The sequence below is a fragment of the Schistocerca americana genome, chromosome 4 (assembly GCF_021461395.2).
Source record: "Schistocerca americana isolate TAMUIC-IGC-003095 chromosome 4, iqSchAmer2.1, whole genome shotgun sequence".
NCBI lineage: Eukaryota > Metazoa > Arthropoda > Insecta > Orthoptera > Acrididae > Schistocerca > Schistocerca americana.
Genome location: NC_060122.1, coordinates 587791028 through 587863116, shown reverse-complemented (window position 1 = coordinate 587863116; position 72089 = coordinate 587791028). Strand labels below are relative to the sequence as shown.

The 72089-nt window shown below is 40.0% G+C and overlaps 1 protein-coding gene across 1 annotated transcript; it reads right to left on the bottom strand.

Moving 5' to 3' along the window:
* Positions 1–45547: 45547 nt before the first annotated feature.
* On the bottom strand, positions 45548–47849 carry LOC124613036. The gene is made up of 3 exons (XM_047141606.1): positions 47345–47849; positions 46932–47249; positions 45548–46826 (listed from the first exon to the last, which is right to left on the bottom strand). The coding sequence occupies exons 1-3, from the start codon at positions 47703–47705 to the stop codon at positions 46261–46263; spliced, it is 1245 nt and encodes a 414-aa protein (XP_046997562.1). The 5' UTR covers positions 47706–47849; the 3' UTR covers positions 45548–46260.
* Between the last annotated feature and the right edge of the window lie 24240 nt (positions 47850–72089).

Genomic DNA, 72089 nt, shown 5'->3' with positions numbered 1-72089 from the left:
GATTCTTTAAGGTACTTACTTTAAAATTAGTTGTTAGTCCATTGTAAAAAATTGTGCCCATTGTCTGTTGACTACACTCTGCAAACTTTTTATTATTTGTAATCCTGTGAATGTTTTCACTTCTGTGTAGATTGCTAGTGCCCCACCTGATACCACCATCTTCACTTTTACCAGAACAATGATAAACTTCTGCTGGAATATGCCAGTTGGCAAATGTTCATATTTACTATACACTCTTCTAGCACGTGTATTGCTAATTTAGTACTTTTACTGCTTTTGGGAAAGAGAAACAGATTTCAGTACCAACTATTGAGGTAACAGATTACTTATCGTTATGTCCTAGGCAGTATGAACAGTATGAAAAGATACATATTGCTGCATGTTTTTCTTTTGATTTCTTTTCTTACATCTCATTTACTTGGAAATGGTAAAATGTCACAGTAAAAAACGACATCACATTAACTTCTATTGACAATTCTGTCACATGTGGATTCCACTGATTTTCTACTTGTATTGAGGACATTAGTGGACATATTACAGAACACTTTATTAGATCACTTCATGTTAAAGAAACTCACACATTCTACTGCACTTAGGGTTAAGTTGATACCAGGTGTTCACGTATGAAATGCAGATTTTTTTGTCTAAAATAACATGTTAAATTCAGAAGAATGATAAATAGTATGTGCTCCATTGTTTGTTATACATTTTTCCCATGTTTTGGACAATTTGTGAATATCATGCCAGTAAAAAATTTCTCCTTTGGCTGCAAACCATTCATCGAGACATCTTTTCAATTCTGCTGGGCAGGTGTGTGACCCATTGATGCAAACAGGTGGCAATCAGGAGGAGCCGACTCTGGTGAATAAGCTGCATGGGGTAGAACTACCCAGCCAAATGCTTCCAATATGCTGCAAACTTGTTTTGCCACCTGTGGAGGCATATTGTCATGAAGAAAAGTAACGTTGGGTTGCCTCTTTTAGTATTGTGGTCCTTTTCCAACCAGCGAATGGTTCAAATTGTTGTTTGTAACATTTTAGTATTAAGATGCCCAGGTTTTAACAGCTCATAACAGACCACACCCCTCTGGCCCCACCAAACACAGAGCATCATCTTTCTGCCAAAGTGATTCGATCTGATGATCAATGTGGGTGATGTGCTGGATATACCCACAATTTTTGCTCTTGGCATTCTCAAAATATATCCACTTTTCATCCCCTGTAACTATACAATGCAAAAAGATTTCCTTTTGTGGAAGCAAAATCTCACGTGTTTTTGCACTTTTCCATTTGCCTGTCTTTCAACTAATGTGTTACCCACATAGGAAAAGGGGCAGATTTCAGAAAAGTCACCCAGAACCCCAGGTCAGGGGAGACTTATCAGACGGGATGAGAAGGAAAGACATCCCATCCGGTCTAGGGTTCTGGCGACTTTTCTGAACTCCACCTCTTTTCCTAAACCTCTCCAGTTCTTTCCCTTCACCCTCTTCCTTCGTCTTCAACCCTTTTACCAGAGGCCACTGGGTCCTAAAGTTTGCATACGTAAAACCATCTTGTATATGTGTGTTCTGCTGCCACTTCGTGAATAGATTTTTCATCTGTCCAGTTATATTGTTAAAAATCTATTATTTTCATTGTTATATATAAAAGAAAAACATACAAAAGATGATGGCTCATAGAGACCACAGATATTCATCCGAATGCTTTGATTAAGCTCAATCCCCCCATTCCAAAACACTCAAATTATCTTCTTACGTACACCTCGGCCCTTACAGTCCTCAAACTCATTATGTTTTTCATTTCGTAATCCTTTTGTCATTATGTCTACTTTGTTTATCATTTGTCTGTAAGTAAAATGTTTTAATAGGGCAGCGACCATGGCGAGTGGTTGCATCGAGTTGGCTGATACCATTTGACGTCTGTCCTACCTCTCTGACCTGGCTCAACCCTCATTCATGTGTATATGAGTATTAGATTAACATGGTTGAGTACATGTTTGCAGAATACACCAGCATGATCTTTTTGAATGGTGAAGCTCAAGGTAATGGAAGAGCTACTTGTCAAGATCATTCTCCACAATGTCATGCGCATTTCTCCACAATTATGCAGTGACTTCAAGAAAGGATACCTTCACCATCAACAGGTGTGACTGTTGTGCTACAAGGAGACACTGTACACCTGAATTGGAAGAGGTCATATTGCATCACATAGAAGAGAACCTATCACCGAGTACATGAGCACATTCTTTGGTTATTAATGAGTGGGGTTGCAAACCAAATGTTGTAGTAGGTCATGCCTAATGAGATGCTTGTAAAAGCCATTGCTTTACCAACATGTTTTCAAATGGTTTTAGCTTAGAAATGGTATGTTTCTGGACTTGGGTTCCATCTCAAAACTCACTGCCCTCTAAAAGTCCTAGAAGTTTGTAATGGTAATTTACAAACACACTGTATAATGATGTCAAACATCAATATTCATTGACGTTATGTAATTTTAAGGCCCAACAGATAAATTTAATGCACTCTGATTATCATTAAATAAAGTTACACACTTATTATAGCTTATCAGTTCATGCAGTAACTCAAATAAATGGCTTCTCGATAAGGCTTTGAAGAAGCCATATATTCAGTCTCTGTGCTAGAAAGAGCAACAGCTTTGCCATGAAACTAGATAGCCACACGATTTAAAAATAAAACTTGTGTATAATTTTCTGTCTAAGGAACAACCAATTTATTCTATATCTCCTTTTGTAAAATTTAGACATTAAGTCTTAATTTCCTTCGCATATCTCAAAATTCTATTAACACATTTCCATTATTTGTCAGAACATGAATTATTAAACTGGTTGAAGTGACTCACATTGAAACAAATATCTGGCCTTGTAAGTACTTGACAAACACTTTAAGGTACCTGTTATGGCTTGATAAGGAACATCATCTACCTTGTTTTCTTTTCCACACAGAGAATCAAGTTAATTTTCAATAGGAGATTTTACAGTTTTACAAATGGTCAAAGTGAACCTTTCCAACAGCTGATCAATATACTTCTCTTGATGTAAAGTTAACACTCCATTAAAGTTGTCATATTTGATTTTCCAGCACTAAACAATTTTTAGCACTTCCTAAGCCCTCTACTTTGAAGTCCAAACTTAGCTCATGTTTCAAGAATTCAGTCTCACTTGTGCCATTTGAAAAAAATATAGAAATCATCAACATATAAAGCAATCATAGTAAACATGACTTTATCCTTACGTTTTGAAAACAAGCAATGTTCTACTCTACATCTTTTGCAATCTAAGCAATTTAAAACATCTTTATTCTTAGATTCTACACTCTGGATAACAGTTTCACCCCTTACATAACCCCTTTTTACTTCAAAAATTTTCTTTTTTCATTACAAAAATTAAAACTTTCAGCTTGCATTAGAAAAATTTCCTGTTTGGGAATACCGTTTAAAAAGGGTGTCTTCACATCAAGAAGTGCGTTTAATCTAGTTCAATAAATAAAGCCCTTACAAGTAGAATGCATTATCACAGGATAAAAGGTTTCATCCTAATCATTCCCAGAGTCTGAATGAATCTTCTTGTTAATATCCCGACATGATATTGCACTTTTTCTTGAACACCCTTTTCCACTGCACAACACTAGTACTTTCTGGAAGATTTACCACTTCCCAAGAATCATGGTCTGCATCTCTTCATCCATTGCTTGTTTCCATTCCTCTGCATAAGGTCTGGAAGGGGCATCCTCCACAGCTGTTGGGTCCTCCATTTGATCTGAAGCTCCAGGAGGAAAATAAGTCTCATAAGCAGCAAATCTTCTGTTTGGTCAGAACTGGTGCTGTAACCTTCTGATCTTATTCACTTCATCTTCATGTGAAAAAGTTTTCAGTTATCAATTTCTTCCTCAGATTTAACTGATTCTTCTGAAGCATCATGTAAGTCTTCTCTTCATATACGATCAGACTATTCTTTTGCTTCATATTCCCCCACTTAAATTATGATTTTGCCATGATCCTATGCTTCAGTTTCTACAGCATTATCATTTTCTATGATTTTCTTTACCTTTATATCCCATTTTGTTTTCTTAACTTTGGTAATATGAGTCATGACCTTGCTTCCATTTACCATGAGATGACTAATGTTTGGTTTCTTGCCAATTGACCATCCATTCGCTTATCACTAAAAATGTTTTAACAAGTATACCATCAAATAGTGTGTGTCTTATCTTTTCTATCACAGTTCTGTTCAATCTTTCTGCTGAACCTTTTGTGCTGGTGTATAACTATTAATTAGTTGATGTATAGTGTCATGCTTTCTCAGCACATTGTCGAACCTCACACAACAGAAGTCTTTGCCACCATCTGTTCTTATTATTTTGATTTTCCTTTATTGCTGATGTTCTGCCATTTTTTGTAATCCTTGAAATTTTTCACAGGTCTCATCCATTGTTTTTAGGAAATACACAAATGCTTTACGTTACGTCAATGATCTAGCATTAGCAAGTCACGGGAAATCTTCAGAAAACATGAGGCCAACCTGACAGACGTATTGAGTCAGTTGAATGTCTATTACTCTCACAATCAACTTCATCCAAATCAAACTGAAACACAACTGTCTGATCAGGCACATCGCAAACTTAAAAACTCATAGCGAAAAATACTGTTAGTAAATATGACCCGTCCAAAATATTTGGGAGTCACTCAGGATTGTTCTTTGACATACAGGCAGCATTATGAGTATGAGAATGAAGGTGGAAGCCAGAAATAATATTCTTCACAAGATTAGTGGTAACATGTGGGGGTCTTGACCACAGATCCTGAGAATGATGGCACTGACAACATGTTACAGTGCTGCAGACTATGCATACCTAGTCTGGTACAAATCCACCCACACAAACGAAACTAACAAGGTTCTAAACAGAATGTGAAGGCTTATTATGTGTTGTATGAAACCAGCACTGCTTGTAAAACTACCAGCTCACTGACATAGTGCCGCGAGATATCCGTAGTGAAGTGTCTGCCAATGTGAAGGTCACTCTGTTGTTTTCATTCTGGAGTTGGAATATGCAGGAGTAATCTCCAGAAATGGCAATTCCCTGTGGATACCACCAGTACTGTTTGCGACTCTTAACACAGTTGAAGTTGCAAGGTTTTGGTCAATAGTGGTATAGCTGGGCAGCTCTTTCTTTAGTTTGTTTTTGACTCAAATTTAAAAAATCCCATTTGGTTATGAACATCTTGCAAAATGAGGAACTACTTTGCACTACCTTATGACGTAACTTTCATTGGCCCTCAAAGATCTGCTTGTATAACTTAAAAGTTGTTCAGTGGCTCCACCACCTTCATGTAGAAAAGGCTACCTTGTTTGCTTGCCTTCATTATATACCACACAGTTTTGTTTACTAACACTGATGTTAAACATCTTCACACAACATTCCTTCAACACACCTTTTTCATTTTTACAAGATCCTTTGCTTTTAAATGCTCTAAATGTCTGTGCCAACTAGATGCAGTAACCATTCTCAAAAAATTAACTCTCCTATCAACATTCACCTTTTAAGACCATTAACAAATTCTGCAGATGCATATAATTCTTGATTCTTGTTAAAAATATTACAGGAATCACCACTAAATTCAACTGGGTTTCCTACTTCGGTCAGTCTTCTGACAGACAGTAAATTTGTTGTTAGTTGTGGAGGACCTACAACATTTTTCACTATGATATCATAGAAAGTCTTTCCAACTTTTGTTGTTAAATCAACTTTTCCAGACCACAACACTGGAATGTTAGTCTGATTCATTGTCATAACATGCTAACATTGTTCACGTATTCTTCATCCAATATGTATTTGCTGTGAGATGCACATTAGCATCTGAGTCAACATACCAGCCATTTCTATATATACATATAAACACTTAAAAACACAGTTTGTGTGAGACTTCACTGAACAGCTTTCTGAAGATGGCCTGGAGCAATTACTTAGAAAATAGATATGCTATTATGAATAACAACAAATCTTAAAGGGAATGTTAAGAAAGACAGTAAAATATTTGACTGTAGCAAGTGTAAAAGGAGACAGATCTGAGCACAAGTGTAAAAGGAGACAGATCTGAGCAGTCATTATCATCTTTGGGATGAAAATGTGGAGTACCAGTGATGAAAATTTAAGAGTATTGTACCACGCACTTTGGACATATATGTATCAAGTGAAGCGGTGAGAGTTTGCAAAGCATAATTTGATTTGATTTTTATTTGGTCCTCTTAAATTACATTTTGTACAAAGATTGCACTGTAATGTAGGACAAATCAAAATACAATATAACATGAGCAAAAAGAGCAGCAAAACAAACAGTAATGCTAAAAAAATAAATACAAGATATATATTACATTCAAGGTCTCAAAAAACTAACAGTACTGTGGAGAAAATACATAAAAGGTATACAATATTACATTCACTGCACTAAAAATTGTCATCCGTATAAATAAAAATGTTAATGTTCATTTGTCGAAAATCGTAAATCTCCGAAAGTTCTTCACCGATTGCTTCCAAATTTTGACACAATATTGCATTTGAATATGTGCATTTTTATATACTTAATACAGTTCCACAGGTAATATATGTAATAATTCCAGAGTAAATCAATAAAAATGTATATGTTCATTTGTACAAAATTGTACATCTACAAAAGTTCTTCCCTGATTGCTTTGAAATTTTGACACAATGTTGCATTTAAATATGCATGTGTTTTTATGTGCCAGTAGGTGTATAAAAATATGTGTATTCAAATGCAATATTGTGTCAAAAATTCAAAGAAATTGAGAAAGAACTTTAGGAGATTTATAATATTGTGAAAACGAACATATACATCAATATAACTAAAAAGGTACAACACTGTAAGAAAAAGATAGGTTACTACTTACTGTAAAGATGACACATTAAGTTGCAGACAGGTCAACTAAATGACAACACTGTAGATTTCAGCCACAGCCTTCATTAGAAAAGGAAACACACACACACATTTACTCACACAAACAAGCACACGTCATGCACATATGACCACTGTCTGGCAGTATGGAGGAATTATTGCTGTTTCCTCTTGAATACATGATGATTGTTAATGTCCTTTTTTATATTCAGTGGGAGCTTATTGTAAATTCTTATTCCAGCCTGTATAACTTCCTTTTTGCACTATATTGAGAATTACTGACTCTTTGTGAAGGTTTTGTTTCTGTCTTGTGTCACGATTTTGAATATCATAGTTAGGCTGGAAAAGTTTTTTGTTGTTGAGTATAAATATCACTAACTACAATATTATGAAAAAGATAGACTGCTACTCACCATATAGAGGTGACAGACAGTCACAAAACAAGTCTGCTATATGTTTAAGCTATCAGCCAAAAGCCTAAAGTAAAAGCACACACACACACACACACCCACACACACACACACATGACCCTGTGTGGCCGCTGAGGCTAGCTTTTTTCTGGGACAGGATGTTATAATCCCAGCTGTTATTCAGGCTTTTGATTTAGTTTTGGTTTGTCTTTGGGGGAAGTGATTGAGAAATAGATTTAAAAACGAGTTATATTTATTTTTCATGGTGGACTTCTTTCCGTAAGTTCCTGCTGTAGGCTATTTCTAAACATATTAGTGGATTCAGTGTTTAGTATCCTAACATGACTAACTGTTTTTCTGTTCCTAAGTTTTGGGAATGCTGTTTGACCATCACATTCAGATAGTGCATTTACTACAGCCTGTAATTTTACATCATAATACTGTGTTGGGTCCACGAAAGCATTGTTAATGGCAGCCTTGCTGCAGTCATCTACCTGTGTTGGGAATGGGACCTTGAGTTGTCTGTGGTTGTTATTGGTTGATAGAAAGTCAGTGTTAAAATCCTCAGATAGAATAATTTTACTGTTGCTCTTGTAAAGGACAGTTTCTAGCCGAGCAAGAAACTTTGGCATATTCCTACAGGAGCCCTGTAGATAGTTATAATTATGATGGACTGCTTTCTAGTTCTAGTTTGACTACACAGAAAATCATGTGCAAGGCAATATTGACTTACATCTGCAGCCTGTGACCTAAGGGTGTTGTGAATAGAAAATTGCAACACTTCTTTTCTTGAGTTGGTTCTAGAATCCTTAGATCTAATTTTGTAATTTTCTAAGTTTATCTGCTCTTTTTCTGTAGCTCTGAGCAAAGTACTGCAACATCTGGTTCATCTAAACCTGCTGCACCTTGAATTGAAAGCAGCAGCCCCCCTTTTTAAGTAGCAGACTTCTTGTATTCTGATGGAATATTTTTAAGCTATGATGATTATCTGAGACCTTACTTCTAATTCTGATATCTGTCAGATTATTATCAACTATAACTATTTTTACAGGGTGTCTTCCTTTTTATCGTATCCTAAAAGTGGTCTACAGTGGATGTTCGAAAGCATTGGGATTAGGTGGATGTTGTCTTGCTTGTATCCAGTGCTATTTGTGATAATATCAGTAATAAGGTTCTCCCTTGTTTTACTTAAATACATGCCATGGTGTTTGCAGTGATGCTGACTTATTGGCATTTCATCAAGCACTTCAGTGTGTGACTGATCTAGTTGCCACAAAGCTCTACTGAACTCCTCATAGACGTATTTCATGGAATGTTCCATCCACTGTCTATCAAAACGAAGGAAGAGTGAAACACAGTTTGAGAAACATTCATTTCATTCTAAAATAACAATATTTCTACAGATTTGATAAAAAGATTCCATCTTTCAAAATTTTTTGCTGCAGCTCATAGTACAGTTCCTCCTTTCAATCATCACATGGTAGCTAAACTGATAGATATTAAGATAAATTGTCATGGAACATAAAATCAACTAAAATCACACAAGAAAATTATGACTGGACTTGATCCAATACTATTATGCGAGGACATACTCCCTTCTTATATATAGTTTATCTTAGGTTTCTATATCAGCAACAAAAATCACAGATTATTCCCATTTTCAAAAAGGATCTCAGGCTGATGCTCTTAACTGTAGGCCTATATTACTGACATTGATATTTTGTAGAACAGGAAACACATTCTATGCTCACGTACTGTAATGTAAACTTTTCAGGCCAGAAACTCTCCTCCATAGCCAGGGTCAGTTTGAGAACATTTTTCCTGACAAGCAATGTGTCATTTGGAGTCCCTACCTCTCCCCTTCATTTTTCCACACAAGTGACACTATGAACTGTCATGTGAAAATATAATTTACTTAAGCACACAACATAACAGTCAATTAAAATGAGTAATTTTAATGATAACGCTGCTAAGAATTTCTATATCAACACTTTGTTTATAGCTCAGAGGCAAGCGGAGCAATGAAGAGTTTAAACTTGCATACATGAACTACATAGCAGATGTTTCACTGTTCACATTACTCACCCCACTCCCCTCCCCAAGTTTCAGTGGTACTTTGGGTTGAAATACACACTTGGAAGCATGGGAACTGGTGCTGGAAGACTAGGTGTGTCCAGTGTCTTCACAGAACTACGCATAGGTAGCATCTCAGTATTAGCTCGGATGAAGGTTAGCATGAGTCTGTCAGTGGATATTGTGACAGAAGAGCCATTGATATCGACATCAAAGGCTTTGTCATGGCATTCTAATACTGTGTATGCACCTTGGTTGGAGAGTTTTTCGAATAGCATCAAATGAAAACCAGTTTACACAGAAAAGGAATGCTTGTGGGTATAATGTTCTTTGGAAATCTGAGGACAGACCTTACAGATCTGTGGGTGAAGATGTTGCAAAAATTTGAGGCTTCAGTAATACTGTTTGATCCACTGGTAAAGAACTGCCCTGGTAGTCTGTGTCTGCCCATACACTAAATCAGCCATTGAGATCTTCTTTGAAGGCTGCCCAGATGCCTAGTAGAACAATAGGTAGGCTGTCATATCAATGCTCTATGGCATGGCATCTGAGGGAGGCTTTTAATTGATGTTGAAGCCATTCCACAAGAACCTTAGCAATGGTGTGGTGGGTGCAAGTCTGAGAGAATGCTTTAAAGAGATATGACTCAAATTGCTTGCCCTGATCAGTAGCAACACGGGGAGGAATGTCAAAGCATGGGATACACTCACGGAAGATGGTCAGGCTACCTTTGCTGCCAATGTGTCTTTCATAGGATAGACTTCAGGCCAATGAAAGAAATGGTCAATTGCTGTCAGGCAATATTGGTAGCCTTCTGACAGTGGAAAAGGTCCAATGATGTCAATGTGGACATGTTCAAACCATTGACTCGATGGAGCAAAGTAGCTGAGTGCAGTCGTTACATGCTGCGTTACTTTGTTGCACTGACAAACACTGCACTGGTGAACAAATGCCTTACAAGACAAAAAAGTGTCTTCTTCATCAGTCATACAGTATCCCTTATTTCCGGATGAGAGAGGCTGTGGAGAGATGAAATTGCTTGGTTGCAAAAATGAAATTGTTTGGTTGCAAAAACCAGCCATAACAAATGGTCACACTTGTGGCATTGATACGTAGCAGTAAAGAGCTACTTGAAACTTGGTATTGATTGATTGATTGATTGATTTTTATTGCCCAAAAACAAAACATTTACAGGGATGTAAAGCTTGTATAAGCAACTTCAATAAATGTACAAACAACAATGACAATAAATACGCAAATAATTAATCTATGTTAGAAATTATGCTCACAGAAATCTTCCATTGTATAAAAACAATTTTGAATTAATAAAATTCTTACAAATATCTTAAATTTTTTCAGCTCCAGACTCTTAACTGACTCTGGTAGTTTTATTAAATAGCTTTACAGATGTGTGTTTGAAGCTGTTTCGTGTTTTGGTATATGAGCAGTAGTCTTTTCTTACATCATTACAGTGTCGTGTGTTATAACTATGTACATCAGAATTCAGATCAAAGCTAGACAAATTCTTTTTAATGTACAAGAGGCATTGAAATACGATGCATCAAAGCAGTAAGCCTGACAATGCTTCAAAGCATACCTTCAGCTCACTGCCTCCTCCCCGGGCACTGGTAAGCACTATTCGACTCGTTCCACATCATTACGAAATATCGTATTCATGATCCATGGAACTAGTATTAATCTAATCTAATCTAATCGAATCTACTAAGAAGTCAAGTTCTTTTGTGGTGGCATCAATGCAAGATTGTGCATTTGCTGGCCCATCCTGATTACCACCACCATGCTGCTGGATGTCCATAGTAAATTGCACAATGAAGACCAGATATCATAACTGGTATGGTGATGGCTTGTATGGCTTCTGACACAAAATGAATACAAATGGCTTACAGTTTGAGGTGTAAAGCGTCTACTTCAAGCATGTGCCTAAATTTTTTTATAGCGGTATAAGTTACATAGAGCTCACAGTCATATGTCGACCAATTTGCTTCAGAAGATGAAAATTTCTTGCTGAACAAACTAGAGGTTGGCAGTTTTACACATGTTGCTGTAATATGGCAGCAGTTGCTGTTGTTGCTGTGTCTTCCATAACTATGAGAAGTGCATCAGGTAGAGGATGAGCTAAAAATGCCGCCTTGCAATAGCAATTTTTACTTTGAGTAAGGATGCTTTCTTTTTCTTAGTCCACAGTTTTAAGTGAACATTTTACCATTTCATTGAGAGGTGCTGTTGACGCTGCATGACTGCACACAAAACATATTAAAAAGTTTGTTAACTCAAAAATGACATGATTCTCATATTATTGTGGGGTGGGGAAACTGGGAACTCAGTTGCACTCTATCTTGAGGTGGCAGTATTACTTGTCCATTGGTAAGGTACCTCAAGAATTTGACATCCAGTGCTCTGAAGACATATTTTTGCAGGTAAGTCAGTAAGTCTTGTTCTTATAGTCTAGTCAGTAGTTGCTGTACGTATGTTACATGCTCTGCTCAATAGAGAATATTACATGCAGGTCTTCAATGTATATGTAATAAAAATCTAAATTTATAGTTACGTCATCCATGCAGGACTGGAAAGTCTGGACAGTGTTGCACACTCCGAATGGCATTCACACAAATTTGCAAAGTCAGAATGAATGGAAACCAGCAGTTTTGGGTATATCTTCCAGTACATTTGGTGTGTGGTAAAAGTTACGGATGAGGTCACTCATGGAGAAAACAGTCTTACCCTGAATGTGCTTAGCAAAGTATTTGATATGTGGCACAGGATGAAGTCTACATTTTATTCTGGTCTTCAGCTGACAATTTCACCACATGAGCACCACCCATTATTCTTCTTAGGAACTATATGGAGTGGAGAGGCTCAGCTACTATTTAAAGGGTAACAGATACCTCTTGCTAACATAAAAGAGAACTCTTGCTTTGCAGTCTTTAGTGTTTCTGTGCATTAAAAATGTAATGTACTGCTGAGTGTCTTATCAGTGCAGGAGTAGGTGATGGACAGGTAATTTCAGGGAACTGACAAAGCAGGTGATTGTATGCTGAATCAACTGTAATTACTTTGATGCCAGCATGGTTGGCATGGTGTAGGTGCTCATGACTAGAGAACAGTGTTTTAGAATAAAGCAGGCATCGACTCTGAAGATCTGGGAACAGACTGTGAAAAGATAAGAAGTCCTCCAACAATCACATCAGTAACAATGTCTCTCCATATGAATTCTTGCTGATGATCGAAGTTTAAGTGTAAATTATTGTAACCTAAGTCTCAGTGAAAGATCCATTCACAATATACAGATGATTGTCATTGGTATTCCTCCGTGGAAGAGAGAAGGAGGGTAAACCAAGAGACCAGCACCTATGTCAGTGAGAAACTGCAGCTTAGTACAGTGCTTTGTTATAAACAGTCCATAGCTATCCACAGCTTAATAGAGAGCTTTGTTATAAACAGTCCACAGCTATCCAGTTTGAACTCAATCACCATCACTAATGATTCCCAGTAGTGGTTTTTCCTTTATTATAGGGTGGTGCTTCAGCTCCAAATTTTTTGTGATACCAGCAGATATCCTTCCTGGTTGGAAAAATGCTTGTTTCTGCTGGAAGAGCGTAGCTGTCATGACGCATGTGTGAATCGCCGTATTTGTAGAGCCACAACTTGTTTACACAGTTCAGCAACTTGTGCTTGCAGTGTTTTCAGAGAAGTCTGTGTCTTGATGGAGACAGTTGTGATGACCATCAATGGATACATTTTGACTATTCTGTCAGCAGTTTGTGCAAGAGTGTCGAGGTGACAAGTGCAAACTGTGAGCAATTTTCATGCTGCTGCAGGTAAGCACAAAAGCCAAATATTTCACAGAATATCATCATTACTTATGTTGCCTGCCAGCATGGAAATTTTGAAGTATTATTTTATTACCTCTATTACCAGTTCCATGTCATTCATCAGCCATGGATGGACAGACAGCATCAAGTTTACAATAATGTCACCACAATAAAATTAGTAAAATATTGCAGTACTGAAGAGGGCATGATAAAGCATAAATTTAGGAACTAGATTACAATATACATTACAATAATAAGACAATCATGTAGTAAAATAGCAGAGTTGCTGTTGTTTTCATTAGCACTTAGTTGCAAATCAGATAGCCACTGCTCTGTCACCAGAGAAATATTGTCCTATATTGAACAAAGGTTGCGCTTTTAGTATACACAAAATTTTAGCTCTAAATTGTTCTGCTGGTAATGACAGAATATCCTTGGGTAGAGCATTAAATAATTTTAGGTCCACCATTTGGAAGATGTTCGGGGTCTTCATTGATCAACATCTTGGCCTGTCTATACTGTCTTCATAGTGAGTGCTGTGTTGATAAAATTTATTTCTCTTTCTGTAGGTCTCATGAAAAAACATATCGATTGAAAATAGTCTGAACTCCTAATCTGGAAAAATTGGTTTGCATGGTCAGTTTTCTTGCACGAGTTAATGAGCCTCATTGCTTTCCTTTGCAATAAAAGCACATTCTTGCAGTCTGCAGAATGGCCCCACAGTAACAGCCCATAGGCGATGTGGCTGTGGAACATTGGATCGTATTTGGTTAGCAGACACTGTTTTGATATAACACTTTTTGGTTTCCTGAAGAAGTATAGAACCCATGAGAGTTTGGAACATACATGTTTAGTGTGCTGCTGCCAGGTTAGCATTGCATCAATCGAAAAGCTCAGAAGCTTAACAGCTGCTGTGTTTTGTCTTTATTAATTTTCACCTTGTTCATGATAAACCAAGCCTTGGTGTCATTGAATAGGACTTCTGCTCATTCAACAGCTTGAAATACATTCTTCTCTTTTGAGAACAAAGCTGTGTCATGTGAGAACTGCAAGGTGTGTCCATTGGAGCCTATACCATTAAGGAAAATTATGAACAACAGTGGCCCTATTATGGATCCCTGTATTCACACTATGTTTTAACTTCATTTCATCTGATTCTGCTATTTGCAAAAATACAATCTGTCACCTGTTATTTAGGCAGAATTCAAGAGTTTGTAGATCAGCTCTCCCAAAACCATATGACTTTAGCTTGCTGAGTGGAGCCTTATGTGGGATACAACCAAACACCTTACTAAGGTCAGTCACAGTTGACTTTATAGCTCTGGCGGCTCAAACGATACATACAGAAACGAAACATCCACAGCTTGCTCAGAATTAAGAAAACGACTGGTTCATATGTTGCACACATATGTTCTCTTTGTGAACATTCCCCACCGCTACAATTTGCCATTTTGGTCTTGTGTAAACAAGGAGATCAGAGCTGCCAATGACCTCCTTTCTGATATATGCAAGCAATTCCAAAGCATTGATGTTGATGTTAGTGACATTGGGTGCAGGATTCACACATCACATGGCCTTCACTTGAACAGTCTATGGAAGGAAACTGTTACCCAGAAATTACTGGGAAAAATCAAGAGCCACCTGCAAATATCTGCAACACAAACAGCAGTATCAGTAAAATCACCAAAGCCAGTTGCAGCAAGTACAACACGAATGACAGCAGCAACAGTACCACTTCCACCACCACTGACAACATCAACAAAAACAATGACAACAACAGAAGAAACAGCAATAGCAACTAAACCTACATCAGCAGCAGAAGAACCATCAGTAGCTGAGGGAAAACCAACATCAGTTACAGCAGCAGCCCCACCTCCACCAGAAACAGAAATAACAACTAAACCTACATCAACAGCAGAAGAACCATCAGTAGCTGAGGAAAAACCAACATCATTCACAGCAGCAGCCCCACCTCCAACAGAACCAGTGTCAGTAAAAAACAGGAAACACAGCCACTCTACGAGAAAGCATGTCACCAACAGCAGCGGCCACTGAATTTCCAACAACAATAGCAGCTGATCAACACTGCCTGAGGAGGAGCCAAAGGCTAGGTACAGCTGCTTCACTTAGTGATGAATTTTTATGGCACCAAATGAAGAAAAGCAAGAGATGTGACAAATCAGCCTGAAAAATTGCAGGTAAGTGTCAAAAATCAGCAACAAAGCAGCACTTCACCAGGTATTGACAAAATAGCAAATACCTGCAAAACAATCATCATAGAGCTAAAATCTGAGGAGATGCAGGTCACCACTAGGTGACAAAAACACATATTTTAAAAATTTGGAAGGAGTGCTAAACATTTTGTACAGCAATGAAGTGCCCTTATTACTACGTGGGGATTTTAAAATCAACCTCTATTAATTGAAAATGAAGAAAAAAGACAGCTTTTGAGTATCCTAAACATCTTTCACATGAAACCACTCTTCACAGACCCCACTAGAATAACAGAGTCATCTTTGTCCCTATTAGGGGGGATATCTTTACAAATATCAAAAATGATGTTACTGAGGCACAAAACGTAAACTTAGGTATTTCAGACCACAACACACTAGTAATATGTATAAATTCTTCTGTACCTGAGATGGTTAAATACAAGTGGGAATATAAAAGATGCTTCCACCCAGAAAAGGCTAGCGAAAGAAACCTGGGAAGATGTGTACTCAAAATCATCAACTGATGAATAATTCAATGCATTTTATAATGCTTTCATGTCCATATTTGAGATGTGTTTTCCAAAAAAACTGACAAGAATTGTCATGCCAAGAAACAGCAGGCAGTGGATAACACCTGCTATCAGAGTATCCATTCAAAAGCTAAAACGTCTCAATCAACTGAGAAAAGACAACCAAGATGAACACTTTGCAGAATGTGTTAAGACATATGTGGCGACAGTCAACCGCCAGTAACTTCACCAGTGAAGCGCAGAGTAAACAGTCTTTGGAGACTCAAGCTTCTTTGGCTGTCCCGTCTGGGACTTGACTAGTGATACACGTGTCGTGAAATTGTGCATTGTTTTTCTTGCGTTTCTGTAAATATACGAACCTTAATAAAAGTGTCTTATTGTAATAAGTTGGAGTTTTGGTGCGTGGTCCATCACTATAGCCATAAAACCCACATCGGTGACCCCAAGTCGCGAAAATATGCTGCAGTTGCTCGCTGTGTATCACCGGTTTCGCACCAATAGACAATGTTGCAGCCTCCAGTTTTTCCGGCAGTGCACGACGCCATGACCGCAGAATGGACATTCGACTGTGAAGCGCAACACTTCACCCCGTGTGCCACTAATACACCGGGAATGTTCATATCTCCCATGTTTGCTTCACCTGGCTGGACGACTCTAACCTCTGCCGGCATACCACACCGGGCGCTGTACACATCGTCGCGGACACCTTCTACGGCATTCTATGCTTGACAGAATACTCTTCCAGCACAGGACCTCGGAAACCCCGAGTTTCTACCGCACAACATGGACCATGCAGCTGTCCAGTTTCTAGGTCCACAGGCACGGCCGCCGTTTCACGAGTCCCCCTTCGCGCCGGTCAAAGGGACACTCCCGCCAATCGCACCGGACCATTTATACACTACCTGTCCTGCCACCCTGCACACATCTCGGGCGACGCACCTGCCGTGGTTCCGCCCCGTCACTCGGCGCTCAATCGCGATCTCACGCTTCGGCTCGAGATTTCGGCTGTACCGGCAGTTGATCCGCCCGCGCCTGCCACGCCGTGCTCGTCGTGTGGCCATACAGATTCCGTTCCTACAAGGACTGGATACCATATCTCACCTACACAGCTAACGGACGTTCAACGCAACACATCGCCTGCCACTGAGGCACATTTCGCACCAGTGAACACCGTGCAGTATCCCCGTGCGGTTCGTGCCTCTCCTACAGCCCTGCAAGCACTGGCCCCCGGCCGTTTTCCGAAGCTGCCGCCGTTACAACCAGACAACCCAGTGACATGGTTTACCTTGGTGGAGAACATGTTGGATATACACGGTATTGCGGACGACAGCACTCGTTTCGTGTGTTTAGTGAACCACCTGCATGACCACCCCAATCTCATCAGTGACTTATTGCTGAACCCACCTAAGAGCAACAAATATGCCTCTGCTCGCACATTACTTATCGAACGCCTCTCTCGTCACCAGCTGATACTATTCACAACATAATTTATGACAAGACTTTATGCGACAGAACACCATCACAGCTGTGATGCAGTTACATTTGCTTCCACATATCGCAGCGTCACTTGAGGATAAACTATGGCTGGCGGACCAGGCATATGCCATTATTCAACACAGCCACCTTCCCCCGTGCAGCACAGTGCCTGACACCGCCGAGGTTGGTAATCCTGTGGGTATACTTCCACCATCGGGCGGTAGAGGCCAGGCACGTGCATATCGCGGACAGCACATGGAACAGCAGCCATCTCGCGGCCAAGACTGGGAACTGCCAGCGGGTCGGCAACAGTCCCTCCCCACCCCAACCGGGCTAGCGCCTGGCCGCCCTGCCTTCCCCCCGCATGACGCTTCAGCTGCCGGGACAAGTACAGCTGACTCACGCGTATGCTGGTTTCACACCACTTTCAGGGACGCCGCTCGCAACTCCTGTACACCCTGCACATTCCGAAATGCCGCACGCGTGCTGCAGTAGGCGCCATGGCCTGCAGATACATGCAGGGGTGTCCACAGACATTGCATTCTGTCAGATCCCCCACCTCACGAGAACGTCTGTACACCTTGGATGTAGGTTCACGCCGGTATTTTCTCGGCGATACCGGAGAAGACGTTAGTGTCATACCTCCCACATTTTCTGTAAAGGACACGACACCAACCGAACTGTCCCTTTGAGCAGCAAATAAGTCGACACTTCGTGTCGAGGGTTTTGCCTAGTTACCTATTGAACTCACACACTTGGTAAACAGTTCACTTGGTCCTTGTACATGGCTGAGGTCGAAGATCCAGTATTAGGCATTGACTTCCTCTTCCACTTCGAACTGTCTCCAGATCTTCAGTCAGCCACATTATTGCACCAACCCTCATCCACGCACATTGCATGTTCGGTTGCCTCTTCGGCCCCACCTCCCCCTCAGCTGCCCGACGACCTGGACACAGCTCCGATCATGTGCTCATCATTGGCGGTCAGCCTCACAACTTCCACTGCCCATCTACAGTCCGAACACCCTGCAGTCGACGATCTCCGTGCTCACAACGCCGAACGGAACCATGCCAGATCATCGGCTATGCAAGTCCTCACTGAGGCACGATGCCTCGTACAATGCCTGTCAACGCCGCCACCATCTGACACCAGAGATGCACCTCGTGGAACTTTGTCACCACCGAAACAGACAGCTTCCCCGGCACATCAGGTTAGTGACTCTTGTTTGCTACCGATTCCCGTTCACGACGGCCCCCGAATGAGTTCGCCAGCCAAGCTGAACGCTATCACAAATGGCACGACACACAAAATTGTCACGACAGATGGGCCTCCAGTGCGCCATAAAGCACGCCGACAGTCACCACATAAACTACGCCTTGCTAAAGCCGCAGTGGAGGAACTTCTACAGGCAGGTATTGTTTGCCCATTGGACAGTAACTGGTCCTCCCCCATACATTTAGCCCCCAAAAAGGACAACACTGTGCTCCTCTGCGGCGACTATCGTCGCCTCAACGCGCGGGTGGTATTAGACAATTACCCAATACCTCACATACAAGACTTTGCGCAAGTACTTAGCGGAGCACGCATCTTCAGTGTGTTGGACTGCCGCAAGGCATATTTACAGATACCAATGGAACAGAGTGACATACCAAAGACAGCAGTGATCACACCTTTTGGCCTGCACAAATTTTGTTACATGCCTTACGGTCTCAAAAACGGGGCCCAAACGTGGCAGCGTTTTATAGACTCACTTCTTTTTAACTGCACATATTGCTACGCATACCTCGATGACATACTAATTCTCTCCACCTCTGACAGGGAACATGAACTCCACATGGCCATGATACAGGACTTATTGTCACGTAACTGAGTTGAGACCAATAATGACAAGTCACAACTCCGCTGCACCGCTGTCACTTTTCTGGGGTACACCATCTCCTCGGATGGTATATGCCCCCCGCAGGAGCAGGTTGACTGCATTCGCGAGCTACCCCTCCCAGTGTCGTTCCACGAATTACGTCGGTTTTTAGGAACTGTCAATTTCTACCGTCGTAACCTGCCGATGGTGGCAGCAATTCAAGCCCCTTTGACTGATGCATTGGCCGGGAAACAAACCTCAGGCAGTCGCCGAGTACTGTGGTCTGACAACATGGTGAGAGCTTTTGAAGACCTTAAATCAGCGTTAGCACCTGGTGTCACTCTCGCCCACCCTTTGCCAGATGCCTGCATCTCGATTACAGCAGATGCAAGTGATTTCACAATCGGTGCAGTCCTTCAACTGCATGTCAATGACACAACTCAACCACTCCAGTTTTTTTCCAAAAAATTATCTACAGCTCAATGTAAATGGTTAGCATTCGACAGAGAATTGCTTGCAGTTTATGAAGCTGTAAAATATTTCTGCACAGACATTGAAGGAAGGAATATAACAATTTTCATGGACCACCGCCCCCTCGCAGAGGCTATCCGTAACCCCGCTACTGACCTTCCCCCATGTAGGTTCCGGCAAATGGACTTAATTTGCAAATACGCAACAGACATCGGTTACATTCGAGGGTCAGAAAATGTGTGGTGGCTGACTACCTATCACGTATCACTGCAATTTCATCCCCCATTAATTTTGATGAATTGGCCCACTTACAGGACAGTGAGACCGAATTGCACAACCTCTGACAGGACCCAGATACTCCCCTTCAGATCGTTCGTGCAACCTACCGGGCTCGGCCAAGCCACTGTGGTGTGATACATCCATGGGCACCGCTCGGCCTATTGTTCCCCCTGCACTGCGTCGCCAAGTGTTCACTACTTTACATAACCTGGCACATCCTGGTGCTAAGGCTACTATGCGCCTGGTTATAGAATGCTCTGTGTGGCCAGGTGTGAAGAGGGATTGTCGTACTTGGGCTCGTGCTTATGTACAGTGCCAGCGCAGCAAAGTCAGCAGGAACACACAACCCAGTCTAGGTAAATTCAGCATCCTGAAAGGCCGCTTCTGTCATGTACATGTGGATCTCGTAGGACCATTACCCATGTCTGATGGTTTCAGGTACATCCTGTTCGTCATTGATCGCGTTACACAATGGGTGGAGGCAATCCCCCTGCAGGACATCACAGCAGATTCTGCAGAACGCACATTTGTATCCTCCTGGATAGCTCGATTTGGCTGTCCCACATCCATCACCACTGACCAGGAAAGACAGTTTGAATCCCTGCTGTTTAACAAACTCTGCGTCCTCTGTGGGGTGGATAGATTCTGCACTACGGCTTACCACCCCCAGAGCAATGGACTGGTCGAGCGGTGGCACAGGATGCTGAAAGTGGCACTCATGTGCCACGGTGGTGAGTGGTGCGATGCCCTCCCCTGGGTTATGCTAGGAATACGCACGGCTTACAAGACAGACCTCCAGGCTTCACTCGCAGAGCTCCTGTATGGCGAGACCCTAGTCCTCCCCGCAGAGTTTGTCAACGACGAAGCAATCGCCGACCTATCCCACCTCCCCATGCTAGTTGAATGGGTCCAGACAAACATAGCCGCGATCCGCACGCCTCCTCCACGACCACATACCTGTCCTCGGGAGTTCATGCATGTGCCACTGGACTCTTGTGAGTTCGTTATGTTATGGGATGACACAGTCAAACCGGCATTACAGCCACCTTACTCTGGCCCACATCAAGTAGTGGCTCGCATGGACAATACTATGGACATTCTCATCAGTGGTCGCTGGCTGGCAGACAGTTTCCCTCCTATGCGTGAAACCAGCCTGGACGATCGAAGAATCTGTAACATCCCCCCCCCCCCCCCCCCCCGAGTTGAGTGTTCTTTCATCAGATGGTGACGACCCCGTTCCCACACAGGCCACCCACTCCCCTGCCTGCACCCCACCATGATCGTATGTGCACCGAGCCTACACCTGTGGCGGTTGCGTACGATGATACTCTACCCTCATTTCAAACAGTTTCAAACAGTCAATGCGTGTGACAATCCACAACCTCAGGCTCAACCTCATGTTGCATGTGACATTACACCGTCCCAAGTGCAGGTACCCAATACCTCCACAGAGTGTTCCAATGTTTCTCCTGAACTACGTTACTTTTCGCCCCCACCCCCCCTAGTGCATCCTACATCCACTGTCGACGAAATTTGCATCGCAATCAACGCCTCTGAGTGCCAACGCGATGAGCTTTCCTTGCAGCTCCACGAGGGATCCATCTTTGTCCTACGCATACGGGACACTTCACGTGGGTCCACACCCACGTCACACATCACCATCCTGCACACAGTCCCTATCCCAAATGGCGTGGATACAGCTGCCATAGCTGCAACATTCAGCACCAATAGGATGCTCAAGATTCGCATCCCCCTCTCCACCAGTACTGCAATGACAACATCTCCTGTGCCCGTCCAGTTCACATGCGCAGGTCGACCAGTCCGCCCCCCCCCCCCCCCCCGCACTGCACATGCTGCTATCAACCAGCGAGCATCCCACAATGCCACTACACAGGAAGACACCCACATCCTTCCCCCAGAGCTCCGCACTCCCAGGGGGGCCTTTGGAGACTTGAGCTTCTTTGGCAGTCCCGTCTGCGACCTGACTAGTGATACACGTGTCGTGAAATTGTGCCTTGTTTTTCTTGCATTTCTGTAAATATACGAACCTTAATGAAAGTGTCTTATCGTAATAAGTTGGAGTTTTCGGTGCGTGGTCCGTCACTATAGCCATAAAACCCACACATATAAGAAAATCTATAAGGAAGTAATTAATACAGTCAAGACGCTGCACAATGACAAAGTAATCATAGGGACAGCAAACAAGTCGAAAGCAATATGGTAGTGTTAAAAAGCAAGTTGATATTGTATTAAAAGATGATCGTGGTGTGTTACTCAGGAATGGTACTCTAGCAAATTACATAAATGACTATTTCACAAACACTTCAGTCAATCTAGGTAAAAATTTTGCAAGTACTAGTAGTACCACAGTTCAAAGAGAGCAAAGTGGTAATTCAACATTACTATGTCTCACAAATAAATTAGAAGTTCTTAAGATAACAAAAACAATGAAGAATGAAATGTCCCCTGGAATTGGCAAGGTACCAGGTTCAGTCATAATTAAATGTGCTAGTGTCATAGCAAAATCACTCACATATGATAAACATATCATTAACAGAAGGGGCGTTCCCACAAAGATTAAAAATTTCAAAAATACATATGAAGTGAGAAACTATAGACCAATAGTCATGTAATATGTATTTTCAAAAATAATAAAGACTGTCATGAGAAATATAATTACAAATTATCTCGAAAACTTCAATCTCTTGTCTGTAAACCAAAATGGTTTTCACAAAGGCATGAGTACAGAAACGGCAATTACACACTTCATCGAAAAAATTGTAAAAGGCTTGACAGAAATAACAGTACAGTAGGAATAAACTTGGACTTATCAAAGGCATTCGATACTGTTGATCATGATATCTTGCTAGACAAACTAGAAGTTATAGGTATACGAGGAGTTGCATTAAAATGGTTTCAGTCATATCTCCACTAGAAAAGAGGTAGTAGAATTTACCACAGCAAGCAATAAAAACCAAAGCATTGTGTACGGATCGGACATGCAGACTGTACCAATCAGACTGCCTCAGGGCAGCATTCTAGGACCTCTCTTATTTCTCGACTGTGATTCATGATGGCGTCAGTTGCAGAAGTTTCGAATATAGAAGTTCGCGAAAATAATGTTATACAGTGTCAATGTTGCAAAAATTGCGCGAAACCTGTTAAAAGTGACCTCGTCTGTGTCCAGTCTAACCATAAATTTCATTTTCGTTGCGTAAAGGTTGACCTTTCCCTGAGAAGCGACGATAATTGTGCAACTATGTGGAACTGTGCGGATTATAAACAAAAGGCTGCATCCCTTAATGATCAAGAAACGTGTACTTGTGATGCAGCAAGGAACACCGACAGTACCAAAAAGGAAAACCTATCGTATATTACAATTATTGGACGAATTAAAGAAACTGTACGAGAAATATGAATTAAATCCACGCAAGTCGGAGCAATGGCGTGGTAAAACAACGATCAAAGATGTGAAAATCGGTGCTTCATCCTGCAAAAATGATATGTTGTTAATTATTGCTGAGCTACGATAGGACACAAAAATTCTGAGTGATGAAAACAGAAAATTCAAGCTTAAATTGGAAGAGAGTGATCATCAGGTATGTCTTAATATCTCCAAACCGTTGGAAGGATTGCCAGAAAGTGAAGCTACGACTAAAACTGCAAACAACAGGCCTAGCAGTAGATGGGTAACTGTAAAATCGAAGAGGAGGTCTTACAAACATATTAACATTAAACATAGGCAGGACTTTGTGTTATCATTAAACAAAAAATACAATTCGCTTCAAAACACGGATGATATTGAAACTGTATCACCACACTCATCTGATAAGGTGGTGTAGGTCACTCAAAACTTAGCGAACAGCCGAGTAAGATCTAAGAAAACACGTAAAATCAAGATTTATTCAGACAGTTACGCCAGACGATTAGCAGCTGTGTTAACGGAAAGTGGACCTTGTGTGATTAATGAGTTTGAAATAGAAGGTTCCGTTAAATCAGGAGCTGGTTTACGAGACGTTTCAACATCAATCGAGAAAGAAAGCACTGCTCTCGTGATGGCTGGAGCAAACGACGTCAGCGGAAACGAAAAGAAGATAGCTAATTCGACACTGAAGAAGATTTTCGGAGTCCTAACCCACACCAACGTGATTGTCGTTAGTGTGCCTCATCGACATGATTTGCCCCAGTGGTCATGTCTGAATAAGGAAGTGGAGCAGACCAACAAGGAGTACAAAGATATCCGTAAGCACTTTAAGAATGTTTCCTTAATTAACACCACTAGTTGCAGCAGAGAATGGCATACAAGCTAGGTCAACATTTCAATATTCTAGGTAAACGTGTTTTAAGTGAAACAATTCTCGGAATAGTACTGAATAAGCTAGAGAAGAAGAAAAGACCAGTACTGTGTTTAGATTACGTTTCAACTGAGGTGACAAAAAAATAGTATGCATAGACCAGGTTGATTGACCAAATAACATAAGGACACAACCTGGTCAACGTTCATGTGGTAACATTAAGTCATGCCAACTAAGAGAATATTTAAAAAAAAATGCCCAAAGTAGAGTTTAAAATGTGTTGTTGTTGTTGTTGTGGTCTTCAGTCCTGAGACTTGTTTGATGCAGCTCTCCATGCTACCCTATCCTGTTGCAAGCCTCTTCATCTCCCAGTACTTACTGCAACCCACATCCTTCTGAATTTGCTTAGTGTATTCATCTCTCGGTCTCCCTCTACGATTTTTATCCTCCACGCTGCCCTCCAATGCTAAATTTGTGATCCCTTGATGCCTCAGAACATGTCCTACTAACCGGTCCCTTCTTTTTGTCAAGTTGTGCCACAAACTCCTCTTCTCCCCAATTCTATTCAATACTTCATCATTAGTTATGTGATTCATCCCCTCTAATCTTCAGCATTCTTCAGTAGCACCACATTTCGAAAGCTTCTATTCTCTTCTTGTCCAAACTATTTATCGTCCATGTTTCTCTTCCATACATGGCTACAGTCCATACAAATACTTTCAGAAACGACTTCCTGACATTTAAATCTATACTCGATGTTAACAAATTGCTCTTCTTCAGAAACGCTTTCCTTGCCATTGCCAGTCTACATTTTATATCTTCTCTACTTCGACCATCATCAGTTATTTTGCTCCCCAAATAGCAAAACTCCTTTATTACTTTAAGTGCCCCATTCCCTAATCTAATTCCCTCAGCATCACCCGACTTAGTTTGACTACATTCCATTATCCTCGTTTTGCTTTTGTTGATGTTCATCTTATATCCTCCTTTCAAGACACTATCTATTCCATTCAACTGCTCTTCCAAGTCCTTTGCTGTCTCTGACAGAATTACAATGTCATCAGCAAACCTTAAAGTTTTTATTTCTTTTCCACGGATTTGAATACCTACTCCGAATTTTTCTTTTGTTTCCTTTACTGCTTGCTCAATATACAGATTGAATAACATCGGGGAGAGGCTACAACCCTGTCTCACTCCCTTCCCAACCACTGCTTCCCTTTTATGTCCCTCGACTCTTGTAACTGCCATCTGGTTTCTGTACAAATTGTAAATAGCCTTTTGCTCCCTGTATTTTACCCCTGTCACCTTCAGAATTTGAAAGATAGTATTCCAGTAAACATTGTCAAAAGCTTTCTCTAAGTCTACAAATGCTAGAAACGTAGGTTTGCCTTTCCTTAATCTTTCTTCTAAGATAAGTCGTAAGGTCAGTATTGCCTCACGTGTTCCAATATTTCTATGGAATCCAAACTGATCTTCCCTGAGGTCGGCTTCTACTAGATTTTCCATTCATCTGTAAAAAATTCGCGTTAGTATTTTGCATCTGTGACTTATTAAACTGATAGTTCGGTAATTTTCACATCTGTCAACACCTGCTTTCTTTGGGGTTGGAATTATTACATTCTTCTTGAAGTCTGAGGGTATTTCGCCTGTCTCATACATCTTGCTCACCAGACAGTAGAGTTTTGTCAGGACTGGCTCTCCCAAGGCCATCAGTAGTTCTAATGGAATGTTGTCTACTCCCGGGGCCTTGTTTCGACTCAGGTCTTTCAGTGCTCTGTCAAACTCTTCACGCAGTATCATATCTCCCATTTCATCTTCATCTACATCCTCTTCCATTTCCGTAATACTGTCCTCAAGTACATCGCCCTTGTATAGACCCTGATATACTCCTTCCACCTTTCTGCTTTCCAGCCGGCCGCGGTGGTCTAGCGGTTCTAGGGGCGCAGTCCGGAACTGCGCGACTGCTACGGTCGCAGGTTCGAATCCTGCCTCGGGCATGGATGTGTGTGATGTCCTTAGGTTAGTTAGGTTTAAGTAGTTCTAAGTTCTAGGGGACTGATAACCACAGTAGTTAAGTCCCATAGTGCTCAGAGCCATTTGAACCATTTTTCTGCTTTCCCTTCTTTGCTTAGAACTGGGTTTCAATCTGAGCTCTTGATATTCATACAAATGGTTCTCTTTTCTCCAAAGGTCTTTCTAATTTTCCTGTAGGCAATATCTATCTTACCCCTAGTGAGATAAGACTCTACATCCTTACATTTGTCATCTAACCATCCCTGCTTAGCCATTTTGCACTTCCTGTCGATCTCATTTTTGAGACGTCTCTATTCCTTTTTGCCTGCTTCATTTACTGCATTTTTATATTTTGTCCTTTCGTCAGTTAAGTTCAATATTTCTTCTGTTACCCAAGGAGATCTACTAGCCCTCGTCTTTTTAGCTACTTGATCCTCTGCTGCCTTCACTACTTCATCCCTCAGGGCTACCCATTCTTCTTCTACTGTACTTCTTTCCCCCATTCCTGTCAATTGTTCCTTTATGCTCTCCCTGAAACTCTGTACAACCTCTGGTTTAGTCAGTTTATCCAGGTCCCATCTCCTTAAATTCCCAACTTTTTGCAGTTTCTTCAGTTTTAATCTACAGTTCATAACCAGTAGATTGTGGTCAGAGTCCACATCTGCCCCTGGAAATGTCTTACAATTTAAAATCTGGATCCTGTATCTCTGTCTTACTATTATATAATCTATCTGATGCCTTCCAGAATCTCCAGGCTTCTTCCATGTATACAACCTTCTTTCATGATTCTTGAACCAAGTGTTAGCTATGATTAAGTTATGCTCTGTGCAAAACTCTACCACATGGCTGCCTCTTTCATTTCTTAGCCCCAATCCATATTCACCTACTATGTTTCCTTCTCTCTCTTTTCCCACTCTTGAATTCCAGTCACCCATGACTATTAAATTTTCGTCTCCCTTCACTACCTGAATAATTTCTTTTATCTCATCATACATTTCTTCAGTTTCTTCGTCATCTGCAGAGCTAGTTGGCATATAAACTTCTACTACTGTAGTAGGCGTGGGCTTCGTGTCTATCTTGGCCACAATAATGCGTTCACTATGCTGTTTGTAGTAGCTTACCTGCACTCCTATTTTTTATTCATTATTAAACCTACTCCTGCATTACCCCTATTTGATTTTGTGTTTATAACCCTGTATTCACCTGACCAAAAGTCTTGTTCCTCCTGCCACCGAACTTCACTAATTCCCACTATATCTAACTTTAACCTATCCATTTCCCGTTTTAAATTTTCTAATCTACATGCCTGGTTAAGGGATCTGACATTCCACGCTCCGATCTGTAGAACGCCAGTTTTCTTTTTCCTGATAACGACGTCCTCTTGAGTAGTTCCCACCCGGAGATCTGAATGGGGGACTTTTTTACCTCCGGAATATTTTACCCAAGAGGACGCCATCATCATTTATCCATACAGTAAAGCTACATGCCCTCGGGAAAAATTACGACCGTAGTTTCCCCTTGCTTTCAGCCATTCGCAGTACCAGCACAGCAAAGCCGCTTTTTTCTTAATGTTGCAAGGCCAGGTCAGTCAATCATCCAGACTGTTGCCCCTGCAACTACTGAAAAGGCTGCTGCCCCTCTTGAGGACCCAACATTTGTCTGGCCTCTCAACAGATACCCCTCCGTTGTGGTTGCACCTATGGTACGGCCATCTGTATCACTGAGGCACGCAAGCCTCCCCACCAACGGCAAGGTCCATGGTTCATGGGGAAGGGAGTTTAAAATATGCTACCTCAGTATTCAAGGTATGGCAGAAAAAAGCTTAATAGTCAACGAATTTTCAAATGAAACTGTGGTAGATATTTTATGTTTAAGTGAACATTGGTGTAAAGAGGATGAGCTTGGGTACAAAGTATTGGATGATTACACATTACTTAGTTGCTATTGCAGGAAGCAGCACTTACGTGGTGGGGTAGCAATATATGCAAAAACACCTCTTGCACCAAATTGTGGCTGGATAGATCTCAATGCCCTTTGTGATGAAATGCATTTTGAAATATCAAGTCTAGTCTTAGATAGCCTTAAGCTAATGGCAGTAGTAGTGTACAGGCCACCTAGTGGTGACCCCCATATCTTTCTGGAGAAACTTGAGGAACTCTTAATGTACATATGTATACTGAAATAGAAAAAATACAGCATTGTCATTGGAGGGGATATCAATTGAAGTTTTGATGTCCTGCAGGACAGAAAAACTGTGACAGAGCTCAGGAATGTGCTTCGACAATTTAACCTGTACTGTGTTAACTGCAAACCTACCAGAGGCTCATCCTGTCTAGACAATATATTTACAAATATTAAAAGAACTTGTATGTCCACTGATGTAATTAGTTTCCCTTACTCAGACCATGATGCAGGATATCTTAGTCTTAATAATGTAACTTCAGACTGCACCAAGCAAGAATCTAAAATTGTGATTACTAGACCAGTGAGCAGAGAGAGGATGTTAGGTTTAGACATGTCCTCACCCATTTCAGTTGAGACACACGCCTTTATTAGGCTTCAACACTGTTCAGCTGATATTATTTTCACCAAGTTTTTCTCCGTATTTTTAAATATATTTGAAAATAACATCTCTCTGAAAAAATGTACAATGAATATTAGTAGTAATTACAAGAAAAGGAAAACAAAGGAATGGTATACTCCACAGTTAGTGCAACTGAGAAATACTGTTATGCTATATTCTAGTCTACACAAAACCAGTAAATCAGAACTGTATAAAGAAATGCATGATAAAGCTAAACACAAGTATAAGAAGGCAATAAATAAACCAAAGATACTGCATAACATAGTAAACATTGATAAATCTAACAATAAATGCAAAAAGGCCTGGAGTGTAATAAACTCCATTGCACACACTAAACACAAAGAGGAAATCGCCATTACCCCAGAAGAATTTAATAAATATTGCATTCAGTCCATTGAAGAAATTAGTAGTTCAATAAACAAACCTTCTTAGTATACTAAGATATGTCATGTGATTTGTTGAAAGATGTTATTGATTGTGTGCTTTATCCTTTAACTTTTTGTGTTAATAAATGCCTAGTTGAGAGTAAGTTCCCAAAAATACTAAAAATTTCCAGAGTTGTGCCCATATATAAAAAAGGGGAAAAGAACTGTCCCACTAGTTACAGCCCTATATCCATAACCCCAGTTACTTTACTTGGGTAAACTAAATATAATTAGTGATAAACAGTTTGGATTTAGGAAAGGTAAATCCACAATGGATGCAATGGACTCCCTCATAAAATTAGTCCTAGATGTGTTTGAGGCGAGGGACTATGCCCAGGCTTCATTTTGTGACCTGAGCAGAGCCTTTGACTGTGTAGAGCATGACGCTGAGCTGAATAAGCTAGTTTACTATGGTTTTGATGACAACAGTCTAAGTATGTTCAGGACTTTTCTAGAGAACCGTCAACAAGTTGTGTGCGGTGGTAGGGAGAAATCAAATTTGGTTAATGTTAGGTACAGAGTGCCTCAAGGGTCGGTGCTTGGAGCTTTACTGTCTATACCAATGATTCATTACCTGCCCTCATTCATAAATTCTCACACAATATTGTATGCTGATGACAACTTTTCAACATGAAAGCTCTGATCTAGGTACACTGAAAACACTGACCGAAAATACCTTTGCTCAGTCCTTATTATGGTTCAAAGGTAATGGCTTCTTACTAAATGAAAACAAAACCTAGACACTTTACTTTAGCTTCAAAGATATTCCTAACTACCACAAATTAGAAATGTAAAATTTTTAGGTGTTACTATTGACAATAAATTGACATGGGAACCACACATTAAAAATATATTGGCTAGGCTTTCAAGAGTTATTTATCTAATTAGAAATTTCAAAAGACATTTTCCCAATGACTATGTGAGCTAAGCGTATTTTGTATTTTTCCAAAGCATCATCTCTTATGGAATCTTACTAGGGGGTAGTAGCTGTCATGTAAATGACATTTTACTTTTACAGAAGGAAGTAATAAGAATAATAACGGATTATGATAAAACAGAACATTGCAAACCTCTGTTTATTAAATTTCAATGTCTTACAGTAGTAAACGTATTCATCTACAATGTTTTATAGTACATTAGAAACAATGCCTCTAATTTTGTGTTGAGAAGTGATATTCATAGCCATAATACTAGAAACAGAACATCTGTAGATGTGTCATATCATACATTATCAAAATCGCAGATCTCCTTCCTAGTTCTTGGACTAAGGATGTTTAATAGACTAAGTGCTGACTTTAAAGAACTGCCTGGAAATATTTTTAAAGCTAAATTATACAAGCTACTAGTGAACAATCCGTTTTAAACCATTGACGAATTTTTTGAAGATGAAAATACTGTATTCTAACGTGTACCTATTTTGCGTAAACCAGTTTACATCGATATAATAGTTTATATAGAAATATATTTTTTCTTGACTTTGTCTATTGCTGTAATTAGCTGAATGATAATAAAATTTTTATTATTATTATTTTTATGATATCAAGGTCCAAATCAGTGGTACGCACATAACTTTGTTTTCTGCTGTCACAAATATTGTTGTAACAGACATAAATAGGTTATTGACAACATCTGCAACTAGAGTTTTGGAATACATACAAAACTGGTTTGAACAGAACAGGCTAACCTCAAATATTTCAAAAACTAATTATTCATATTACAGGAAAACAAAGTCTCACCATGATGTGAACCCCAAAATTCAAAATAAACAAACTGAAAGGGTAACTGCCACATAATTCTTAGTTGTGCAAATTGATGGAAATTTAGACTGGAAATCCCACATTTTCTACTTCACTAACAAGTTAATCTCTGCTTGCTTTGCATTATGCATAACTAGTACTGAGTGTAGTAGAGAGTGTAGCAGAACTGTCTACTTTGCTTACATCCATTCTGGTATCACCTACGGCATAACCCTCTGGGGTCATAATAAGGCAAACACGAAAACCATCTTCACCTTACAGAAACGAGCTGTTAGAATAATTTCAAACAGTAAAAGGCTAAGACCTTCCAAACAGTTATTTCAACAACTAAATATTCTACCCTTACCATATCTCTATATATAAAAAAGTGTTGTTAATATAAAAATGCACATTGGTAATTATAAAACCAACTCAGATCTTCACTCATACAATACAAGAATGTGCAATGACATCCACATAAAAAGAGTAAACAAGGCATAAACACAAAAACAAACCAACATTCAGGGTACTATTTTGTACAATAAACTTCCAACTCAGCTAAAAGAAATAAAAACATTAACTCCAGTCAAGGAAGCAATATTTAGATTCTTAATGACCAACTGCTGTTATAGTATAAATGAATATCTGCAGTAACCTTGTAGCAAGTAACTACATTCATTTGTTACATGTTAATAGTACCATAAATCAAATGCTTGCCACAGACTCAATGTTAATTTTTCTGAAAAAAGTGTTAAATAAATTATTTACTTGTAACATATTTCATGTAAAAGGCCCTGAACAAAAGTCTTAAATCATTAATTTATTTGTAATGTATTTCATGCAAAAGATCCTTCTCATACTTTTATATTATTACAGTAATCAAAGTTGTATTGCCCAAAAATATTGTGATGGGTACAATGAACCATTGTATTATGTTGGAAAATATATACCGTTATCTTATTTTTGTTATACTATGTTCTTTGACGAAATCCATACAATGTACATCGTCACTGGATGAATAAACTACTACTACTGCTACTAGTGTACCAGTGCTATAGACTCCTTGTCTTCAAAATCCTTATATTTTTTAACTAAATCAGGTACTGCTGTTGTAGTTGACTTGTCCTTCTGAAACCTGTGCTGTGTATCATAAAAGAGGTTATTTCCTTCAAAATAACTTAATAGCTAATCTATCATTATGAACTCCACCACCTTCGCTAACACTGGTATTGTAGTTGCAGACAGGGCTGTAGCTTGACACATCATGTGGATTACCTTTTTTGTAAACTGTTACTGTGTTTTCTACTTTCAGAAAGTCTGTAAATTCCCAACAGGAGGCGTTTATTTATTATTACTGACAGTGGTTGACCAATTTCACAGATTATATCTTTCAATGAGGTACAAGACATGCCACAAATATCAGGGGTCCCTGAGTGTTTGTAGTCTTTTACTATGTTTATTATGTCTTTTGAACAGACTCTCTTCCACATTACCATGCAGCATTTATTTCTACATTTCACGACAACTGCAGCATCTGTTCTGAAGTCTGGAATTTCACCTACTGTGCTTTGCACTACGTTTATAATGTATTCATTAAATTCACCTGGACTGCGAGAATTCGAGCAAAGGGTGCTTTTTGCCTACGTTCATTAAACAGATACCACACCATCTAGCAAGGATTGTGAGCTTCTTCAATAAATCTGGCATTGTTTTCCATCTTTGCTTTCTCTACTTCTTTTCTGTACATCCATTTTAGCCTGTAAATAAAACAGTATAGTCTGTCTTTAATGTAAATATAGTCAGTGGCTTTGACTTTTATCATGTAGTAGTTGTGCAATGCATTTTATTTTGGTTATCTAGAGGTATACCAGCTCTTTACTTTGACTGTTTTCTGTATGTATTTTGATTTAGCAGTTGCATATCTCTTGAGTTTTGGAGGAACATTTTCGTCAAATTTGAGTCTAGAACATAGAATCCATTTCAACGAAATTGGCTTGCCATGAATTATTTATTCCAAAAGGAATTACGTTTTTTCTTTAAAAATTTCTCTCATTGGTTTATGTAATTCATTAATAATTTGCACATGAATGTTTATACCTTCACCTACAAAACTCATTAAACAAATTTACTCTTTTCACTTTTACGAACTGGACAACAACCTTTGATTCTTTGTGCTCCAGTTGTCGTTAACCTATGAGGATTATGTCTTTCAGTAAACGTTTTGCACTTCAAGCAGTAAATGTGATTATCATTCTTCATTTAAATAGAATAAAAAAATAAATAGTTTCCTTTTTGTTGTTTGATTTGAAAGACTTCTGTACTTCTAAATCTTTCTTGTATAAATCATTAATTTTTGAAGCTAATGACTTAAGTTCACGTTCTAGTAAAACTGTTTTGTCTAGTACATGATGGAGACTTGTTTTCATGTTATTTATTTCTTTAGTAAGGTGTTCCATAGTACCATCATAAATAACATTTCTTTGCTTTAAGTGTGTGAGAATTTTGCTGTATTCAGAATTTGTTCCATGATTTGATAACTCATTCTGTACCTGTTGTTTGTTCACTACATCTTTTACATTGATTGGATCATTTACATTCACAATTCTTCTACCTCTAAAACAACTTTAGGAACTTTAAAAATGCCATTTAACTGTAGCTGTGTTCGATCTAATGATTGAAAAACTTTTTTTCTAAATTGTTATTCAGTTTAGCATATAACATGTTTCCAAATATGTCCATTTATTAAATTTAAAAATTCGTTAAACTTATAACTCATAAATAATTGTTTTAAAGCAAATAAAAGCTAGTTTCCGCACAATACTTCATCAAAATTTTGTACTCATTCGGTGTTATAATAAAAATAATTTCTTCCTGTTTAATGTACTAGTTGTTTTGATATATTACCTCCATGTGAATCAAAAACATACTTAAAATTTTTTGATTTACAACAAGAAATTCAATGAGTACCAACAGGATCAAAAGTATCTAAATTTACTATTCCACGTTTTTTGGCTCATTAGGTAATTCATCAATCATAAAAACGTCACTAAAGTATTTAATTATTAAATGTTTAACTATTGCTTCTATATAAAAATTATAAAGGATTATTAAATTTCTTGATTATTTCACTGAAATTTGTTTTTGCATACACTTCCTTTCTTTTCCATTACTACATTATGTCTTTTTTGTTCTTCTGTAGATCCTCTCGCTAGTCATCCAATAGTATTTTAATGTGGTAAAGCCGCCAATAGTAATGGAAAAAATCCATGTTCCTGTTTCATTTCTTTCTTTTTCATAAGATGCTCAACTTTTTTTTTCACAACAGAATGGCTAATGTTATGGGTAAATTTCCGTCAGTTTTCTCATCTCTCTTTCTTTTTTGAGCATCAATTAAAAATTGATCAACGCTTTGTAGGTGATCATTATTTTCCTTAATTTAAATTTGTTGTGCTTTATTTTTGCCATTAGTAGCAAAGTACAGTCAGTTCTAAAATTATTCATAATATAGATTAAAACTTAACAAACAATTTTTTTGTCAACCCGATTTCAATTCCCAATCCTAATTTTGTTGTCCATACATTTTCCTCTAACTGCAGTTACAGCTAATTTTTCTCCTAACAGCATCAGAAGCATGTGTCATTACTTTGCATCTACATCTACATCTACATCTACATCCATACTCCGCAAGCCACCTGACTGTGTGTGGCGGAGAGTACCCTGAGTACCTCTATCGGTTCTCCCTTCTATTCCAGTCTCGTATTGTTCGTGGAAAGAAGGATTGTCTTTATGCTTCTGTGTGGGCTCTGATTTTATCCTCATGGTCTCTTCGCGAGATATACATAGGAGGGAGGAATATACTGCTTGACTCCTCGGTGAAGGTATGTTCTCGAAACTTTAACATAAGCCTGTACTGAGCTACTGAGAGTCTCTCCAGCAGAGTCTTCGACTGGAGTTTATCTATCATCTCCGTAACACTTTCGCGATTACTAAATGATCCTGTAACAAAGCACACTGCTCTCTGTTGGATCTTCTCCATCTCTTCTATCAACCCTATCTGGTACAGATCCCACACTGCTGAGCAGTATTCAAGCAGTGGGCGAACAAGTGTACTGTAACATACTTCCTTTGTTTTCGGATTGCATTTCCTTAGGATTCTTCCAATGAATCTCAGTCTGGCATCTGCTTTACCGACGATCAATTTTATATGATCATTCCATTTTAAATCACTCCTAATGTGTACTCCCAGATAATTTACGGAATTAACTGCTTCCACTTGCTGACCTGCTATTTTGTAGCTAAATGATAAGGGATGTATCTTTCTATGTATTCGCAGCACAATACACTTGTCTACATTGAGGTTCAATTGCCATTCCCTGCACCATGCTTCAATTCGCTGCAGTTCCTCCTGCATTTCTAGTTGACACCCTTTATCTGTTTTGTGTCCTTTTTCTAAATCTTGATTATTTCCATTCACAGTATAGCGTTTTTTACATTTTTCATCTAACTTACTTATTCCTGGATCACCTCATGGTAGTCTTTCTTCTAGCTTGATAAATGGCCTGCTGTAATTATATACTGATAGATGCATCTCTGGCACTGGTAAATTATTGAAAGCCCAATTTACTAATCCTTTACAATGTTTTTCATTTTTCCAAAACAGTGAGAAACGTCATTAAAAAATCTAACCAAATATGGAATTCTTTTGGGATTATTAATAATAAAATCACTAAATGTGATTGTTAACATTTGTGTTATTCCTACTTTTTCGTTATGATGATTTTTATTTGCAGCTAATTCTTCTCCATGGATTACTGCTAATCTGTCAATTAATTGATAAACATCGTTCATCCAAATATATTCAACTGGTTTTTCTGAATATTTTTTTAGTAAACGTTCAACAACTTTTTCACGTGAATCATTAAGATTCCTTTCTGAAAAACTCGAAAATTAGTTTTCAACAATTGTTTTTATCAAATTATTTGAATTATTTTCATTACTTACAGCATTTGAGTCGAATAAAACTATAGCATGATTTTGTATATCAATAGAATTTAATTCTGTACCTAAATCATCCATAGTTATTTGTTTTTCAGTTAAAAGATTAATTAATCAGTCTGTGTTTTAATATTATTTTCCACCAATTTTAAATTTTATAGCCACTGAATTCTACTAGTAATTTACAAACACATTTAAATGCCACAAAACACGTTAATCAACAAGTGGTATCTTCAGTATTATTGATAAATTCTAATATCCTTTCACTTATATTTTTTTTATATTTTTCTCTTTTAATTTTGTATTTTCTTTTCATAATTCTCTAACAAATTAATTATTTCTGACTAACTTATTTTATAAGCTCTTTAATCACTATCGTATTTTTTAATTGTTGGAATATCATTAAATTGTTCTTTATAATGTTGATTATAAAGTTCCAGTTTTTTTCAACTTTCCTATTTTCTTCAACCACTTTAAAAATTTATCACTCAATCCTTTGACTGGTTAACTTGGTCAGTTGCATCGATAACTGGTTGATCTTCTTTTTTCTTGGCTGATTCTTCCATTTGTAAACACTTCTTTTAATTGTTCCTTTACTCTTCTATTACGTTTGGTTTTTTTAACAACTTCTGGATCATATTTTACAAACCTTTATTTATGATAAAAATACATTAATAATTTTTATTTTACATTGAACATTTATGTTCAATGATTAAATAGTTCTATATCTTTTCTCTATGTTTACCATCATTAATGTTACTGATCATATCTATCATAAAAAGTTATCTTTATTCCAACATGTGCTACATATTTCTCTAAATTCACGAAACTTTAAATCTGCACCAACAATATCAAGATAAATATAAATATATTTGTATTATCTTTTTAAAAATATTAAAAAATTGTCTCTAACTAATTGCTTTGGTTTTTTAAATAAATTTGACTTTAATGAAAACAATCTGTTCCTTTACATCTACCTCTAGTAAAATATTCTCTAATTGCCAGTATACACCCTTTGCATACACCCATTTATTCTAACTGACATCTTAGTGGTGGACATTCAGTTATAAAAGCCCAAACAGTGTTTACATAACAGCTGGTGTATGATATGTTGTTTCACAGGTGGCTCTCCCTCTCTCTTTTCATAATGCCACTGTGCAACTCAATGTCTCCTCTGTATGGTGCATAGAAATTAGTCATTTTCGTAACATAATTGGTTCTTTGGGGATATCACCAAAGCCATACTTAAGCTGCACTGAAAGTGCTGCACCTTGTTCTGTGTTCTTTACTACAGATAAAGTTAGCAAATTTACTACTGAATTATCTTCACATTCACATAAAGGAGTAATTTTGTCCTTCTTTTCAATAAAAATATTGATTTTTCATTAATTTTTATGTTAAATTTTTTCGCTTCTTTTTATAAATTTGATGGTTTGGTTGATCTTAGTTTTTATAATGAAATTGCAAATTTTCTCCAGTTTAGCTATCCTGGAGGTAGAATATATTTATCAATCAGTAATGTAGTTTTTCCACAACCACTTGGTCCTAAGATGACACATCAAATATAATTTGGGAAAAGTTTACCATGCATTTTTGATTTGTTTTCTGGAATTCTTATTTTTGGTTCCACCTCAGCCATTTATTTACATAATTTTTATTAATATAATTGAGTAGATTATTTCAATTCAGTGATAAATCATGTGTTCTGAAAAAGTGATTATCTGTTCCAATAAGAGAAACTTATAAAAGCTTTTCACTTTTTTTAACTTTTTTAACTCCAACTATTACAACGAAAAATAACAGTTTTCTGTGAAACACACATAACAAATTTATTGATAAATAATAAATTGTATACTAACAGAATGGATAGGAAATCCTGTTGATTAATATAATTTGAAAATTGTTGGATGGGAACACGGCCAATACGAGGAGCTGCAAATCAAAAAGATGGATATAATTTTAAAAATTTATAAAAATTTATTCAATAGAAAAAACCTAATAGAAGCATTATAGAACATAAAATTTTAAATAGAGTTGTTATTGAAATTGGTGTTAAATTATTTGTGGATAAAGAAGATAGTACTGGGCAATTTGTAGGATTTAATAATTAAATAATTGAAGCTAACGAAAAATATGGTGCAAAAATGTTCATAAAATTATTCCATTTGAATTAATAAGTATAAATTTTAATGTAACTGATTATATGTTTGTTAAACATAATGATCATTTTCACTGAGAATCTAATAATATTGCTTCATTTAATCTTAATACTGAATTTTTTGGTGCAATAATTTATGAAGTACATCATACAATAAATATTACAATTTTTGATACTATTCAGAATCTGGAAACAACTATAACTGATGAAAATTATAATTTGATTGACTTCAGTGGTGCTTATGTAAGAGTTGCTTTAGAATCGAATTAATACATTTTTTCTCTTAAAAATCACAAACAATATCGATTTTGCTCATTTCCCATTTATAAGAAAATAAAAAACAATTTAAATGTCACTAAAAAAGGAACAGAAATGCATCATAATTTCACACAACCTTATATGACCTTTGATGTTATTCACACAGATGGAACAGATTTTTCAGCATAGGATGGAAAATCGAATATTAATCTAATTGACAACTGTGTATTAAAATTGATGTTTTTACAATGAAAAACGAAAAATATTTTATTTAGAATAGAACATCCATTTATTTCTTCACCAATTCTTATTCTGTTAAGTGTATCCCTCTCAAAGGCATTAAATATGGAAGAACATAATCTTAAGAATGGTAAAATTAAAACCAATCTTTATCCATTAGAGTTATTTGGTGAATTTTTTAAACATTATAAAGAAATTATGTGGGAGTGTTTTTTAATTGTAATTTTTACTTGGAGGTCGAGAGAAGATCAAGAAGATTTTATTTTTCATTGGACTACTGGTAATGCTTCGAAAAGAAGGTAAAATTGTTGTAAAAAGTATGGATATTTGTGTTCCTATTGTTAAATATAAACCAGAGTATTCGCTTGAACTAGAAGAATAAAGAAAAATCATAAAATTCCAATGTCTTTCTTTGAACTACAAACAACTGAAGTTTCTGGATTACATGGAAGAAGAAATTATGAACCAGATATTACTAATTATTACAATTCTGCAGAATTTGATATGACTCACTTAATTTTTCCTGAAGAATTATGGAATCTTTATCCACCAAATAACTTTTTAAAAGCTTACAGTGTTTCAGAGAATTTAAAAGAATAACACAGTTAAAAAACGATGGACAGACCCTCAGCGACAGAGCATATCGTGTTCCTGCTGCTAATAAGGCGAGTACACCGTTCGTTTGTTATATTTTTTACGACCTTCAAATAAAAGAGAGTTATCTGTATAGTTAGTAGTTTATTTTTGTAATTTCTTGCTTGTTCAAGTGCTTACTAGGCACAGCCTTTTATTTTAATTGCAGTGTAGCGTAGAGTACTGCCATTGTTATTGACCTTCACGTCGTATTTGCTTTTGTTTGTTTTGATTGGTGTAGCTCAGTGTTGGTTAGAGTGAGAGAGCACTTTGAATTCCTGCAGTTCGTTAGTTACTTATTTTTACGGGCTTCAATCAGGAGCGCCTTCAGTAATAGATAGGAACTGCGAATGGTTTGTACAGATGCGAGCTGAGTTGGTGACTCTTTTCTCACAGCTCCAGGCTGCATTGGCTGCTGCCAGGTTAGCATTGCATCAATCGAAAAGCTCAGAAGCTTAACAGCTGCTGTGTCACCCAGTGCTCCAGTATCACCAAGGCTGCATACCATCATCAGTGTTTTATCTTTATTAATTTTCACCTTGTTCATGATAAACCAAGCCTTGGTGTCATTGAATAGGACTTCTGCTCTTTCAACAGCTTGAAATACATTCTTCTCTTTCGAGAACAAAGCTGTGTCATGTGAGAACTGCAAGGTGTGTCCATTGGAGCCTGTGGCCCTATTATGGATCCCTGTATTCACACTATGTTTTAACTTCATTTCATCTGATTCTGCTATTTGCAAAAATACAATCTGTCACCTGTTATTTAGGCAGAATTCAAGAGTTTGTAGATCAGCTCTCCCAAAACCATATGACTTTAGCTTGCTGAGTGGAGCCTTATGTGGGATACAACCAAACACCTTACTAAGGTCACAGTTGGCTTTATAGCTCTGGCGGCTCAAATGATACATACAGAAACGAAACATCCACAGCTTGCTCAGAATTAAGGAAATGACTGGTTCATATGTTGCACACATATGTTCTCTTTGTGACCATTCCCCACCGCTACAATTTGCATATTGGTTTTGTGTAAACAAGGAGACCAGAGCTGCCAATGACCTCCTTTATGATATATGCAAGCAATTCCAAAGCATTGATGTTGATGTTAGTGACATTAGGTGCAGGATTCACACATCACATGGCCTTCACTTGAACAGTCTATGGAAGGAAACTGTTACCCAGAAATTACTGGGCAAAATCAAGAGCCACCTGCAAATATCTGCAACACAAACAGCAGTATCAGTAAAATCACCAAAGCCAGTTGCAGCAAATACAACACGAATGACAGCAGCAACAGTACCACTTTCACCACCACTGGCAACATCAACAAAAACAATGACAACAACAGAAGAAACAGCAATAGCAACTAAACCTACATCAGCAGCAGAAGAACCATCAGTAGCTGAGGGAAAACCAACATCAGTTACAGCAGCAGCCCCACCTCCACCAGAAACAGAAATAACAACTAAACCTACATCAACAGCAGAAGAACCATCAGTAGCTGAGGAAAAACCAACATCATTCACAGCAGCAGCCCCACCTCCAACAGAACCAGTGTCAGTAAAAAACAGGAAACACAGCCACTCTACGAGAAAGCATGTCACCAACAGCAGCGGCCACTGAATTTCCAACAACAATAGCAGCTGATCAACACTGCCTGAGGAGGAGCCAAAGGCTAGGTACAGCTGCTTCACTTAGTGATGAATTTTTATGGCACCAAATGAAGAAAAGCAAGAGATGTGACAAATCAGCCTGAAAAATTGCAGGTAAGTGTCAAAAATCAGCAACAAAGCAGCACTTCACCAGGTATTGACAAAATAGCAAATACCTGCAAAACAATCATCATGGAGCTAAAATCTGAGGAGAAGCAGGTCACCACTAGGTGACAAAAACATATATTTTAAAAATTTGGAAGGAGTGCTAAACATTTTGTATAGCAATGAAGTGGCCTTATTACTACGTGGGGATTTTAAAATCAACCTATATTAATTGAAAATGAAGAAAAAAGACAGCTTTTGAGTATCTTAAGCATTTTTCACATGAAGCCACTCTTCACAGACCCCACTAGAATAACAGAGTCATCTTTGTCCCTATTAGGGGGGATATCTTTACAAATATCGAAAATGATGTTACTGAGGCACAAAACGTAAACTTAGGTATTTCAGACCACAACACACTAGTAATATGTATAAATTCTTCTGTACCTGAGATGGTTAAATACAAGTGGGAATATAAAAGATGCTTCCACCCAGAAAAGGCTAGCGAAAGAAACCTGGGAAGATGTGTACTCAAAATCATCAACTGATGAATAATTCAATGCATTTTATAATGCTTTCATGTCCATATTTGAGATGTGTTTTCCAAAAAAACTGACAAGAATTGTCATGCCAAGAAACAGCAGGCAGTGGATAACACCTGCTATCAGAGTATCCATTCAAAAGCTAAAACTTCTCAATCAACTGAGAAAAGACAACCAATATGAACACCTTGCAGAATGTGTTAAGACGTATGTGGCGACAGTGAACCGACAGTAACTTCACCAGTGAAGCGCAGAGTAAACAGTCTTTGGAGTCTCAAGCTTCTTTTTGGCAGTCCCGTCTGCAACTTCACTAGTGATACACGTGTCGTGAAAATGTGCATTGTTTTTCTTGCGTTTCTGTAAATATACGACCCTTAATAAAAGTATCTTATTGTAATAAGTTGGAGTTTTTGGTGCGTTGTCCGTCACTATAGCCATAAAACCCACATTGGTGACCCCGAGTCGCGAAAATACGTTGCAGTTGCTTGCTGTGTATGACCAGTTTCGCGCCAATAGACAATGTCGCAGCCTCCAGTTTTTCTGGCAGTGCACGATGCCGTGACCGCAGAATGGACATTCGACTGTGAAGCGCAACGCTTCACCCCGTGTGCCACTAATACACTGGGAATGTTCATATCTCCCATGTTTGCTTCACCTGGCTGGACAACTCTAACCTCTGCCAGCATACCACACCGGGCGCTGTACACATCGTCGCGGACACCTTCTACGGCATTCTACGCTCGACAGAATGCTCCTCCAGCACAGGACCTCAGAAACCCCGAGTTTCTACCGCACAACATGGACCACGCAGCTGTCCAGTTTCTAGGTCCACAGGCACGGCCGCTGTTTAACGTGTCCCCCTTCGCGCCGGTCGAAGGGACACTCGCGCCAACTGCACAGGACCATTTACACGCTACCTGTCCTGCCACCCCGCGCACATCTCGGGCGACGCACCTGCCGTGGATCCGCCCCGTCACGGGAGTGTCTCCCGACAGTACGCACTTGGCTGTTTTGACGTTTGGCTGCCGGAAGTCACGTGACTGTCCCTTCAGTAAACACTTTGCTGCGAGGACGGTTTTCATGCAGTGCAGTTGCATCAGTATAGAGATCACTGAGTTGCACACGTGAATACTGAAGGAATTATTTAAGCACGAAGTAATTTCCATCTTATGATTTAGTCCTTCATGCTCAATAAACAGAATAGTGTAAAATTTCCGCAGTAGGCCCATACTGAAATTTACGTAATTGATATATGTGCGTACAGATTCGCCGAAATATTCTGCCGATTAGTGTCAGGATTTTTTTCCCTTTCTTTCTGTGGATCTTAGTTGTTATAACGAAATGTGCGTAAAATATGGAAAATAAATGTGGTTAAAAGGTTAACACAAGGCTATACTGCTCATAAGTCTGTTACCTCGGTTTATTTCGCATTCACATGTAGGGGGACCAAACCGGGGAATATGAAGTATTTTTAATATTTTGGACGACGAAAAGCGGCTTTTAAGTAGCCATAGTACAGTTCCAGCCCTGTTGAAAACCTGCATAAGGAATGCTGTATGGTGAAAAAGATCATGGCTAGACCTGAACAGAGTCATAATTTGTACAACTCTAGAAAACGTCTTTAGCTTCCAGCAAAAAAAAAAAAAAAAAAAAAAAAAAAAAAAAGAGGTGAAAATCTTGAAAGTGTTTACCCTGATCTTAGATATAATGTAATGGATAATCCTACATGGCCCAAAAATATTGTGATGTATCGTTTTTTTTATTCCATTACTCCCATAATGCCTGTATCTTAGAACTAAACTTAATGTGTTATCACTTTTTATAGAAGTGAAGCCAATTTTACTGTGTATGTAAACATTGGTTATCAGCACAAGAAGCAGGGTAGTATAACTGAATTGAATGCCTAAATTCAATAAGTGCATGGTGCAGAACACCTGCTTCCTTCGGTGATGTATCAAAATATACGAACAGAAAATCTAGTGTCAAAGAAATTGATTTAAAAAGCTACTGTGTGGACCTAGATTTTGAGTTTGCTGCTTCAGACTTATTAAATCTTATTATAATAATTGTTGTCTAGTATACCATTCTCCAGATGGCAACTTTGAAAATTTTCTCATCTAAATAGAATCTTGGCTGTGCTATTTTATGCACTTGAAATCAGAAATTGCACTGGGTGTTCATTTCAATGTACACTTTTGCAAGGAGAGTTCTAAGGAGGAAAATTTATGAATCTATTAACAATGTATGGACTATTTGTAGCATGTCATTTACCAACCAGAGGTGATGCCTGCCTTGACACTGTTATCGCAAATCTAAATACATGGGACTATGAGATGACTTTAGTTGACCCAATGACATCTGCCAACAGAGCACTAGTCATGGGACTTTATACAAAGAGAACTAATAATCAACCAGCTGTTTCCTAGCATTCTAATTATGTATTCACAAAAAGGATCATTAACAAGGAAACATTAAACTCATTTCAAACAGCGCTAACTGCAGTAGACTCACAGGTGGGATTACAAGAAATGGCTGTAATTAATGCATTTAAAGAGTTATTTCTGACCATCAAAACCAAATTTGATTATAGCTATCCACAGAAGACCAAAAAATGTCGCAACACAGGCAAACTCTGTGTGTGGTAAAGCATTTTGTCATAACAGACATGACATTTAAGCACTTTTGAGAATTTCAACCAGTTTTCTTTTACATAGAAACTAAGACTTGCTGTAGCATGACCATAAATCCTTGATTTTTGTGCTCAAACACAGTAGTAAAATCATGACAAATTCCATTACTTTCTTTGTTGTCTTTTGTTAACTCAAATCCTTTACCAAACACTGATACAGACCAATTATAATGTTTCATTGTGCAATTCAGTTTTATTTAGACAATTAGATATCACTGAATTATAGAATACAGTTTGAATGAGCCAAGATGGTGGGACAGCATTATTTTAGTATACCATGATTAACAAAACTCAAAAAATGCACAAGTAAATTTAAATTTTTATTCACCTTCAACTATATGGAATCTCTCTCACACAAACACACACACGCACACACACACAAATTGACATAATGTACAAGACCACCTTTATGTGCATTAACAATATTAGGAAAAGGATAGTTTGCTATTCGCTGTAAAGGTGACATGTTGAGTTGCAAACAGGCACAATGTAAAGACTGTTACACATTTAGCTTTTGGCCAAAGACTTTTTCAGAAAAGAAAACACAAAAAGATTTACACACACAAGCACACTACCTGCACACATCTCCACTATCTGCAGTGGGAGATATTGGTCATGTGTGCTTGCTAGTGTTAATCTGTTTGTGTTTTGTTTTCTGGAGAAGGCTTTGGCCAAAAACTAAATGTGTAACATTCTTTACATTGTGCCTGTCTGCAACTCAACATGTCACCTTTACAGTGAGTGGCAAACTATTTTTTTCCTAATATTGTTGATATTCCAACCTGGAGTTTACTTTTTTTTAAACACTTAATCACCCCTCACAAAATCCTTCTCTGCTTTGTGGAAAAAAATCTAGCCTGAGATTCAATCTTGGCATTCACATTTACTGTGTTTTCTTCTGAGAAAGAAAAATCTTTATTAAGATTACCAATGATCTTCTTCAGATCCTTCAATACTTTGGCCTTAGTCTCCTGTCCACACTGTGTTCCTTTGCTGAGTGCAACTACAGTTTCACAGTGAGACATCACATCCTGTTCAAATGTGTCAGCAGATTTTTCTGAATTGCCAGAAAGCAATGCTGACACATATTCATTGTCTGCACTAGAGGGCAAGGAACACTGTTCACTCTCCTGGACAGCACCAGACGATTTGGCACATGCATGTATATGCTTACATATGTTAAAATTTAAAATGTTGTCTAAACAGCTGAATTTATACGAATGTACACATATGTTGCAGGTGTTGCACTTAAGTGAACATTTTCTTTCGCATATCAGTTCTGAATTTTTTACAACAACATACACTTCACAACCAGTGGAAGAAAGCACTTCCCACAACCCTTCACCCCTGCATAAAATCATCCCATTTGTTATAGCTGAGCTATCGTTGTGGCTTGCTTTCACTCTTGACGCCCTAGAGCACTGCTTACGTTTTGAGAGCTTCACTAAGCCCTCATATACTTTGTCTCTCACTAAACATAACAAAGCATTTAATGACTTATCCAGCCTTCTGCACTTTTTCCCTTCTAGATAACTGTATTTAATAACTTTATGTAGGGACTCCAAGTAATTGTTTGTATTAATGCCCAATCGGTGCCTAAAACAATACGCCCACTTTTCCACTCGCTGGCAGTACATCTTAAGAAAGTACCTGCCAAATTCTGCAGTATCCGGATCATTCAATAAGTCTTCCACCACTTTCTCCAGACTACAACTAAAAACATCTATATCCAGTTCAGTCTGAAGTCGCTTTAGTGAACTAAACACTGCTCATTTTTTCTCACTACCCCCAGAAATTCTCCTTAAATTCTGAGACCAGTTCCGTTGTATATGCCAAGAACACAGCAACTGGTTTGGCACAGGTCCCATTACTGCTGACCATGCATTAATGCTGGTGCATCGTCAGACATAAATACATTGGTCTTTACAGTGCCCACCCTTTCTCCCACACATTTGAAATAAAAAGACAGTAAGCACATGTCTCCCCTATTTGAAAAACAAAATGCAACTGGCATTCCAGCACCATATCTATCAACAACGACAATAGTAAAAAGTTGAAAATCGTATGCAGTCATGCCATGAGTGCCATCCACACATATTTTATCTTCTCCATACTTTAGAAGTTGTTCGGCCTGAAAGTCTGTCATTATAATAAGAATGAAGTCTTCATCTTGAAAATTAGGATCCACTTGTTTTTGCTGCTTGAAATACAGTACTGGGTTGTCACTTTGTCTCTTCATTTCTTCAACCCACAATCTCACACTCACTGCATCATTTTCATGCTTCTTCGTTGCATAACCAATATCAAAATCCCTTTTTATATTATGCAAATCTTTTTTCTCAAGGAGATGGATTCTCTCCACACTTGCAGCGATTGGTGCACTTCGGACATCTTGTAAGACTCGTCCAACAGGTACACCCTGTGACAGCCATCCTGAAAAAAGAAAATAAAAATGAAGCACATTGATAGACCCTACGTCTGTTCACACAAATAAATTTGATAATTTCATGTACGTAAGTGTAACATAATCCATTTTACCTGCCAACTCTGCCCTCTCGTTCCCATGCAGAAATGTTCTTCCAACATCTTGGGTGTGTCCCATATGTTTTGGAAAAAATTTTAAGCAGCATTTGTCCTCTGTTATTGTCACTTGCATGTTGGATGGACAAGTACTGCCTATTTTATTCGTGCCCATACTTTTGACACACCTGGCACCTGTTCCTTTAGAATTGAAATTGAAAGAGCGATGGCAGTGGTAATATCGAACACGTTTTTCTAGTCGCTCCTGCTCCGAACAATTCATTACATAACGAACATGGTTTACTTTTTCGTAAGAAATTTTCCACTCTTCAAATTCTGAAAAAATGTTAAGACAGTATTTTTAAGTCATGTACTTGGGATCAACAAAATTTACTAAAACGTGACTAACACAATAAATATAAAAAACAAACCTGCAAGACAACCAAATTCTATCTCCTGGCACTCAAAACTAACGTCAAGGTTCTCTTGAATATGTGTTCTCAGTGTGTCATAGGTGAGAAACGAGAGAGAGCACTGTGGGCAAATAATGCGGCATTTCCGACTGTTTTCCTCCGACTTCATGCCATGCACTGTTATTTGATGACGTTTTAATGAACTGCATCTCATAAATGCAATTCCGCACTGGGGACACAATTCACTGCCTTTTCCTTTTTTAGACACATGGATATCAAGTTCATGAACTTTCCTCATATGGGCGTAGAGGTTCTTTCGCATTTTAAACTCTGAACTGCATTCCTCACACTTATAGAGCGTTTCTTGGGAATCACTCATGTTTGCTAAAACAAACTAAACAATAACAAGAAACAATAACAAAACGTAACAGCAGCAACGAAATAACAAGAAGCAGCAACAAACAACGAAAGCAGTTAAATGGAGCACAAGGCAAACATCAACATGAATGGCGTCTTCGAACAGGATGCCTCGTCACGGAAACCAACTTCCGGTCAGTAAACGTCAAAACAGCCAAGTGCGTACTGTCGGGAGACACTCCCGCCCCGTCACTTGGCGCTCAGACGCGATCTTGTACCTCTGCTCGAGATTTCGGCTGCACCGGCAGTTGATCCGCTCGCTCCTGCCACGCCGTGCTCGTCGTGTGGCCATACAGATTCCGTTCCTACAAGGACTGGATACCATATCTCGCCTACGCAGCTAACGGACGTTCAACGCAACACATCGCCTGCCACTGAGGCACATTTCGCACCAGTTAACACCATGCAGAATCCCCGTGCGGTTCGTGCCTCTCCTACAGCCCCGCAAGCACTGGCCCCCGGCCGTTTTCCGAAGCTGCCGCCGTTACAACCAGACAACCCAGTGACATGGTTTACCTTGGTGGACAACATGTTGGACATACACGGTATTGCGGACGACTGCACTCGTTTCGTGTGTTTAGTGAACCACCTGCATGACCACCCCAATCTCATCAGTGACTTATTGCTGAACCCACCTAAGAGCAACAAATATGTCCCTGCTCGCGCATTACTTGTCGAACGCCTCTCTTGTCACCAGCTGATACTATTCACAACATAATTTACGACAAGACTTTAGGCGACAGAACACCATCACAGCTGTGATGCAGTTACATTTGCTTCCACATATCGCAGCGTCACTCGAGGATAAACTATGGCTGGCGGACCAGGCATACGCCACTATTCGACACAGCCACCTTCCCCCGTGCAGCACAGTGCCTAACACCGCCGAGGTTGGTAATCCTGTGGGTATACTTCCACCATCGGGCAGTAGAGGCCGGGCACGTGCGTATTGCGGACAGCACACGGAACAGCAGCCATCTAGCGGCCAAGACTGGGAACTGCCAGCGGGTCGGCAACAGCCCCTCCCCACCCCAACCGGGCTAGCGCCTGCCCGCCCTACCTTCCTCCCGCATGACGTTTCAGCTGCCGGGACGAGTACAGCTGACTCACGCATATGCTGGTTTCACACCACTTTCAGGGATGCCACTCGCAACTGCCGTCCGCCCTGCAAGTTCCCAAATGCCGCACGCGGGCTGCATTAGGCGCCACGGCCCGTGGATACATGCAGGGGTGTCAACAGACATTGCATTCTGTCAGATCCCCCACCTCACGAGGACGTCTGTACACCTTGGATGTAGGTTCACGCCGGTATTTTCTCGGCGATACCGGAGAAGACGTTGGTGTCATACCTCCCATATTTCCTGTAAAGGACACGACACCAACCAAACTGTCCCTTTGAGCAGCAAATAAGTCGACACTTCGTGTCGATGGTTTGGCCTAATTACCTATTGAACTCAGACACTTGGTAAACAGTTCACTTGGTCCTTCTACATGGCTGAGGTCGAAAATCCAGTATTAGGCATTGACTTCCTCTTCCACTTCGAACTGTCTCCAGCTCTTCAGTCAGCCACATTATTGCACCACGCCTCATCCATGCACATTGCATGATCAGTCACCTCTTCAGCCCCACCTCCCCCTCAGCAGCCCGACGACCTGGACACAGCTCCAATCATGTGCTCGTCATTGGCGGTCAGCCTCACAACTTCCACTGCCCATCTACAGCCCGAACACCCTGCAGTCGACGATCTCCGTGCTCACAACTCCGAACGGAACCATGCCAGATCATCGGCTACGCAAGTCCTCACCGAATGCCTCATACAACGCCTGTCAACGCCGCCACCATCTGACACCAGAGATGCACCTCGTGGAACTTTGTCACCACCGAAACAGACAGCTTCCCCGGCACATCAGGTTAGTGACTCTTGTTTGCTACCGATTCCCGTTCACGACGGCCCCCGAATGAGTTCGCCAGCCAAGCTGAACGCTATCACAAATGGCACGACACACAAAATTGTCACGACAGATGGGCCTCCAGTGCGCCATAAAGCACGCCGACAGTCACCACATAAACTACGCCTTGCTAAAGCCGCAGTGGAGGAACTTCTACAGGCAGGTATTGTTTGCCCATTGGACAGTAACTGGTCCTCCCCCATACATTTAGCCCCCAAAAAGGACAACACTGTGCTCCTCTGCGGCGACTATCGTCGCCTCAACGCGCGGGTGGTATTAGACAATTACCCGATACCTCACATACAAGACTTTGCGCAAGTACTTAGCGGAGCACGCATCTTCAGTGTGTTGGACTGCCGCAAGGCATATTTACAGATACCAATGGAACAGAGTGACATACCAAAGACAGCAGTGATCACTGTGGTGTCACCGCCAGACACCACACTTGCTAGGTGGTAGCCTTTAAATCGGCCGCGGTCCATTAGTATACGCTGGATCCGCGTGTTGCCACTGTCAGTGATAGCAGACCGAGCGCCACCACACGGCAGGTCTAGAGAGTCGTCCTGGCACTCGCCCCAGTTATACAGCCGACGTTCATAGCAATGGTTCACTGACAAATAAGCTCTCATTTGCCGAGACGATAGTTAGCATAGCCTTCAGCTACATTTGCTACGACCTAGCAAGGCGCCGTATTCAATTGATATTTATTATGTGAAGCATGTATCATCAAGAGAGATGTTCTACAATTGCGGATTAAAGTTAAGTATTCTACCAGTTACCTCCTGTTTTGCTAGTCTTATTTCTCTGACCTGTTCCAGACCTAACGCCAGTCAGCGTGTAATTAAACACGTGCATTTCGTCCTCCTCTAGAAAAACAGTGTTGGCGCTTCTGCCAACACTACAAAATTGGCGACTCAGATACAAACGGTCTCCTTTATATATAAGTAATTTACTTGTATCATGGCTTCGCCACAATCTCCAGATGTACTGTCCGAATTTTATCACTTGCAGAATCAGCAGACGCAGGCCTTATTGGATGCCCTTGGACAGCTCGGCCAGGGTCAACGTGCACTGCAAAACGATGCGGCAGCCGCCGCTCCACCGCTACCGCAGCCACAACATGCAGTCGCACCACCTTTTCGTCATTTCGATGCGGCACTGGAAAGCTGGACGGAGTGGTCACGCCAATTTGGATTCCATCTCGCCGCCTACAGAATTCAAGGTAACGAGCGGCAGCCTCACTTATTGGCGTGTGTAGGAGTCCAGACGTACCGTGTGATAGTGAAATTGTTTCCCCGACGTGACGTAGCAACTCTGTCCTACGAAGAAATTTTGTCTGCATTAGATGCATATTTCAAGGAATCTGTCAATGTAGTTGCAAAAAGGTATACTTTCTTTCGTACCAAACGTACGGCCGGTCAGACTAATAGGGAGTGGGTTGCAACTTTGCAAGGCCTTACTAGGGATTGTGCTTTTGAGTGTGAATGTGGACTCCCTTATTCAGATACTATGGTGTGTGTTGCAATTGCACAGAACGTTGCTGATGTTCGTACACGGGAGCAAATTTTGAAACTAGTCAATCCCTCCCTTCAACAAGTGATGGACGTATTGGATAGGCAAGACACACTTGACTTTGCTCAGGAATCATTTGAAACTTTGCCAGCTGTGTGTCACGTTAACCGGCCCGCCGGGCGAGCTGCACGGAACAGTAAACAGCCCTCGCGCTCGTCCGCGCAGCTGCCGCCAAGCTCTCAACCACGTGTCCCGTGGCAGCAAGCAAATGCAGTGCTGAAATCATGCCCGCGGTGTGCAACCAGACATTCGTGTGAGAATTGCCCGTCACGCCAAGCTATTTGCTTTTTCTGTAATAAAAAAGGACATGTTCAGAGTGTTTGCCAGAAAAAGCTCAGATCGGACACTTACAACCATTCCAGGCCCTTTGCTTCACGCTGGAATAGGAATCGAACCAAGAATACTCAGGCTCGTGAACCTTCACCCATGGACATTCATGTAGTTAATTCTGCTCCGCCCAGTGCCACTCTCTCTAAAAGTGACTGTGTGCGTCCCACAAAAAGTGTGCGTCGACGTCGCCGGAAATCACATCAATTAGCAAGTGATTCTGTACCAGTGTCTGTTCAAATTGCACGAGACAGTCGCTCTTGTCGTCAGCAGGACAACAAACTTTTTGTGGACTTGGACATAAATGGCAACATGATACCATTCCAGCTCGATACCGGAGCTGCAGTTTCATTGATCAATAAAGACACGTACATACAACTGGGCACACCTCCGCTGCGTGCCGCAAATGTTAAGTTACATAGCTATTCCGGTCAGCATATCCCTGTGTTAGGACAGTGCAGCCTTCTTGCAATATACAAGGGACAAACAAAACTTGTGTCATTTTACGTCCTTCGTTCTCCTTCTGCAGTGAACTCGTTTGGTTTAGATTTATTTCAGTTGTTTAACTTGTCTATAGTCAATCAGGTCCTATCAGTGAACCAGACTGTGCCTTCCGCCAGTGTTTCTAGTCTATGTGAAGAATTTGCAGACATTTTTGCACTGGGCCTAGGTTGCGCTACGAACTATACAGCACATTTGGAACTGAAAGTAAACGCGCAACCGAAATTTTTGAGAGCGCGCAATGTTCCCCACGCATTGCGTGATGAGGTCGCAAGAACGTTACACGAATTGGAATCACAAGGTGTGATTGAATGTGTGCAGGCTTCTCTCTGGGCATCACCCTTAGTAATTTTGCCAAAACCTTCCGGAAAATTGAGACTTTGTGTGGACTTCAAGGCAACAGTGAATCCACAATTAGTGATTGCAACTTATCCTTTACCCCGCCCGGAAGATCTTTTTGACAAACTGTGCCCGGGTAAATATTTTTCGAAGTTGGACCTAGCAGATGCGTACTTGCAAATACCAGTGGACGAAGAATCCCAGCGAGTTTTGGTGGTTAACACGCATCTTGGTTTGTATCGATTCAAAAGACTACCATTCGGTTGTGCATCCGCCCCTGCATTGTTTTAGCAATATCTGCAAACTGTTTGTGCCTCGGTCCCTACTGCAGCAAACTATCTGGACGATATTGTGATCTCTGGAAAGACGGAAGAAGAACATTTAGCCAATCTCAGAACATTATTTCAGGTCTTGCGACCAAATGGTCTTCGCTTGCGGAAGGACAAATGTGTGTTTTTTGCTCGTGATTTACCATATCTGGGACATGTAATCAATGCCCAAGACATACATCCTAGTCCAGAGCACCTCCGTGCCATAGAAGACTTGCCTTCGCCGCAGAATTTGAAGCAGCTACAGAGTGTGCTGGGTAAAATAAATTACTACCATCGCTATGTGCGCAATGCCTCTTCCATTTCAGCTCCGCTGCATTGCTTACGCCGTAAAGGTGTTCCGTTCGTCTGGACGACGGAATGCGAACGCGCCTTTCGCCATTTGAAATCGGCGTTGCTTTCAAATACTTGCCTTACGCCATTCGATCCCCAGAAACCCCTTTTGTTGATGGTAGATGCATCGGATTTCGGGATCGGTGCTGTGCTTGCGCACAAAGATGGATCGCATGATCGCCCTATTGCCTTTGCGTCCAAATTGCTCTCGTCTGCGCAAAGAAATTATTCATAAATCGAGAAAGAAGCTTTGGCTCTCGTGTTTGGTGTTACGAAGTTTCATGATTTCTTGTATGGTCGTCACTTTACCATCATCACGGACCACAAACCTTTGACGTCGCTTTTTCATCCAAACAAGCCTGTACCTCCACGTACAGCGCAGAAATTCATTCGCTGGTCTATTTTCCTCTCGCAGTACCGCTACGATATCTTGTATCGGTCCACTGCTAAGCACGGAAACGCCGATGCGTTGTCCCGTTTGCCTGTTGCTGAGGATAGAGCATTCGACTCTTCCGAACTTGCTTGCATGTTCATTGATGCGGAAACCGATGACGTGGTCGAATCGTTTCCGATTGATTTTCGTCGTATAGCTACAGCCACAGCTGCTGACCCTGTCCTTGCTACCGTTTTGCGTTTTGTTGCTACGCAATGGCCCTTGTCGAAATCTCGGATCGAGGATCCGCTGGTTCGCCGATTTTTTGTTCACAAGGAGAGACTTTTTGTACGACGTGGTGTTTTGCTGTTGCGTTCTGATAATGATCAGTCCAGAGTCGTGGTCCCACGTCCCACGTTCGTTACAGTCCTCTGTCTTACGGCTTCTCCACCAAGGACATTGGGGTATAGTGCGAACGAAACAACTTGCTCGTCAGCATTTTACTTGGTTCGGAATCGATGCTGCGATTGCGAATATGTGCTCTTCTTGCATGGCGTGTGCCGAACAACAATCCGCACCACCGCAGAAATTCTTTGCATGGCCGAAAGCCACTTCCCCTTGGCAACGATTACACATAGATTTTGCTGGTCCATTCTGGAATGCTCGATGGTTGGTTATCGTCGATTCTTTCAGTAATTTTCCTTTTGTTGTCAGGATGTCTTCCACGACGTCATCGGCCACCATCCAAGCGTTATCCGCTATCTTTTGTATTGAAGGTCTTCCACAGACTATTGTTTCCGACAATGGCCCACAATTCATGTCCGCAGAATTTCAGTCATTCTGCAAGGCCAATGGTATTCAACATCTGACATCCGCGCCGTTTTCGCCTCAGTCAAACGGTGCCGCTGAAAGATTGGTCCGGACTTTCAAGTCGCAGATGTTGAAGTTGAAAGAGTCGCATTCTCGGGTGGACGCATTATTGCTCTTCTTGTCCTCGTATCGCTCCTCAGCCCCGAGATGGTCGCTCGCCGGCTGAGTTGCTCAACGGGCGTCCTCATCGAACCTTGATGTCTTTGCTGCATCTGCCGCATCAGGTTCCTGTGCAGCGGCAGACGCCTGCTTTTGCTCCAGGCGACGTTGTATACTATCGCAACTATCGAGGTTCACGGCGTTGGCTCGCAGGGCGCATTCTTCGCTGCCTCGGCCGCGCTATGTATCTGGTTTTGGGGGCCTCTGGTGAGGTGCGTTGGCATCTCAATCAGCTGCGCCTCTGTCGTCGCACGGGTTCTGCCGCTCCCTGTCTGCTTTCAGCGATGGTGCCGTCCGGTCAGCACCCTGGGGACCCATCTACTGGCTCGCCTCATCCCCAGGTGTTACCGACGCTGCCTTCCATTTTGCCCCATGGCGACGCGCCACCGCCGCCGCCGCCATCGCCGCCGCCGCCTGTTCTCCCGCCGGCGACGCCCGCAGTGGACGCTTCGCTGCAGCCGCCAAGCACCTCCCTGGGTCACGCGCCGCCGGTTGCTTCCCGTGACCAGCTGTCCTCCGCCATGGAACTCTTGCCCTCTCCGGACCAGATGTTGTCTTCGCCCGTCGGCTGCCCCAATGCGATGGAGGTCGACCCTACGGCCCCTCCTATCTCTTTACGGGCGCATACACTGCATGTTGGCGTGCACCCTGGACTAGGTTTTCAGGCGTTTCCTAGCTCCCCTCGGACCGAATGGCAGGGTGCGGGTGGCACAGCCTCGCCCGTTGTTAGGCTCCCCGCCTCGTCGCATATGTCAACATGGGGTTCTCCCCACGGCGGGCGGAAGCCTTATAACACCACCGTTCGCCGATTTGCGGGGGAGGAATGTGGTGTCACCGCCAGACACCACACTTGCTAGGTGGTAGCCTTTAAATAGGCCGCGGTCCATTAGTATACGCCGGACCCGCGTGTCGCCACTGTCAGTGATAGAAGACCGAGCGCCACCACACGGCAGGTCTATAGAGACGTCCTGGCGCTCGCCCCAGTTGTACAGCCGACGTTCATAGCAATGGTTCACTGACAAATACGCTCTCATTTGCCGAGACGATAGTTAGCATAGTCTTCAGCTACATTTGCTACGAACTGGCAAGGTGCCGTATTCAATTGATATTTATTATGTGAAGCATGTATCATCAAGAGAGATGTTCTACAATTGGGGATTAAAGTTAAGTATTCTACCAGTTACCTCCTGTTTTGCTAGTCTTATTTCTCTGACCTGTTCCAGACCTAACGCCAGTCAGCGTGTAATTAAACGCGTGCATTTCGGCCTCCTCTAGAATAACAGTGTTGGCGCTTCTGCCAACACTACAATCACACCTTTTGGTCTGCACAAATTTTGTTACATGCCTTATGGTCTCAAAAACGCGGCCCAAACTTGGCAGCGTTTTATAGACTCACTTCTTTTTAACTGCACATATTGCTACGCATACCTTGATGACATACTAATTCTCTCCACCTCTGACAGGGAACGTGAACTCCACATGGCCATGATACAGGACTTATTGTCACGTAACTGAGTTGAGACCAATAATGACAAGTCACAACTCCGCTGCACCGCTGTCACTTTTTGGGGTACACCATCTCCTCGGATGGTATATGCCCCCCGCAGGAGCGGGTTGACTGCATTCGCGAGCTACCCCTCCCAGTGTCGTTCCACGAATCACGCCGGTTTTTAGGAACTGTCAATTTCTACCGTCGTAACCTGCCGATGGTGGCAGCAATTCAAGCCCCTTTGTCTGATGCATTGGCCAGGAAACAAACCTCAGGCAGTCGCCGAGTACTGTGGTCTGACAATATGGTGAGAGCTTTTGAAGACCTTAAATCAGCGTTAGCACCTGGTGTCACTCTCGCCCACTCTTTGCCAGATGCCTGCATCTCGATTACAGCAGATGCAAGTGATTTCACAATCGGTGCAGTCCTTCAACTGCATGTCAATGACACAACTCAACCACTTCAGTTATTTTTCCAAAAAATTATCTACAGCTCAATGTAAATGGTCAGCATTCGACATAGAATTGCTTGCAGTTTATGAAGCTGTAAAATATTTCTGCACAAACATTGAAGGAAGGAATATAACAATTTTCACGGACCACCGCCCCCTCGCAGAGGCTATCCGTAACCCCGCTACTGACCTTCCCCCATGTAGGATCCGGCAAATGGACTTAATTTGCCAATACGTAACAGACATCAGCTACATTCGAGGGTCAGAAAATGTATGGTGGCTGACTACCTATCACGTATCACTGAAATTTCATCCCCCATTAATTTTGATGAATTGGCCCACTTACAGGACAGTGGGACCGAATTGCACAACCTCTGACAGGACCCAGATACTTCCCTTCAGATCGTTCGTGCAACCTACCAGGCTCGGCCAAGCCACTGTGGTGTGATACATCCATGGGAACCGCTCGGCCTATTGTTCCCCCTGTGCTGCGTCGCCGAGTGTTCACTACTTTACATAACCTGGCACATCCTGGTGCTAAGGCTACTACGTGCCTGGTTACACAATGCTTTGTGTGGCCAAGTGTGAAGAGGGATTGTCGTACTTGGGCTCGTGCTTGTTTACAGTGCCAGTGCAGCAAAGTCAGCAGGAACACACAACCCAGTCTAGGTAAATTCAGCATCCCGAAAGGCCGCTTCCGTCATTTACATGTGGATCTCGTAGGACCATTACCCATGTCTGATGGTTTCAGGTACATCCTGTTCGTCATTGATCGCGTTACACGATGGATGGAGGCAATCCCCCTGCAAGACATCACAGCAGATTCTGTAGCACGCACTTTTGTATCCTCCTGGATAGCTCGATTTGGCTGTCCCACATCCGTCACCACTGACCAGGAAAGACAGTTTGAATCCCTGCTGTTTAACAAGCTCTGCGTCCTCTGTGGGGTGGATAGATTCTGCACTACGGCTTACCACCCCCAGAGCAATGGACTGGTCGAGCGGTGGCACAGGACGCTGAAAGCGGCACTAATGTGTCACGGTGGTGAGTGGTGCGATGCCCTTCCCTGGGTTATGCTAGGAATATGCACGGCTTACAAGACAGACTTCCAGGCTTCACTCGCAGAGCTCCTGTATGGCGAGACCCTAGTCCTCCCCGCAGAGTTTGTCAACGACGAAGCAATCGCCGACCTATCCCACCTCCCCATGCTAGTTGAACGGGTCCGGACAAACATAGCCGCGATCCGCACGCCTCCTCCGTGACCACATACCTGTCCTCAGGAGTTCATACATGCACCACTGGACTCTTGTGAGTTCGTTATGTTACGGGATGACACAGTCAAACCGGCATTACAGCCACCTTACTCTGGCCCACATCAAGTAGTGGCTCACATGGACAATACTATGGACATTCTCGTCAGTGGTCGCCAGCAGACAGTTTCCCTCCATTGCGTGAAACCAGCCTGGACGATCGAAGAATCTGTAACACCCCCCCCCCCCCCCCCCCGAGTTGAGTGTTCTTTCATCAGATGGTGACGACCCCGATCCCACACAGACCACGCACTCCCCTGCCTGCACCCCACCATGATCGTATGTGCACTGAGCCTACACCTGTGGGCAACTCAGCGGTTGCATACGATGATACTCTACCCTAATTTCAAACAGGCACTGCGCGTGACAATCCACAACCTCAGGCTCAACCTCATGTTGCGTGTGGCATTACACTGTCCCAAGTGTAGGTACCCAATACCTCCACAGAATGTTCCAGTGTTTCTCCTGAACTACGTTACTTTTCGCCCCCATCCCCCTAGTGCATCCTACATCCACTGTCGACGAAATTTGCATCGCAATCAATACCTCTGAGTGCCAACGCGACGAGCTTTCCTTGCAGCTCCACAAGGGATCCATCTTTCTCCTCCGCATACGGGACACATCACATGGGTCCACACCTACGTCACACATCACCATCCTGCGCACAGTCCCTATCCCAAATGGGGTGGATACGGCTGCCATAGCTGCAACGTTCAGCACCAATAGGATGATCAAGATTCGCATCCCCCTCTCCGCCAGTACTGCAACGACAACATCTCCTGTGCCCATCCAGTTCACGTGCGCAGGTCGAGCAGTCCGCCCCCCCCTCCCCTCCACTGGATTGGGGACTATGGACACTTAGCACATGCTGCTATCAACCAGCGAGCATCCCACAATGCCACTACACAGGAAGACACCCACGTCCTTCCCCCAGAGCTCCGCACTCCCAGGGGGGCCTTTGGAGACTTGAGCTTCTTTGGCAGTCCCGTCTGCGACCTGACTAGTGATACACGTGTCGTGAAATTGTGCATTGTTTTTCTTGCATTTCTGTAAATATACGAACCTTAATGAAAGTGTCTTATCGTAATAAGTTGGAGTTTTCGGTGCGTGGTCCGTCGCTATAGCCATAAAACCCACACATATAAGAAAATCTATAAGGAAGTAATTAATACAGTCAAGACACTGCAAAATGACAAAGTAATCATAGGGACAGCAAACAAGTCGAAAGCAATATGGTAGTGTTAAAAAGCAAGATGATATTGTATTAAAAGATGATCGTGGTGTGTTACTCAGGAATGGTACTCTAGCAAATTACATAAATGACTATTTCACAAACACTTCAGTCAATCTAGGTAAAAATTTTGCAAGTACTAGTAGTACCACAGTTCAAAGAGAGCAAAGTGGTAATTCAACATTACTATGTCCCACAAATAAATTAGAAGTTCTTAAGATAACAAAAACAATGAAGAATGAAATGTCCCCTGGAATTGGCAAGGTACCAGGTTCAGTCATAATTAAATGTGCTAGTGTCATAGCAAAACCACTCACATATGATAAACATATCATTAACAGAAGGGGCGTTCCCACAAAGATGAAAAATTTCAAAAATATATATGAAGTGAGAAACTATAGACCAATAGTCATGTAATATGTATTTTCAAAAATAATAAAGACTGTCATGAGAAATATAATTACAAATTATCTCGAAAAATTCAATCTCTTGTCTGTAAACCAAAATGGTTTTCACAAAAGCATGAGTACAGAAACGGCAATTACACAATTCATCGAAAACATTGTAAAAGGCTTGACAGAAATAACAGTACAGTAGGAATAAACTTGGACTTATCGAAGGCATTCGACACTGTTGATCATGATATCTTGCTAGACAAACTAGAAGTTATAGGTATACGAGGAGTTGCATTAAAATGGTTTCAGTCATATCTCCACTAGAAAAGAGGTAGTAGAATTTACCACAGCAAGCAATAAAAACCAAAGCATTGTGTACGGATCGGACATGCAGACTGTACCAATCAGACTGCCTCAGGGCAGCATTCTAGGACCTCTCTTATTTCTCGACTGTGATTCATGATGGCGTCAGTTGCAGAAGTTTCGAATATAGAAGTTCGCGAAAATAATGTTATACAGTGTCAATGTTGCAAAAATTGCGCGAAACCTGTTAAAAGTGACCTCGTCTGTGTCCAGTCTAACCATAAATTTCATTTTCTTTGCGTAAAGGTTGACCCTTCCTTGTGAAGCGACGATAATTGTGCAACTATGTGGAACTGTTCGGATTATAAACAAAAGGCTGCATCCCTTAATGATCAAGAAACGTGTACTTGTGATGCAGCAAGGAACACCGACAGTACAAAAAAGGAAAACCTATCATATATTACAATTATTGGACGAATTAAAGAAACTATACGAGAAATATGAATTAAATTCTCGCAAGTCGGAGCAATGGCGTGGTAAAACAACGATCAAAGATGTGAAAATCGGTGCTTCATCCTGCGAAAATGATATGTTGTTAATTATTGCTGAACTACGATAGGACACAAACATTCTGAGTGATGAAAACAGAAAATTCAAGCTTAAATTGGAAGAGAGTGATCATCAGGTACGTCTTAATATCTCCAAACCGATGGAAGGAATGCCAGAAAGTGAAGCTACGACTAAAACGGCAAACAACAGGCCTATCAGTAGATGGGTAACTGTAAAATCGAAGAGGAGGTCTTACAAACATATTAACATTAAACATAGGCAGGACTTTGTGTTATCATTAAATAAAAAATACAATTCGCTTCAAAACACGGATGATATAGAAACTGTATCACCACACTCATCTGATAAGGTGGTGTAGGTCACTCAAAACTTAGCGAACAGCCAAGTAAGATATAAGAAAAGACGTAAAATCAAGATTTATTCAGACAGTTACGCCAGACGATTAGCAGCTGAGTTAACGGAAAGTGGGCCTTGTGTGATTAACGAGTTTGAAATAGAAGGTTCCGTTAAATCAGGAGCTGGTTTACGAGACGTTTCAACATCAATCGAGAAAGAAAGCACTGCTCTCGTGATGGCTGGAGCAAACGACGTCAGCAGAAACGAAAAGAAGGTAGCTAATTCGACACTGAAGAAGATTTTCGAAGTCCTAACCCACACCACCGTATTGTCGTTAATGTGCCTCATCGACATGATTTGCCCCAGTGGTCATGTCTGAATAAGGAAGTGGAGCAGACCAACAAGGAGTACAAAGATAGCCGTAAGCACTTTAAGAATGTTTGATTAATTAACACCAGTAGTTGCAGCAGAGAATGGCATACAAGCAAGGTTGCATTTCAATATTCTAGGTAAACGTGTTTTAAGTGAAACAATTCTCGGAATAGTACTGAATAAGCTAGAGAAGAAGAAAAGACCAGTACTGTGTTTAGATTACGTTTCAACTGAGGTCACAAAAAAATTGTATGCATAGACCAGGCTGGTTGACCTAATAACATAAGGACACAAGCTGGTCAACTTTCACTCGGTAACATTAGGTCATGTCAACTAAGAGAATATGTAAAAAAATAAATGCCCAAAGTAGAGTTTAAAATGTGTTGTTGTTGTTGTTGTTGTTGTTGTTGTTGTGGTCTTCAGTCCTGAGACTTGTTTTATGCAGCTCTCCGTGCTACCCTATCCTGTGCAAGCCTCTTCATCTCCCAGTACTTACTGCAACCCACATCCTTCTGAATCTGCTTGGTGTATTCATCTCTTGGTCTCCCTCTACGATTTTTATCCTCCACGCTGCCCTCCAATGCTAAATTTGTGATCCCTTGATGCCTCAGAACATGTCCTACTAACCGGTCCCTTCTTTTTGTCAAGTTGTGCCACAAATTCCTCTACTCCCCAATTCAATTCAATACTGCATCATTAGTTATGTTATCTACCCATCTAATCTTTAGCATTCTTCAGTAGCACCACATTTCGAAAGCTTCTATTCTCTTCTTGTCCAAACTATTTATCGTCCATGTTTCTCTTCCATACATGGCTACAGTCCATACAAATACTTTCAGAAACGACTTCCTGACATTTAAATCTATACTCGATGTTAACAAATTGCTCTTCTTCAGAAACGCTTTCCTTGCCATTGCCAGTCTACATTTTATATCTTCTCTACTTCGACCATCATCAGTTATTTTGCTCCCCAAATAGCAAAACTCCTTTATTACTTTAAGTGCCCCATTCCCTAATCTAATTCTCTCAGCATCACCCGACTTAGTTTGACTACATTCCATTATCCTCGTTTTGCTTTTGTTGATGTTCATCTTATATCCTCCTTTCAAGACACTATCTATTCCATTCAACTGCTCTTCCAAGTCCTTTGCTGTCTCTGACAGAATTACAATGTCATCAGCGAACCTCAAAGTTTTTATTTCTTTTCCACGGATTTTAATACCTACTCCGAATTTTTCTTTTGTTTCCTTTACTGCTTGCTCAATATACAGATTGAATAACATCGGGGAGAGGCTACAACCCTGTCTCACTCCCTTCCCAACTGCTGCTTCCATGTCATGTCCCTCGACTCTTATAACTGCCATCTGGTTTCTGTACAAATTGTAAATAGCCTTTTGCTCCCTGTATTTTACCACTGCCACCTTTAGAATTTGAAAGAGAGTATTCCAGTCAACATTGTCAAAAGCTTTCTCTAAGTCTACAGATGCTAGAAACGTAGGTTTGCCTTTCCTTAATCTTTCTTCTAAGATAAGTCGTAAGGTCAGTATTGCCTCACGTGTTCCAATATTTCAACGGAATCCAAACTGATCTTCCCTGAGGTCGGCTTCTACTAGTTTTTCCATTCGTCTGTAAAGTATTCGCGTTAGTATTTTGCAGCTGTGACTTATTAAACTGATAGTTCGGTAGTTTTCACATCTGTCGACACCTGCTTTCTTTGGGATTGGAATTATTATATTCTTCTTGAAGTCTGAGGGTATTTCACCTGTCTCATACATCTTGCTCACCAGACGGTAGAGTTTTGTCAGGACTGGCTCTCCCAAGGCCATCAGTAGTTCTAATGGAATGTTCTCTACTCCCGGGGCCTTGTTTCGACTCAGGCCTTTCAGAGCCCTGTCAAACTCTTCACGCAGTATCTTATCTCCCATTTCATCTTCATCTACATCCTCTTCCATTTCTGTAATATTGTCCTCAAGTACATCGCCCTTGTATAGACACTGATATACTCCTTCCACCTTTCTGCTTTCCCTTCTTTGCTTAGAACTGGGTTTCCATCTGAGCTCTTGATATTCATACAAGTGGCTCTCTTTTCTCCAAAGGTCTCTTTAATTTTCCTGTAGGCAATATCTATCTTACCCCTAGTGAGATAAGCCTCTACATCCTTATATTTGTCCTCTAACCATCCCTGCTTAGCCATTTTGCACTTCTTGTCGATCTCATTCTTGAGACATCTCTATTCCTTTTTGCCTGATTCATTTACTGCATTTTTATATTTTCTCCTTTAGTCAATTAAATTCAATATTTCTTCTGTTACCCAAGGAGTTATACTAACCCTCGTCTGCTGCCTTCACTACTTCATCCCTCAGACCTACCTATTCTTCTTCTACTGTACTTCTTTCCCCCATTCCTGTCAATTGTTCCTTTATGCTCTCCCTGAAACTCTGTACAACCTCTGATTTAGTCAGTTTATCCAGGTCCCATCACCTTAAATTCCCAACTTTTTGCAGTTTCTTCAGTTTTAATCTACAGTTCATAACCGATAGATTGTGATCAGAGTCCACATCTGCCCCTGGAAATGTCTTACAGTTTAAAACCTGGTTTCTATATCTCTGTCTCACTATTATATAATCTATCTGATGCCTTCCAGAATCTCCAGGATTCTTCCATGTATACAACCTTCTTTCATGATTCTTAAACCAATTGTTAGCTATGATTAAGTTATGCTCTGTGCAAAACTCTACCACATGGCTGCCTCTTTCATTTCTTAGCCCCAATCCATATTCACCTACTATGTTTCCTTCTCTCTCTTTTCCCACTCTTGAATTCCAGTCACCCATGACTATTAAATTTTCGTCTCCCTTCACTACCTGAATAATTTCTTTTATCTCATCATACATTTCTTCAGTTTCTTCGTCATCTGCAGAGCTAGTTGGCATATAAACTTCTACTACTGTAGTAGGCGTGGGCTTCGTGTCTATCTTGGCCACAATAATGCGTTCACTATGCTGTTTGTAGTAGCTTACCTGCACTCCTATTTTTTATTCATTATTAAACCTACTCCTGCATTACCCCTATTTGATTTTGTGTTTATAACCCTGTATTCATCTGACCAAAAGTCTTGTTCCTCCTGCCACCGAACTTCACTAATTCCCACTATATCTAACTTTAACCTATCCATTTCCCTTTTTAAATTTTCTAATCTACATGCCTGGTTAAGGGATCTGACATTCCACGCTCCGATCTGTAGAACGCCAGTTTTCTTTTTCCTGATAACGACGTCCTATTGAGTAGTCCCCACCCGGAGATCTGAATGGGGGACTATTTTACCTCCGGAATATTTTACCCAAGAGGACGCCATCATTATTTATCCATACAGTAAAGCTACATGCCCTCAGGAAAAATTACGACCGTAGTTTCCCCTTGCTTTCAGCCATTCACAGTACCAGCACAGCAAAGCCGTTTTGGTTAATGTTGCAAGGCCAGGTCAGTCAATCATCCAGACTGTTGCCCCTGCAACTACTGAAAAGGCTGCTGTCCTCTTCAGGAACCACACATTTGTCAGGTCTCTCAACCGATACCCCTCCGTTGTGGTTGCACCTACGGTACGGCCATCTGTATCGCTGAGGCACGCAAGCCTCCCCACCAATGGCAAGGTCCATGGTTCATGGGGAAGGGAGTTTAAAATATGCTACCTCAGTATTCAAGGTATGGCAGAAAAAAGCTTAATAGTCAACGAATTTTCAAATGAAACTGTGGTAGATATTCTATGTTTAATTGAACATTGGTGTAAAGAGGATGAGCTTGGGTACAAAGTATTGGATGATTACACACTACTTAGTTGTTATTGCAGGAAGCAGCACTTACGTGGTGGGGTAGCAATATATGCAAAAACACCTCTTGCACCAAATTGTGGCTGGATAGATCTCAATGCCCTTTGTGATGAAATGCATTTTGAAATATCAAGTCTAGTCTTAGATAGCCTTAACCTAATGGCAGTAGTAGTGTACAGGCCACCTAGTGGTGACCCCCATATCTTTCTGGAGAAACTTGAGGAACTCTTAATGTACATATGTATACTGAAATAGAAAAAATACAGCATTGTCATTGGAGGGGATATCAATTGAAGTTTTGATGTCCTGCAGGACAGAAAAACTGTGACAGAGCTCAGGAATGTGCTTCGACAATTTAACCTGTACTATGTTAACTGCAAACCTACCAGAGGCTCATCCTGTCTAGACAATATATTTACAAATATTAAAAGAACTTGTATGTCCACTGATGTAATTAGTTTCCCTTACTCAGACCATGATGCAGGATATCTTAGTCTTAATAATGTAACTTCAGACTGCACCAAACCAGAATCTAAAATTGTGATTACTAGACCAGTGAGCAGAGAGAGGATGGTAGGTTTAGACATGTCCTCACCTATTTCAGTTGGGACACACGCTTTTATTAGGCTTCAACACTGTTCAGCTGATATTGTTTTCACCAAGTTTTTCTCCGTTTTTTAAATATATTTGAAAATAACATCTCTCTGAAAAAATGTACAGTGAATATTAGTAGTAATTACAAGAAAAGGAAAACAAAGGAATGGTATACTCCACCGTTAGGGCAACTGAGAAATACTGTTATGCTATATTCTAGTCTATACAAAACCAGTAAATCAGAACTGTATAAAGAACTGCATGATAAAGCTAAACACAAGTATAGGAAGTCAATAAATAAACCAAAGAAACTCCATAACAGGATGGATAATGTTATGGGTAAATTTCCGTCAGTTTTCTTATCTCTCTTTCTTTTTTGAGTGTCAATTAAAAATTGATCAATACTTTGTAGGTGATCATTATTTTCCTTAATTTAAATTTGTTGTGCTTTATTTTTGCCATTAGTAGCAAAGTACAGTCAGTTCTAAAATTATTCATTTATATAGATTAAAACTTAACAAACAATTTTTTTGTCAACCCGATTTCAATTCCCAATCCTAATTTTGTTGTCCATACATTTTCCTCTAACTGCAGTTACAGCTAATTTTTCTCCTAACAGCATCAGAAGCATGTGTCTTTACTTTGCATCTACATCTACATCTACATCCATACTCTGCAAGCCACCTGACTGTGTGTGGCGGAGGGTACCCTGAGTACCTCTATCGGTTCTCCCTTCTGTTCCAGTCTCGTGTTGTTCGTGGAAAGAAGGATTGTCATTATGCTTCTGTGTGGGCTCTAATCTCTATGATTTTATCCTAATGGTCTCTTCGCGAGATATACATAGGAGGGAGGAATATACTGCTTGACTCCTCGGTGAAGGTATGTTCTCGAAACTTTAACATAAGCCTGTACTGAGCCACTGAGCGTCTCTCCTGCAGAGTCTTCAACTTTAGTATATCTATCATCTCCGTAACGGTTTCGCGATTACTAAATGATCCTGTAATGAAGTGCGCTGCTCTCCGTTGGATCTTCTCCATCTCTTCTATCAACCCTACCTGGTACAGATCCCACAATCCTGAGCAGTATTCAAGTAGTGGGCGAACAAGCGTACTGTAACATACTTCCTTTGTTTTCGGATTGCATTTCCTTAGGATTCTTCCAATGAATCTCAGTCTGGCATCTGCTTTACCGACGATCAACTTTATATGATCATTCCATTTTAAATCACTCCTAATGCGTACTCCCAGATAATTTACGGAATTAACTGCTTCCACTTGCTGACCTGCTATTTTGTAGCTAAATGATAAGGGATGTATCTTTCTATGTATTCGCAGCACATTACACTTGTCTACATTGAGATTCAATTGCCATTCCATGCACCATGCGTCAATTCGCTGCAGTTCCTCCTGCATTTCTAGTTGACACTCTTTATCTGTATTGTGTCCTTTTTCTAAATCTTGATTATTTCCATTCGCAGTATAGCGTTTTTTACTTTCTTCATCTAACTTACTTATTCCTGGATCGCCTCATGGTAGTCTTTCTTCTAGCTTGATAAATGGCCTGCTGTAATTATATACTGATAGATGCATCTCTGGCACTGGTAAATTATTGAAAGCCCAATTTACTAATCCTTTACAATGTTTTTCATTTTTCCAAAACAGTGAGGAAGGTCATTAAAAAATCTAATCAAATATGGAATTCCTTTGGGATTATTAATAATAAAATCACTAAATGTGTTTGTTAACATTTGTGTTATTCCTACTTTTTCATTATGATGATTTTTATTTGCAGCTAATTCTTCTCCATGGATTACTGCTAATCTGTCAATTAATTGATAAACATCATTCATCCAAATATATTCAACTGGTTTTTCTGAATATTTTTTTAGTATATGTTGAACAACTATTTCATGTGAGTCATTAAGATTCCTTTCTGAAAAACTTGAAAATTAGTTTTCAACAATTGTTTTTATCAAATTATTTGAATTATTTTCATTACTTACAGCATTTGAGTTGAATAAAACATAGCATAATTTTGTATATCAATAGAATTTAATTCTGTACCTAAATCATCCATAGTTATTTGTTTTTCAGTTAAAAGATTAATTAATCAGTCTGTGTTTTAATATTATTTTCCACCAATTTTAAATTTTATAGCCACTGAATTCTACTAGTAATTTACAAACACATTTAAATGCCACAAAACACCTTAATCAACAAGCAGTATCTTCAGTATTATTGATAAATTCTAATATCCTTTCACTTATATTTTTTTATATTTGTCTCTTTTAATTTTGTATTTTCTTTTCATAATTCTCTAACAAATTAATTATTTCTGACTAACTTATTTTATAAGCTCTTTAATCACTATCATATTTTTTAATTGCTGGAATATCATTAAATTATTCTTTATAATGTTGATTATAAAGTTCCAGTTTTTTTCAACTTTCCTATTTTCTTCAACTGCTTTAAAAATTTATCACTCAATCCTTTGATTGGTTAACTTGGTCAGTTGCATTGATAACTGGTTGATCTTCTTTTTTAAATCTTTTCTTGGCTGTTTCTTCCATTTGTAAACACTTCTTTTAATTGTTCCGTTACTCTTCTATTACGTTTGGCTTTTTTAACAACTTCTGGATCATATTTTACAAACCTTTATTTATTATAAAAATACATTAATAATTTTTATTTTACATTGAACATTTATGTTCAATGATTAAATAGTTCTATATCTTTTCTCTATATTTACCATCATTAATATTACTGGTCATATCTATAATAAAAAAGTTATCTTTGTTCCAACATGTACTACATGTTTCTCTAAATTCACGAAACTTTAAATCTGCACCAACAATATCAAGATAAATATAAATATATTTGTATTATCTTTTTAAAAATATTAAAAAATTGTCTCTAACTAATTGCTTTGGTATTTATTAATAAATTTGACTTTAATGAAAACAATCTGTTCCTATACATCTACCTCTAGTAAAATATTCTCTAATTGCCAGTATACACCCTCTGCGTACGCCCATTTATTCTAACTGACATGTTAGAGGTGGACATTCAGTTATAAAAGCCCAAACAGTGTTTACATAACAGCTGGTGTATGATATGTTGTTTCACAGGTGGCTCTCCCTCTCTCTTTTCATAATGCCACTGTGCAACTCAATGTCTCCTCTGTATGGTGCATAGAAATTAGTCATTTTCATAACATAATTGGTTCTTTGGGGATATCACCAAAGCCATACTTAAGCTGCACTGAAAGTGCTGCACCTTGTTCTGTGTTCTTTACTACAGATAAAGTTAGCAAATTTACTACTGAATTATCTTCACATTCACATAAAGGAATAATTTTGTCCTTCTTTTCAATAGATGTACTGATTTTTCATTATTTTTTATGTTAAATTTTTTTGCTTCTTTTTATAAATTTGATAGTTTGGTTGATCTTAGCTTTTATAATGAAATTGCAAATTTTTTCCAATTTAGCTATCCTGGAGGTAGAATATAATCGAAAAAATCGAATACAATCGAAAAAACCTAATAGAAGCATTACAGAAGATAAAATTTTAATTAGAGTTGTTATTGAAATTGATGTTAAATTATTTGTGTATAAAGAAGATGGTACTGGGCAATTTCTTTGGATCTAATAATCAAATAATTGAAGCTGACGAAAAATATGGTGCAAAAATGTTCGTAAAATTATTCCATTTGAATTAATAATTATAAATTTTAATGTAACTGATTATATGTTTGTTAAACATAATGATCATTTTCACTGAGAATGTAATAATATTGCTTCATTTAATCCTAATACTGAATTTTTTGGTGCAATAATTTATGAAGTACATCATCCAATAAATATTACAATTTTTGATACTATTCAGAATTTGGAAATAACTATAACTGATGAAAATTATAATTTGATTGACTTCAGTGGTGCTTATGTATGAGTTGCTTTAGAAACGAATTAATACATTTTTCTCTTAATAAATCACACGAACAATATCGACGTTTATCAATTTTCCTCATTTCCCATCTATGAGAAAACAAAAATCAATTTAAATGTCACTAAAAAAGGAACAGAAATGCATCATAATTTCACACAACCTTATATGACCTTTGATGTTATTCACACAGATGGAACAGATTTTTCAGCATAGGATGGTAAATCGAATATTAATCTAATTGACAACTGTGTATTAAAATTGATGTTATTACAACGAAAAACTAAAAATATTTTATATAGAATAGAACATCCATTTATTTCTTCACCAATTCTTATTCTGTTAAGTGTATCCCTCTCAAAGGCATTAAATATGGAAGAACATAATCTTAAGAATGGTAAAATTAAAACCAATCTTTATCCATTAGAGTTATTTGGTGAATTTTTTAAACATTATAAAGAAATTATGTGGGAGTGTTTTTTAATTGTAATTTTTACTTGGAGGTCGAGAGAAGATCAAGAAGATTTTATTTTTCATTGGACTACTGGTAATGCTTCGAAAAGAAGGTAAAATTGTTGTAAAAAGTATGGAAATTTGTGTTCCTATTGTTAAATATAAACCAGAGTATTCGCTTGAACTAGAAGAATAAAGAAAAATCATAAAATTCCAATGTCTTTCTTTGAACTACAAACAACTGAAGTTTCTGGATTACATGGAAGAAGAAATTATGAACCAGATATTACTAATTATTACAATTCTGCAGAATTTGATATGACTCACTTAATTTTTCCTGAAGAATTATGGAATCTTTATCCACCAAATAACTTTTTAAAGGCTTACAGTGCTTCAGAGAATTTAAAAGAATAACACAGTTATAAAACGATGGACAGACCATCAGTGACAGGGCATATCGTGTTCCTGCTGCTAATAAGGCGAGTTTGTTATATTTTTTTATGGCCTTCAAATAGGAGAGAGTTATTTTCAGTTATCTGTATAGTTACTAGTTTATTTTTGTAATTTCTTGCTTGTTCAAGTGCTTACTAGGCACAGCCTTTTATTTTAATTGCAGTGTAGCGTAGAGTACTGCCATTGTTATTGACCTTCACGTCGTGTTTGCTTTTGTTTGTTTTGATTGGTGTAGCTCAGTGTCGGTTAGACCAACAGTGAGAGAGCACTTTGAATTCCTGCAGTTCTTTGGTGACTTATTTTTATGGGCTTCAATCAGGAGCGCCTTCAGTAATAGATAGGAACTGTGAATGGTTTGTACAGATGCGAGCTGAGTTGGTGACTCTTTTCTCACAGCTCCAGGCTGCATTGGCTTCTATCACACACCTTAAGGCTGCTGCCAAGGAGCATCATGTGGGTGGCTGGACGCACAGATGCGAGGGATGTTGAGCACATCACATGTGTCTCCTGATTGGTCCACTGCTGGTCACCCCAGTTACTGCCTGCACTGAGGTTGACCCCTCACCCATGGTCAAGTGGGACAACATTCCAAAGTGTGGCAGCCAGTGAAAGACTTTCTGAGGGGCCAATTGTAGGACCTCCCCACCGCGTTTGACGAACTGATTTTGGGCATTGTCTGTGGCTGATGCAGTCGCCCACCTGTTCCAGAGGAAGCTTCTTAGTCTGCAAGATCTGGGCATTTTCAGAGGGTGGGTTTGCTCATAGTTGGAAGCACCACCATTAGGGGAATAATGGTCCCCTTACGAAAATGGCTGCCAAGGAGGGGAAGGAAGACAGTGTGCGCTCCTTGTGCATATCTGGAGGATTCATTCCAAATGTGGAAAGAGTATTTCTGGATGCCATGAATAGTACAGGGTGCACCCAACTGCAGGTGGTGGTTTATGTTGGTATCAATGATGTGTATCTTTTGGGTCAGAGGAAATTCTCTCTGGTTTTGGGTGGCCAGCAGAAATGGTAAAGACTGCCAGCTCTGCTTGTGAGATTAAGGTGAAGCTCACCATCTGCAGCATCGTCGATAGAACCGATTGTGATCCTTTGGAGCAGAGCCAAGTGGAGGATATGAATCAGAGGCTCAGGCGGTTCTGTGACTGTGTAGACTGCAGATTCCTTTACAACGCCCTCAACGGCATTGTAGCGAGAAGGAAGCGACTCTCTCTTACTTCTCTGGTCTCTGTATCACTGACCTGGTGTCTTGCTGCTTCGGTAGTCCATCCCTCATCACACAGTAGTAGCGTTCAGGCGCCAGGTTCAGTGTGCATGATCCTGCTAAAGTGGAGTGTTTTGGGATGCCAGTTGTTAAATGTCAACAACGTTTTGTACTATGCTCGTTTTAATAAAGAAAATACTTTGATACACACTTCACAGAATTTCCAATATGGCGGCTCTTGGCTACGCCCTTATTCAACCCTTTACAACACGTTAACACCTTTCTGACTTTCCATAATCGTGATACACACTGCCCACGACACGTGGCGTTTACTGATAACTAACCTTCACTTTCTCTCATGTTTCACAGCTAGAATATTTACTCGCGACGGTTCTTTCAGAGCCGCCTCCAGTTACTCGACCATGCTTTTTGAGTGGCGCCTCGCTACCAACTCGCCCAGTCTTCCCGAAGGACAAGAGAGGCCCCCCTTTTCTCTCTCAGCCAATAAGGACACTTGTCTCGTTTCCTACACACACACACACACACACACACACACACACACACACACACACACACACATATATATATATATATATATATATATATATATATATATATATATATATATATATATATATATATGCAAACTTTCAGCC

Excerpts from the sequence above, each read along its gene's own strand:
- LOC124613036 (XM_047141606.1), bottom strand. The coding sequence starts at position 47,705 with ATGAGTGATTCCCAAGAAACGCTCTATAAGTGTGAGGAATGCAGTTCA. Across the intron at positions 47,250-47,344 it reads AGAATTTGGTTGTCTTGCAG|AATTTGAAGAGTGGAAAATT; the intron begins GTTTGTTTTTTA and ends ACATTTTTTCAG. Across the intron at positions 46,827-46,931 it reads CGAGAGGGCAGAGTTGGCAG|GATGGCTGTCACAGGGTGTA; the intron begins GTAAAATGGATT and ends TTCTTTTTTCAG.